The sequence below is a fragment of the Dufourea novaeangliae genome, unplaced genomic scaffold (assembly GCF_001272555.1).
Source record: "Dufourea novaeangliae isolate 0120121106 unplaced genomic scaffold, ASM127255v1 scaffold166, whole genome shotgun sequence".
Taxonomy (NCBI): domain Eukaryota; kingdom Metazoa; phylum Arthropoda; class Insecta; order Hymenoptera; family Halictidae; genus Dufourea; species Dufourea novaeangliae.
Genome location: NW_015374042.1, coordinates 146,607 through 218,695, shown reverse-complemented (window position 1 = coordinate 218,695; position 72,089 = coordinate 146,607). Strand labels below are relative to the sequence as shown.

General features: G+C 35.1%; 3 protein-coding genes across 3 annotated transcripts; 2 read left to right on the top strand and 1 right to left on the bottom strand.

Annotated features, from left to right (window-relative positions):
* The first annotated feature begins 15,865 nt into the window (after positions 1-15,865).
* LOC107189542 (nucleic-acid-binding protein from mobile element jockey-like) lies at positions 15,866-17,212 on the top strand. The gene has a single exon (XM_015578102.1). The coding sequence runs from the start codon at positions 15,866-15,868 to the stop codon at positions 17,210-17,212; it is 1,347 nt and encodes a 448-aa protein (XP_015433588.1).
* A 1,697-nt stretch (positions 17,213-18,909) lies between these two features.
* On the top strand, positions 18,910-19,896 carry LOC107189541 (RNA-directed DNA polymerase from mobile element jockey-like). The gene has a single exon (XM_015578100.1). The coding sequence runs from the start codon at positions 18,910-18,912 to the stop codon at positions 19,894-19,896; it is 987 nt and encodes a 328-aa protein (XP_015433586.1).
* Positions 19,897-32,099: 12,203 nt separating this feature from the next.
* LOC107189540 (protein timeless homolog) lies at positions 32,100-64,860 on the bottom strand. The gene is made up of 15 exons (XM_015578099.1): positions 64,767-64,860; positions 64,498-64,651; positions 64,182-64,362; positions 63,960-64,091; positions 63,800-63,895; positions 63,468-63,631; positions 60,853-60,970; positions 57,724-57,983; positions 57,208-57,340; positions 56,984-57,138; positions 53,446-53,579; positions 53,228-53,378; positions 53,038-53,118; positions 36,039-36,136; positions 32,100-32,320 (listed from the first exon to the last, which is right to left on the bottom strand). The coding sequence occupies exons 1-15, from the start codon at positions 64,858-64,860 to the stop codon at positions 32,100-32,102; spliced, it is 2,172 nt and encodes a 723-aa protein (XP_015433585.1).
* Between the last annotated feature and the right edge of the window lie 7,229 nt (positions 64,861-72,089).

Below are 72,089 nucleotides of genomic sequence, written 5' to 3'. Positions count from 1 at the left end.
AAAGTCGTTACTCTACCCATAAATTAAGATCAGCGACTACTTATATTCGACGTTAAGATATTTCCTTAAAAATAAAATTTTTCAACAAGTATTACCGATAATGCATATTTTGTGCAGATAAATAGGTAATTTTGTCATGAAAAATGCAAAATTTAATGCAACAGATATTTCCCTTTTATAATCGTGATTGCAATAAATACGTTATATTTTTTTGTTACCTTCCACATCAATTCTTTAAATTTGTTTAATTAAAAATTAAGATAATCGTGTCTTTAAAAATATTTAATTCTAGAAGTATTTAACAATTATTCTATTTTTTATACTACTTACAGACAGCCAAAAGTTTAAGAAGTATTAATCAGTACCTAATAATACGATTTGAACACATTATTCAAATTGATATAAACATAACTGCAGAAGTATTAACAATTTCGATAATATGACACTTTGCACCATTAATCATTTCAGTGATCAATCAATTAGTCATTTCAAAAATCATATACTTATCTATGAAGACTAGGAGCTGTCCATTTTACTTAGAACTTATTAAAATCATCAATACATGTATAGTAGGTAAACGAATTTCCAGTTGATTCCAGTTTTTATAAATCGGTTAAAAAATCTACAATTGCATAAACAACTGCAATCTAGTAACTGAGTAAATGTAAGGAAAACTTTTGTCATCTAGATTTGGAGAATAATACCTGCAGTGTATACCTACAATTCCACATATTGAACAGAATGCAAAATATGCAATGATAAAAAATATATCGTTTGAAGCTTACCTGTAAATGAGGGGCCGTAACAGTATTCGTAAATAAATAAAATTATTTTAAAAACAGAAAGATGTCAGTACTGCTTTTTTAATTAAATTTTGTTATCCATAATTGTCTGGTACAACACTGCGATAACACAACTGAAAAGTAAATGAAATTGTAGAAACAGTTCACCCCCGACAGAAACTAATGAAAATTAATCACGCCTGAGTCCGGCTCGTGTTACAGATAACAATTTCTTAACAACCCCGTAAAACATAACAAGTTTGTGGAAAGCAATAAAAAAACAGGTTTGTCGGCCAGAATGATATTCCTCGGAGATGTCATTAACTGCGCAAATGTATTTCGAAATGACATTAGTAGCCCTTCGTGCTCGAGAAGCGTGCATTATCTCTCTGCAACGTAATTTCGTTTCAATGTAGATCATCGAGGACGGTACCCATGCCACTCACTCACCTATCTACTACCCCTTACCCTTTGCTTTTATTACGAGACGCTGTGGATCGTGATAAAAAAGTGAAGAGCTATTTCGTTCTCCTATCAAGGGAACTTCCTGCCCGCCCCTTGGTTTCCGGTAGCTTTCTGCACAGCCTCGACCCAGCTCCGTGGGTACACATTTAAATTTATCTCACGTCGTTTCGCGAGAACCTAATTGTGTCGTCAAGAAGTCATTAAGGCTTGCTTGTCACTTGTACTTCCTTTGACCCACCATGGTACTAATGGCAATGCCGGCTTAAACAATGCGACACGGCGTGCTCACACGTTCGGCGTACAATAGTTACATACCACAACAGATCGTGTTTCTATACCCTCCGACGAAAAGAAATACTTTTAACACTTTTCTAATTATACAGTGGAGGTTTATGCGGAACGACACCTTTACGAACAAGCTTGCCAGAACCGACCTAAATAGAAATTAATGTTTCTTATTATGAAATCTATTAAATCGCATATGAAATAAAAACGTTGCTATAGTGTTTCTGATTTCTCGAGAAAAGAAATTTATTGATCATAATATATATCCTTAAATTCAATTCCAATTCCATTCAGATTGCAAGCAATCTATGAAAATGCTAAAAATTTATTGTAATTTTTTTGGTTGAATTTTATGCCAACTATATTTATATTTTTAAAATAGCAGCATATTACCGTAAGTACCTATTATTCTTGAAATTTTTAAGATTTTTTTATGAGGTGCTTCAGAAAATTAAAAGCATTTTCGGCAATTTTTAGGGTTCTTCATATTTTCCAACTAGAATTTTCAACCGAAAAATTAGAGAAAATTCGATAACGTTTGCCCGGTATCTGCAATGTATCCTATTTTTTCAGAATTTTAACACATGTTTGAAAAGAAAAGATGCAGCAATAACAACTTTAATTCATACGTTGTATCGCAATACAGTATAGTATCTATTAAAATAGTCCGAATATGTCGTGTATGGACTCATTTTCATTGGGAGTATCTCCTCAATTTGTTCGTAACACTGTTATAAAAGTATAATGAAAAGTGTAAAAATTTTAATTTCTATTCTCGTGTGAATCCTTACTTGCTTACTATGTAATGCCGACACTTGCATCGATGCCTGAGCCTGGAGCCTCGGGTCTCGGAGACGCCCAAGTGCTGCATCTGATCGACCAGTTTAAATGTTTGGGTTCTAAACTTTAGAGTGTGTTCGAACGCCGTTCGAACTTTTCGAACTTATGGGTCGACGTTCGAACGTGTTCGAACTGCTCGATTACTCACCGCTACTCGTGAGCGTTCCCCCCCATGTAAGGTGTCCCCCAATCGCGTCCGCGTCGTACTCAACATATACGACGTGTGTATATCAGTGACACATGTCGCCGCAAAAATCGCGACGAAACCAACATCGAAACCATGCATTCAATCGCTCTCTTTCTTGCATCCCACACTGTAGATGTCTATAATCAAAATTTTCTATGATCTTCTGTTTTATATTTTACAAATTGTATAGGATCGGGGTGACCTAGGTTGAAATCAACAGGGGTAGGTTGTAACAAGGCTTATAACTTTGTAAATAAAAGAGACAGCGCTAATGATAACAAAATAGGATGAACGCCGGCCCAAGATTGTTGCGCTGCCGCTATGATAATCACGACTCATGCCCCTTCCTTGACGGGTAATTTGTATTATGTATTCTGAGGTAACTGCGTAACATGCACTGCAACATGTAATCTTAAGAACAAATATATGTTATTGTTTTATTAGATTTTAAACGTTTTTAATATAAATGCTTGACTGTAAGATCTATCAAGTTTTGGGGTTAGAAATAACATGCCGTCGGGGCAAATTGTAACATGTAGATTATGACGACTACTCCGGAAAAAAATTCTTCGGACTTAGAGTAGTAGACAAAGAAAAAAGTCAAGGGAAGATTTGAAACAAAAAATCAAAAGAAAATCGAGGGAAAATGTCAAGAAAAGAGAAAAAAAAATAAAAAGGAAAATTTTACAAGAAAATGTTGAATAGACTTGATACTGCGACAATTACCTGAATTGTGTATGTTCAGTTAATAAAGAGCAAAAAAAAAAAATTAACGAACATATAATTTTAATTTAATTAATTAAACTAAATTACATTAAACTAAAATTAATTAAATTATGTTCTTTGTTTAGCCAACTAAAGAGAAAACTATAATGTTATGTTGATTCTTTGCAATTAAAGCTAGTTATAATTATTCCTTGTCTTTCATTGTGTACAATTCTGCTTAATCAATTACAAGCTGGGGCAAAAAATAACACTCCGGCTCGGTCAATTTTCACGGTCATAATATTCTTAACAATTAATTTAAAGACATTTCATCGATATGAAACTAATCTTGAATCTCCAACTTATCTGTATAACTTAACATTGAATGGCTAGCTGAAATGTAGACTTCATTATTTCATGATAACCAGAAACTGTTACTTTTAACCCCGGTCTCCGTACTTCTCGAAACATTTCTCGAGAGATTCTCGAGAAAGAATTCTTGAGAAGAAACGTTACGTTGTTCTATTTCATTTTCTTTTATTTTACTATTTTACAGAATCCTATTATGTTATGGATATGGAATATCTGAAGCTTACTTATAGCAGATCAATTTGTTCATTTTGTCAAAAATATTTTTCTTACAAGAACGCCATTTACATGGTTATGTACGAAAAATTAATTAACAAACGAGGAATAAAATGTAACTTCAGTAGAAAGCTTTCTACAAAAATGAAATATTTCGAGGAAAAAACAATTTTGTGCCTTTCTACTCGTACCCGAATTTTTAAACGTCGATGATACCAGCAAAAGGATTTAAAATTTGTGAATACATGAGGTGATCAAATATTCCATTACCTGCAATTTCGTTCAAAAAAGAAATCGCCGAGTGAAAAAATTTGAACTACAAAATAAACAGTAATATTTTAAATACTTTAATAATTCTACTTCAAAAATAACTTGGAAAAGTGGCTTTATTCTACATCGAAACAAATAGAATTATTTCAGAACAATTTTTATATAAACGAACTGTCTCCAATATTACAAAATAATATATTACATGAGATATTACACACAGTGTACACGAAAGTGCGAGAAGTTATTATCCAACTAAGAAATAAAATACCGAATCTCTCATCAGTTGCTAAAAAGTAAAACAATTCAGAAAAGAATCATTCTACATCACCATGTAAATGCAGAAATATTCTGCAGAATTATTATTCGAATAATGGCTATAAAATAATTTTATATAAAAAATGCCCACGTCTGGTAGCAGGTAATTCTTTTGAATCGTGTAACGTTACTTCAAATTTCTCTACTATTTATTAATGAAAATTTTTTCGTAAAAACGTACAAAAATTATTTTTCTGTAAAAAACATCGGCTTTACTTCAAATAAATTTTGAAAGAGTCTATATCGAAGTATTAAAGTTTCGCAGAAGTTTCTGGGAACTGGTGGTAGTAGGGATTGAACTACCAAGTACTTGTACTTTCACCGTAAAGGTGTTTTCAAACTTGTAGAGCTATACGTACAGGTAGATCCTATTACAGATTCTTGGTCAAATGCAGGCGACCTGGATGGATTTTGAAAATCGACTTTCTTGAACACAAATAATGTTTCAGAAAATATCATTCTACGTTTTCGATTTTAGGTTTATACGAAGAAATTTCTCTTCCACGGTGTCGCCATCTTTTAAACAGAGTGCACAATTCACTATTATTCACGACGTATTGCTGTTTCACGAGTAATACTATAAAATGTAGGTTGTTATCAAATTATGTTGTTCTTGAGGCGAATCATTAGGCAAGAGCGTTTAAAATGTTTAGTTCTATATTTATTTTTCTTTCATTTTGACACAGAGACAATTTCGAAGAAAACACGACAGCCGTTCTCTTATTTAGATTAATAGTTCGCCAAATAATGAATATACAATTATTCGGCCACTAAAGTTATTAGAATAACCTTCTATTGAAACAAAAACTTACTCATTCGTCGATCATTCAGTAGTTATTAGAGGTTATTGAGAATTTCTGTTGAGGTCTGTGTCAGCAATATGCATACTTCAATTAAAAATTACTTTTCGCCATTTATAATACTAAAGCAACATCACAAGATATAAATATAAAATCAATAAACGCATTACAGCATAAAAAAATATCGACCATAAAAGTTTACCAACCTCTACCACATTCTATACAAATTCCATAAACAGGCGAACAGAAGGATGAATAATGAGAATTTTTAATTAAATTTTAATGAACAACGTTTCCTCGTCAACGACTTTCCAGCGTTGCTTCGAACACGATTCTCATTTGTAATCTCATCTCCGCGGAATAAAGTTTGAAAAAATTTGCATACCTTCGATTTACTATCCGAAACCAAATATTCGAACGGATGAAAGAGAAATCTCGATGTGCAAGTGTACCGTAAGTGGAACGGGGGTGTGGGGAGCTTCGTAACAAGAAAATGTAACCCAATTGCCAGTCGTATTTTACAGCTCGCTGGCTTCCAGAAAACCCAGCAGCAATTTACATAAATATAGTAACACATCCTGAGGTCCCGCAATAAAACGTTACCTTCAGGACGCAATAAGAAAGGGTAATTGGTTATTGAGTCATCGACTCCGAAGAAAGGGAATCTTCTCAGCAGGTAACGCTCTCTATCTCCAAGCCTTCCTTCATTCGAACGTAAGCCATGCGCGAAATAAATAACCTGAGGCGTATTCGATTCGGCCTGGCATCAATTTGAATTCAATTTTCCACCGAAAGTTTTATGCAGAGTCAGGCGAAGAAGAGGATTGGGATGATCAAAGTACCAAGTCGTATGCTCCTGTTACGTGAACAACGTATTGAAAGAAGAATGACCGCGACACGGAAACAACTACAGAGAAATATTTTCAGCCACGATCGATCCCTGAATTTCCAAGCTACCAACGCTTGAAGAATTTACACCGGAAATGCGGTACACAATTACTGAAGTGGACGGAGAACGAAGATTCGGAGATTCCCTGGATACAGAAAGAACGGCTATCGAACGCGATGAGTATACCCTATGTAGGTGCTTAAAATACTAGAGTACGATATTCACGAAAGAGGCGCGAGAATCGATTTGGATTTCGATGGTCGATTTTTGACGATGTTAAAATCAATTTGAATAACCCAATAGAAACAGACAATAGTTTTTCATTTTGTTCTAACTTAAGGGAGGGGAGTGCCACGTTGGACGCATTAAAATGCTAGGTTTATTTAGCAGTTTGTTTCTTTTCAGTAATGAACTCAATAGAAAATCTTATTAATAGCCTTTATTATACATGTATTAAAGATTATAAAAGTTTTTTGTTAATTTTTTTTTTAACAAAACGGCCTGTATTTTTCCGATCTGTGTTTTAAAACAAAAAAAAGAATAAAAACTATCATTTTCCACATAGCAAAAAGTAAAGAAATACATAGGGATATTTCAAAATAAACATTTTTATGAAAATGTTTGAATAAAAAATCTGATGGTTAGCAAAAAATTTTGTTACAATAATGCCTACAACTAAAAATATTTTCAAATAATCATAAAATACGCATGTCTTTCTTTAGTTTCTCTCACGTAGAAAATTAATATTTTTGGTTTTTTATTCTAACAATAAGACACACCAGATCGGTGAAGTGCGCCACGCAGATTGGCGAGTCAATTTAACACTAGAACTACTGACGATAAACGCATATTTGCTTTGATCGGTGGATAAACGTGAAAAACTTTTGAAAATTTAGAAATTGACTAATTTCTTCACTTTCATATCGTAATAAAAGGTGCAAAAGATCTGAGAAAATCTATTGTTATAACATTTCAATCGTCGTTGTCAGAGTGTATTGACAAGTCATTTTGACTTGCTTGGTAGTTCTAGTGTTAAAGGACTCACTGCGCAACGGATCTAGCACTGCCAATTGTTAAAAAAAATATAAACAAAAAATGTTTTTATAATCTTTAATAGATGTATAATAAATGCCATTAATAAGATTTTCTATTGAGTTCATTATTTGAAAGAAAAAAAGTGCTACTTGAACCTATGATTTTCATGCGTCAAATGTGACACTCTCGCCCCCTAAAGATACACGTAGCACCATAATGGAGTAACGACGGACTCTAATTCCTAATATTTGTAATTCAATTGCAGATATTCAACTTGGTTAGTTTCGTCCCTGATAATTCTGAAGAATCACAGCTATTAGTGAGTAACATAATTTTTTAAGATATTAGACTCTGTTCCGTCGTAGATCCGCAACGATGGCTATAGAGTCGGACGATACAGTTCGTTTTCAATACGTTATTTCCTTCATCCGTGCATTTCAGTCATTTTCTTCAAAAAAAGGGAATAATAGACAAAAGACTCGAACATTTGGTCTGTGGTCCGCCACATGCACAGGGTAACCTGGGACCCATCCGCGCCGGGCCTTACTGGAGCACGCTGACTAGCAAACAATACGGTCACACACCCTACCGTTGAAAGACTCGAAAATTCGTTGCGGTCAAGTCGCACCGTCACCACATGCGCGATATCTTTCTGGCGTCCGCCTCGCCCTGAAGGAGAGGTTTTCCACCTCCACGTCACTTGGAAAAACCCAGGAATTTGCCTTCTCCTTCAGGGCATAACCAATAAGGAGGTGAATTTTGGTAACGCCTTCAGCGAACTTGGAAGAAGCGCGACGTCACACGAAACTCAAAAATTCATTCATACTGGATCATCATTCATATTCGATCACTCGCACGCACTCGTATCGACAAGAGTCATTCGGACTCAAAGATTCGTATTCGATCACTCGCAAACATTCGTACTCGTATCTCGAATCAACAATCAAAGCACTCGTTTCGACAAGAGTTTCGAACTCAAACCATTCATTCGCCAACACTCGTATCGACAATTCAGTATTCGTATTCGAGCAGCCATTCGGACTCGAACATTTATTCGAAAACATTCATTCAACAAGTCACGCATTCGTTCGATCATTCGGCAGGACTTGATCGCAATACTCGAAAATCGTCAGCTCCACCGGTCGAGCAATTATACGATTCATTCTCACTAAGAGAATATTGAAACAGTTGCCTAATATTAATTTGGCGGGCAACAGTCGCAATTGGACGCGTACCACGACGGTCGAGCCTGGAATTTACAACTCCAGGCGGATTCGAAAAACAATCCACGCGGACGGACGCGACAAACTTCTTTTTGAACACGCGGCATAATAATAAAATCAAAACTGTAAGAAACAGACTACGGAATAATAATAATTGACAGTTCATAAAAAATGAAAATTATTTATAAATTCTTTTATTGCAAGTGGTACTCGATTGTAAATAACAAGTAAATATTATTGAACTTTATTGAAGTTCTTATAATACTTTATTTTACGCGGCAAAAAATGTCAAAAGTAGATAAACATTCAGTATCTACTAATATGACTATAATAAACCAATAAGATTATAAGTTTATAAGGATATTAGGATATATGTATATGTAGCATTTCTCCTGGTGTAATAATGTTTCCTTCGAAGTGGGAATCAGGAAATAAATGATTGACACGCACTTGGTGAAAAAACACACGCACACGCACACACACTACTGTAATAAAACTGACAACAGTTCGCTTTAATTCAGCTTCTGTGATCCTTGACGACCGAAACGCAACTTTCGTCTCGTCGACACGCACGCGTCGTCCTCTCCTCTACCGTGATCGTCACTTTTTCCTATCGGCTAAAATACTACGCGCTACGCAGCACTCCTTCGTGCTGTCCCAACGCTTCCCACATGTATACATATATAATACAAATTTTATTGACATAGTATGACAGTAATATTAAAATTTTTTCAGTCACATATGACAGTACTAATTTCTATGCCATGGATTACGATAAATTACAGTTGTTTCAGCAGAGTTACTCAACGTGCGCTTTCGAGGTTTGTTGCTTTCCCCAACTACATCCTTGTTACAGTTTCTCCACTGCGGTATCGTTCCCTAGATTCCAAGTTATGTGAACGCATACCATACGAATAGAACATGATGCATGAAATGTCTCCTCTTTAACACCTTCTGAACTTGTAAAATATAACTTTTACGAAAGTCTGTGCCCCTCAGAAGGTGAAATAATCGGAAGAAGTAGAAGTACCCCTTACAGACACAATAGAAGAATTTTCCACTTTGACTTTATCTCATAATAACAAAAACAAATATAGACGAGTGAGCAACCGCGCCAGCATAGAACACTACTCTATGTAATGTTTCATCTTCGAAAAATTGACAAATATAGTGTTTTGCACAAAACATATAAATTTTGTTACAACTATACGTTTTACCGAGTATGCTGATTAACTGAGATATGCACAAAAGGCCTTTAACAAGTGGTTCAAATAATACGGCACTAGAATATTTTGTAGTGAATTAAACTTTGTAATTTGCTTCACAGACCCAACCAAAACCGCAACGACCGTGTCGATTTGAACATTTGGGGCGTGTGATTTGAGCATTCCACGGTCAATGAACTGCAGAACATGCGGGGATCCCGACGACGTTACAAATTCGAACGCACCCAGATACAATTAGTTACGGAGTAATGTACAGCACACTTCGTGTAACAATTATAGATCCAACCTTAAACAGGAATCACTCACTCAAGCAGACTATGTAGCATTAATTTTTATACGATTAATTTAAATTACAAACTTTTGTCAGAATATCGGTTGTATAAGCGTAATATAGTAATATTAGTGTATCAGCACAGAAAACTAATAGCAGACTGAACGAAACGAATGGAACTGCTGGAGTTAAGTATCCTAGACATCAACTTCCACTGGCGAAACAAGAAGTTTGTACTAGAAAGGAATCAGTAAATCTCTATTACCAGAACTAACCTGTTATTTGAACTACTTTATTCCCCGACAGATTCGAATAAATGGAGTTCCGCTGTACTGGAATGTTCGTATCTTTCCAGCGGGTGTTTTCAAACCTAAAACTACCGAAACAGGATCAAGTAAATGATTTCACATGATGATTGTGAGATCACTATATGACAAATTATGAAAGTATCCATTTTCCAATGGTGTCCACTTTCTCCATGATTGCTTGTTGCAATGATGGTTATTCTCTAAAAAAAAAACGAGAGTACAACCGTATACGGAACATCTGTCTTAACTGGTGGACCCGGTGGAATATACTGTAAACAACTGAAGGTATACAAAAAATGTTGTTAGACAAGTTATTTGGTATAAAGAGGAACATAAGGTATTTAATTTTACATTTAAAAAAATGAACTTGACCTTGCAATCTCTCGCACTATAATTTAGTGTTTATATTATCCCCCCCCCCCATACCAAATGATTTTTGTAAGAACAGTTTTTTAATGCCTTCATTTCCTTACAAGATATACTACAGAATCCAGTTAAAATAGACACCCCATTACTAATGAAAATACGAACTGGACCGTGGGATTGCAAATAAGAAGAAAGAAGCCCGCAGTAAAAGTAGCGTGGGGAAAGAGCCCGGGATGTGGGGCTGGGAACAAGAATATACTACGAGCAAGTAAAACGAAACAGTAGTGGTTTCTTTTTATCCTCATTAAGAGAACGAGGACTAAAAGCGAAAGAGCGTGGAACGAGCCGAGAAAAACGACCTTCCACTGGAAGGAAAGAAAACGGCGGCAGGGGGGGGGGTCGAAGAAATCAGCTTAGATTGAGGAACACGTAACTGAAAATACTTGATGAAGGAGACGAACGTGAAAGAAGCAACGGTGGACGATAAGGTCGACGAGAACCTTGAAGATGTGAAAGGGGACAATTTAGGAATAGGAGAGAGGATGTGATGGTAGGTAAGGGAAGATTCTACGTACGTATGGATGAAGGAGAGGATTGCAAAGAAAAACAAGAAAGGGAGGAACGCCAGCAGGTTGGTTCGAGAAACGTTGTAGGCGGAGGTAGGAGAAGACGACGGCTTGGATACAATATAAATGATCCTGTCTGCGCTGCCGCCACCTCGTGACCCACCCCCCGGACCAAACTCCATTTCCATACCTGTATTATTCAAGCATGACTGTTATTCAATTTCTGCGGAACTCACAAATGCATTATTATCTTAGCTGGTGAGCTGCGCTCGCGGGAACCATCGCGAGACCCGAGGCAAAAAATAAAAGAGTTTATAGGGAATCGAAATGGAAACATAAACGCGAAGGTCCGAGTTCTATCGAAAGCATCTGACCTTGGACCAGGAAAAGATTTCGATTATTGACGCGAGCGACCTGACTTCTTCTCCTCTGGAGAATTTACAACTTTGGGAGTGCAACTCAGCACCTTGCATCAACAAGGCGGCAGATTCACTTTTGACAGATTTGTAGTTATTATGCATAAACGTGACAAAAAATTTTACATCGTTTGGTGCAAGCCGGTAGCAAATCTGATAAAGAACAAGCCATTTACTGCAGATCTAGACCTGCGTCCCTCCTCTTCATCTGCCTTTTTTACAACTGTCCCATCACACTGGCGGTAAATAATTATGCATTCCTAATTCCTTAGAACATTTAGAATAATATCCCTTTAACCGTTTAGGTGTCAGACGAACCATAAATTTCGCAACTTTGTATCATCGTCCTTTGAAAAATTCGCCAAAAATTGAAATAAAGATTTATTAACTCAATAACTAATAATTCTTGGATGAGAATATGTACTTTTTCAATTACTGTTTTCTTCATAATGTTAAATCGAAGTAATAATTTTATGAGCCGTTTTTTTTTTAATTTCCCCAAAGTCGTGAAAAATAGATTTGCCCCCTTCTTACTGCAATGTACTCTGTTGCAATACACTCGTGAAATACATTCTAATCGACAAAGGATTTCGGCCCATTTTTCGGTCACGTTTAAGAATTTGTTAACGTTCTTCTTGCGTCAGCCAGTGCTTTGTTAATTCGTTGGTTTATGGTAAACGATGCGACTTTCAAAAACACGTTCTGTCGTCTAATGCGAACGCATGCATTGAAATCGTGTGCTTTTCATGCAAATGTAAGTCCGGAAACGCAAAAATTTATGCACGGAATCGAAATTTGTGCTTTTAAAAACAGGGAACTACTGCAAAAAATATACAATATTTGACTGATTTTGGTGAAAACGTAATTATTAGGTTGCTGCATAAGAAAGATCGTTTGTCCGGAGTTCCAATTTGCCAGGTGAATAACATCCATTAACCCTTTCGAGGTGGATTCCTTTTTTAACGATGAACTTAAGAATACGTTAGAAAAAAATACGTTACTCATAATTTTGAAAATGGTATACAATATTATATTATAGTTCATGCCTAAAGGAGGCGTTCCTGTCTTTTCTTTGTCTTGGCTCGAGTAGAAGGCGCACTTCCGGTAGTCATACTAGTTAGTAAAATCAAGTCTATAACTCTACTTATTTATACAACAGAATAAAGAATTGAAAACTTTTGCCCAATTAATAATTTTTGACACACCATAAATCATGCTGCGTCGTCGTTAATTATCTCGAGTCGCCTACAAATACAATTCAAAATTCTCGTGATTTAATTGCTGCCACGATTCCCACAGGTGCGGTAAAAAAATCGTTATTTCGAGATAAACCGCTTGCCATAGTCTCGCCGAATTTTTAACATTGATTTGCATTCATGGCGGTCCCCGTAGCCATTAACCGAGGCAATTTCATGGAATTTAACCTTCAATCATAACTTCATTAACTAGTTGCGGGGGAAACCGCCACGTTGCAGTTTATGTAGGGGTGAAGTACACTCGTTGCCCCCCCCCCAACCCCTCTTGCATACCATTTGTATAGCTCATAACAGCTTCAGATAGGCGACGAGTGCGCGGTGAACCATTCAGTGTCTCCCTCTTTCTTTTCTCCTCTGTTTAAGTGGCCGATTTGCTCTCAACAAGCTTAAAACGACAGCAAGAAGAGGGTACACGGGGAGAGAAATCGCGTCGGCTCTTTTGAAGCAAACATTCCCGAGTTTCTTCGCGTGTAAGCCTTGTCGCAAGGGAGATGAGATCTGCATAAAGTGTAAAAACACGGGCCAGGGACAAGTTCACGGAAAAGAGAAAAGGGGAACGAACGAATAAGAAAAAAAAGAAAGATCTGTCGAGTACTCCTCGGGAACTTAATGGTATAGATCGTTATCGAAAGAGTTGTCGTGCCACCCACACGAGGGCAAGCGACTGAAAAAGAAACATTAACGCTACAATCATACCCCTGATACCTGCACCCACGGTTAATATCGATTTGAAAAGCCCTTGAAGGAATTTGAGCATTATCCTTTGTCTCGTGGAAACGAAAAAAAACCCATTCTACACGATATCCGACGATATTCCAATCGAACGTTTATGTAAACGTAGCATGTTAAATTAAAAAGTCATAACTGGAGTGCGGAAGTTCATGCAAATTTACAGTCTGATCGGTAAAATTAGTGAAAGCAAAATTAATCAGAATTTTATTTCCTGTACTAATAGTTCCAGAAGATTAAAAATAAAGTCAAACTACGTTAAACTGTATTGAATTTTCTTGTTTAATGTTTTTTGAAAATATTTGTAAGGTAAAAATGCGTTAGGATTCGCAGTCTAGTCATAACAGAAATGCAAAATACGAAAAACCCATAACATATTTCTTCGTATCATTAATATGCTACAATGTAAGTCGATGATCAATGTATTGACTTATACTTCACCTTTTCTTCTCCCCGTAGCCATATGGCTAAGTATTATAAATTAGGAATTAAAATATTAGTATCACCTACATTTCCTTATTTGCCAGTATACAATAATTTATTCTAGTCTTGTATACATAGCATGACACGAATTTTAATATGTATGTTATTTAAAAGTTTAACGGTGAAACACGATATTATTATCCTTTGTTTCTTTCATTTGCTGGAATTCAAGTGTTGAGCATTGCTAGCAATGGAATAAAAACTTACAAAGCCTTAATTTCTTTTAAATGTTCCAAGAGGGTTCACTGATCAAAGATAAAAAAAATGTGTTTTGTTATGTATAACTATATAATGTAAATTATTATACATAACTGTAATGAAAGTACAAAAGTTGCCTTGGAAAAAATATTCTTGTGAATCATTTAAGTACATGTCATGTGATATAGACAAAAACACAAACAAATTTTTTCTTTTGTAATTGTTAAGTTATTTGTGAATGAAATGATTAATACATAATTTCAAAAGTTTGGACGTATGAAATTTATAACAAAAACATTATGTAAATAATATTGAGCACGCTCAATCATTTCAAATCATACATCTGATTCAGACAAACAGGTTCGATAACCATTACAGATAAATTATATAAATAGCAAGTATCTGTTTTTACATTGCAGTACAATAGACGTGATATGTAACTCTTACTGTTAGTATAACATTCGTATTAAAACTGTTTGTAAAGTGTTGCGATACCTATATTTATGTATAGACTACGAATTTTATTCATTTATCTCATACAAAATTGTCCGAAACTCAGTTCAATTAAACATTTAGCACTAGAATTACCAAAACAGTAAAAGTGACTGGTTCGTAAACTCTTACAAAAATTATTAAAATGTCAAAACAGTGTATTTTTTGAGATTCTTCGCGCCTTATATTACAATAGATAAGCATTGAAGTTCGTTAATTCATCAATTTGCATATTTTCAATAAGTTGTCCCTTTCACTAACGTAACAGATACAAAAACACGTTCATCTTCGGTAGTTCTACTGTTAATAAAGTGTACCGACGTTTTTATGTTCTTTTGAATCTTATGGAAACATTAATGGGGCTATCGCAATTCTAATACACTCTAATCTTTGTAAATTAGCCCGCAATAATCTCTATTTCTGGACGCCATAGTCAGAATGTATTAAGTCATACTTGTTAAACTTTAGAGGAGAACAAATCGAAGGTGTAAAAACCTTATAACTTTGGACCCATTCGATAAGAATTCAATGAAAAACAATAGCTACCTTCGAACTATTGAATGGACTTGAGACAAGTCATGATACATAGAAATGATGAACATTGCATTAAGTTCCCTATATACAGAGTCCTAGCGATTATTGACTCTTTGTTGATATGCGATTATTGTCCAGGCTTAAACCCCATCACTGGTGGAGGGGGGGGGGAAGCTGTGGAACTCGGCAACCGCATACTTTGTTGCCGTAGCGCTCCGAGACGACTTCCCATTCACGAGCCAATTCGACGAAACAATTCTAATGCAACGATAAAACTTTTTTATTTATGGTTCTTTATTAATGAAACTTTTATAAACAAATTGGTGAGATTTTTCTGATTAAAATGATACCAAACACGACACAATTTGGGTCATATTTACTTATGATTTATCAGAATCGATAATGAACTAATATGAACTATTAACAGTTTCTACATGAATAAATATGATACAAATTATGTCATATTTGGTATTATTTTAATCAGTCTCATTCGAAACGTCGACTCGAACAGACGTGTTTACGAAGTGGCTAAATATCATACGCGTGAGTGTGAGTAGTGCGTACGTGTGTATACGAGTAACCGTGACGAATATATGTATAACCAAACTAGCTTGCCACGAGGCAAGTCTAGACAGTCAAATGGCACAATCAAAACAACAAGATACGTTAAGATTAAAAATTGCTAAAACTGGAGATAAATTTCTAATAAGAAACAACCCTAATGTAACAAACTGTATGGATATAGACTGTGAGAAGGAGGAAACCGACAAACAGTCAAACAGTGAATACCGTCCTGTCCATAACAAAAAGCGCAAAGTCATAATACCTGATAATCACAACATAACAAACTCAGAACTGCTACAGCAAGACAAATGGCTCTCGAATAATATACCACTTACAAACCTATTTAGTTTACTACCTGAAGTCACTGATGAACCATCAGAGTCCGTCAATAAGGAGACTCCTCAACCGAAACCGCCTCCAATTCATATCGAAGCTCAAATTATAGAACCACTACTGGATCTTTTAAAAGAAACAGCGGACAACAAATATACAATGAAACAACTACAAAACAACCAGGTAAAAATCCAAGCCGATACAACCGATATATACAGTAAAATAGTACTAGCCCTAAAGGAAAAGAACGCTAACTTTTACACTTACCAATTAAAAACAGACAAAAGTTACAAAGTTGTACTAAGAGGAATGCACCCCAAAACTAACACTAATAGAATCATTGAAGAATTAAAAGAACTAAACCATAAAGTAAGACAAATAAACAACATAGTTAAATACGATACAAAACAGCAATTACCACTTTTCTTCATAGAGTTAGAACCCAATGTTAACAACAAGGAAATATATAAAATAGATCGGCTACTAAATACCGTAATCTCCTTTGAACCGCCAAAAAAGAAAAGAGACATCCCCCAGTGCATGCGATGTCAAACCTACGGCCATACAAGGAACTATTGCAACAAAATCCCCGCGTGCGTAAAGTGTGCAGGTAAGCACTTAACTTCAAACTGCTCCTTGGAACGTAAGATAGAAAATGTGAAATGCTTTAACTGCCAGGGCAATCATCCCGCCAGTTACAAAGGATGTATCATAAGAAAACAACTCCAGCAGAAAATGTATCCCGCCCTTAGGCAAAGAGCATTAGACAGTAACTCGAAAAACACTACACAAAACCACATCCCGAATCACAACAATAATGATAAAACCCGACAGATAAACACAACAAATAAAAGCTACGCCCAAGCACTATCGTCCCAAATACAAAGTCAATCTTACCTCCCGAATCAAAACAATGACACAGATAATGAAACCTCGGAAATCAAAAATCTACTTATACAATCAACTAAAAATACGGAACTTATAGCAAACATGCTCCTAGAACAAACCAAGTTATTACAACAACAGACCCAACAAATAAACGCTATGATACAACTACTAACCAACATGATATCTAACAACAAAAAATAAAAATGGCTAACGAACTAAAAATCGTAATCTGGAATGCTAATGGTCTGCAGCAGAGGACCCAGGAGCTAAAACTATTCCTTCAAACCAATAATATCGATGTCATCCTAATTTCTGAAACGCACCTAACAGATAAACACTATATAAAGCTTCCGTACTATACGCTGTACGATACCAAACATCCGTCTGGTAAAGGACACGGCGGATCCGCAGTAATTATTAAAAACAACATCAAACATCATCTTCACAGTACCACGAAACACATATACTTGCAAGCAACTACGGTAAACATTGAAACCACCAACGGACCAATAAATTTATCAGCTGTATACTTTCCTCCCAAACACAAGATAACAGTGGAACATTACTCAGAATTTTTTAAGTCACTGGGGAACAGATTTCTCGTTGGAGGAGACTATAACGCCAAACACAAGCTATGGGGATCCAAAACAATCTCACCAAGAGGTAAAACACTCGAGCAAGCGATCCGAAAATCACACCTCAATGTTCTATCGACAGGCGAACCGACATACTGGCCAACAGCACGTGACAAAACACCCGACTTAATAGATTTCGCTGTAATCAAAGGCATAAACCAGATATACTTTGAAATTAAATCAAGTCTCGACCTCAGCTCCGACCACACTCCGATTATTCTAAAATACACAGGCAAACCCGTAAACATTACAAAAACACCATCTCTCTGCAACAGCACCACAGACTGGCTACTCTTCAAACAATATCTAAACAAAAACTTGGATTGTCATGTAAGCTTAAAAAACTCGGCAGAAATAGAATGTGCAGTAAATAAATTTACTACTCTGATACAGGAAGCAGGATGGAATGCTACTGGACATAACGCAAACAAACAATACATTAATTCCTACCCGGAACATATTATGATGAAAATTAAACAAAAACGTAAATTAAAAAGAAACTGGCAAAAGCAAAAAACTCCATACAATAAAACAAAATTAAACTCAATTACCAAAGAAGTCAAACGACTAATACAAAATTATTGTAACGAAAAATTCCATTTGTACATTTCTAAACTCTCGGCCGACGACGACACAAACTACTCCCTGTGGAAAGCCTCCAAGAGACTGAAAAGACCCACATCATCACTACCACCTATAAAAAAGACTGATAATACTTGGGCAAAAAGTGCACAGGATAAAGCTACAACCTTTGCCGAACACCTGTATAAAACTTTTCAAATTAACGAAAGAAATAACTCCCCCTTAAATAACACAACAAACACACTACACACTGAAACAACGTCTGAAGACCCACAAGACATTAAAAGGACCACAGTAAAAGAAGTCAATAAAATCATCGAAAATATTAAAATTAGAAAGACCCCAGGTTTCGACTTAATCAACGGAAAAATTATAAAGGAGCTTCCACCAAAAGCCGTCAGGATGTTAACAATCATATACAACGCGATACTCAGAATCAAACATATCCCTATTAATTGGAAACTAGCACAAATAAGCATGATACAAAAACCCAAGAAAGACGTCCACCTAGCTACATCGTACAGACCAATTTCACTACTCCCAATAATGTCTAAAATACTGGAGAGAATAATACTAAATAGGATGCAGGAAATCATCACACAAAAAAGCTTAATCCCAACACACCAGTTTGGCTTTCAAAAAAAACACGCTACGATCGAACAAGTACACCGACTCACAAACATGATTACTGAAGCCCTAGAACAAAAACAATACTGCACCGCCATATTTCTTGATATAGAGAAAGCTTTTGATAAAGTTTGGCATGAAGGTTTATTATATAAGATAAAACTAAAATTTCCCACTGCCTTATACCAATTAATAAAATCATATCTAGAGGACCGAACATACTATGTCAAAATTCAGGATAGCACCTCTGATATCTACAAAATCAAGGGTGGCGTTCCTCAGGGCAGTGTAATGGGGCCCACACTTTACACCCTTTATACAGCTGATATCCCCACTACAACAGATACCACATTACTCACATTTGCTGACGACACAGCCATATTAACTACACACGATGACCCTAAAATAGCTTCCAAAACGTTACAAAAGCACATACAAACACTCGAACGGTGGCTAAATCACTGGAAAATAACTGTCAATACCGAAAAATGCAATCATATCACTTTCACATTAAGAAAAGGCATTACACCACCTATCATACTAAATCAATACATTATACCACAAACTAAAGCAGTCCAATACTTAGGATTACATCTAGACTCCAAACTCACCTGGAAACAACACATAAAGAAAAAAATAGAACAAATCAGAATTAAAAGGAGGGAAATGCAATGGCTCACCAACAGACATTCTAAGTTATCACCTGAAAATAAACTACTAATATATAAAACAATCATAAAACCTATCTGGGAACATGGAATTCAACTTTGGGGCATGGCTGCCAAAAGCCATATTGCGAAGATTGAATCATTACAATCCATAGTTCTCAGAACAATTGTTAATGCTCCATGGTACGTCCGTAATGACGAAATTCGTAAAGACTTAAATATAACACCGGTCTCTGATGAAATAACGAGACAGTGCAGAAACTACAAAACCAGACTGGAGCAACATCCCAATAGTACAGCCAAGGAACTCTACTCAACGGATCAACCTAGAAGACTATTACGGAGAAAACACCCGATGGATCTGCAACTCTGAATGAAGAGAAAACTTCACAGCTACAAAAAGCAATTGTCACCGACGTTTCTCCAATGGGACAAATGTCTACGTGCTACCATCACAAAACCACTAAACCAACTTGCCGAATGTTCACACCTGGACAAATTGCAAAGACTCGAGGGAGAAAAAAAAAAAATTTTAATCAGAAAAATCTCACCAATATAGAAGTTCATTAATAATGTATCAAAAATAGAAACGTTTCATCGTTGCATTACCGTTGTCTCGCGCGCTGGGCAACAATGTATGCGCGTGATGGACTCGACGGACGAAGCGGGGGAATGTACGACGATTAGTCGAAGCCACGGCCTGTTAACTCCCATTAGAATAGTATAGTCAGTCATAAGCTACCGGCCCTTATCACTAATGGTGCTAAAGTCGCATTTTTCGACACATGTACTTCTATGTAGTGCTATGTAGTCGGCGGATAAAACACGTTTTGGCGGTAGAGGAAGTTTAAACCGTTGGCCCGTTGGCCATTTAAATTTTGTTTTCTGTTGCAGGTAGTTGCAGGAGGACTAAAAATGTGCGGAAATGGTGCGTTGCTGTGTTCCTGATTGCGGGAGCGCGAAGAGCAGAGTTAAAACCTATGTTTTACCGAAGGAGAAAGAGGTAAGATTATACTTAAAACCAGTTTTTGTAATTTTATTCATATTACAAATTTTCTCTCAATAATAACGAACGGTCATTCTACGTGAAGTCTAACACTTTTTGTGTAATATTTCGGATTTTGTTGAAAGTTGGATATATTGTAGCCTTTAATGATATACAAACATATCAAAGGATTTTAAAAAAATTTTTAAATTGTAAAAATTAATTATGTTTCCGAGATGAATAAAATGGTGTTTGGCCATATGTAGGCTGGATTTGATCGACGTCCATCCATCTAGACGAAATGACTACCGTGTGTGTGAATTACATTTCACACGGGAGTCACTGTACGCTAGTCATCATAAAAAAACAAACCTCAAGTATGACAGTATCCCCACATTGTCTTTGCCAGGACTGCGAAGAAAATAGATGGGCACAGGTATATATTTTTTCCACGGTAAAGGACGACTTCATTTTAAAGGCTAAGGATAAGTATTGTTTTATTTTTATATAACTTACATGCAAACGTATTTTTCCCTTCAATGTTACTTATCTTTTAGATGAAATGATGCAACCAGAAGGGGGGGTAAGTTTTTTTATATTATAGAATAAATCAATTTTCATGAAATTTATCTGTGCACATACTTATAAAGTCGATTACACTTATTTGTTAGATATGAAGCAGTCATTAGATGTTTGCCACATGCAGCCAGGGTCATCTAAGACTGTAGAAGATGTGTGCAAGATGGCTCGGGAAAAATGTGTAAAAAAGTATAGAAGAATGTAGTATGCACGTGTCATACGTATCGTCTATGTTATACAGGGTGTACGCGCGAACAGTATAGAATCCGTTATTTCCTAAATTATTTGAAACACGAGAAAACTGTTTACATAAAGTTTAATAGCACGAGGGTGCAAATTAACAGGCTATGGCGAATTTTTTTTAACATTATTTTAAGTGATATGAAGGTTAAGTTTGGTTTTTCAAGTGTAGTTATATTTTTTGTAGACCACTTGATAGTACGTTTCAAGAGGAATTCAGTGACCTTTAATGTACACACCATTTATGTAAACAGTTTTCTCGTATTTCAAATAGTTTAGGAAATAACTGACTGTATACTGTTCGCGCGGACACCTGTATGTGCAACATAATTTTATTGTATACATATATTGCATACTGTATGTATATGTATAATGTACAAATTTGAGTGTGACACTGAGTGACTGACGACTATTGTGTGGGATCGTGTGTGATGAATGTGTATTATAATAAATTAAATATGGGTTGTTCGCGATTTAAAATATATTTTATAAATTTATTGCATGTTGTATGTATTTCGTGTAAAATTTTGAGCATGACAGTGAGTGACTGGCGACTACTGTGTGGGATCGTGTATGATAAATGTATGTTATAATAAATTTGATGTTAGTTCGAAATTTTAAATCTGTTTATTACATTTATTACATAGTGTATCTCTATATAATGTAAAAATTTGAGCGTGACACTTTAGTGACTGGCGGCTACTGTATGGGATCGTGTGTGATAAATTTGTGTTATAATAAATTTTACGTTAGTTGTTTGCAGTTTTAAACATGTTTATTAAATTACGAACACGTAATATAAAATTTGTTATAACTCAAATTTATCATACACGATCTCATACAGTATATCCCGGATATCCGGCACTCGTTTTAGTACCGGCCCTTATCACCAATGGCGCTACAAATCGATCAAGAAAAACCTCTGAGTTGTACACCCGTGGTCGAAGCGTTCAATCGTCAGCGACTGCCCAGAAAGCTGGATCACCTTCAGTCACACGTATTTTTATTATTGGCCGAAACGGTACACACACAATCGGACTGTGTAGTCGGCTATAATGTAATCATTGGTCGGCAAGAGCGTAGCAGGCGGGCCACGCAGCCGAGTCGAGTGGAAAAAGAAGCTTTCTCTCTGTTTTTCACTGGCTTGTCCTTTTCTACGTTCGGAATACTACAAAGGCGAGTTTCCGAGGCTTGAGCTTCGAGCAAAAAACGTATTCACGGGGGTCAGAAGCGTTTAGCGTAGTCCACGATTATCGTCCCCTCGCGGACCCGAGTTAAGGACGATAATAGAGAGGACTCTGTAATAGACTTCACACTATGTGACTCGGAACAAGATATTGACTTAGTATCACGTTTACATTATTATATTAATTACTCAACGACTTAGAACGAAATAATTTTGACCGACGGAGAAAGTAAAAAATTTGATATGGGAAACGTAAAATATTATTTTTTAAGAAAAGTGGTCTTCATGCACTCTTAGCTTTGAAATCCAGATTTTTGTCTTTACTTACAGAAATATCCTGCAGACTGGTGGTACCACAAAAGTTTCAGACAGAGGAAAAAACAAAGAAGAAAAAAAAGCAAGCTCGCTCTGAAACGTGCACGAAAAGAGCCCATTACTGGCTGAAATGGGTCTTGGCATTGCTGTCCGTGTCGTTGCCAAAGTCGTCCACGGTTAGAGGATTAATCAGAGGGAAGGTGGATGTGCAACGCTGATTCTAGGTAAATTGGTGCAAGGGTCGTTGTTCTAGATGTGTGAGGGAAGCGTCAGGATGATGCAGAGATGTAGACATACGGTAGCGATCATCCGGCCGAATGGAGGATGTAAATTTACGTCTGTGTTACACTTCAAGCCCCTCAAACCGACTATTCGATCCGGTCATTGTTCCTTGAACGGCGGCGCGTTGCATAGGGAAACGCGAGCTTGCCGAAAATAGCGTTCGTTTCAATTGCACCGGATTGTTTGCCTAAAACCGATCGTCTGATTATTTCCCCGAGAACTATCGACAAACACGCCTCGTGGACTGTGAATGATAGATGGCTCATAATTTATTGAAAATATGACAGCTCGCCGGGTATCGGTTTTCAAAGTGCCAAAATAAATAAAATAACCACGCCAGGCGGACGTTATAAATAATGGAATAAAACTAAAACGAAACAAGCCACGTTAATAAATAATTGTTGACAGGGAAATGGAAATGACACGACGAGTCAGGGGAAGAGATGTTGGAATACTTTCATTTACAGCGACACGTAAATAGCCATGTTGCTATTATAAATTCACGAATTGTCAATGGAAAGATGACATATTGGGACTCAGTTATTGGATTATCCATGTAGTTTCTAAGTAATTCGTGATAACTTTTTACGGCTTTATATTTCTTGAAAGCACTCTTGGAACCACTTTTCCACCTCACTAACGTACCATACTGATCTCGTTTCTTCGGAGTAGGTCCCAGACATTTCAGGCAACCGCAAATACTCTTTGAGGTTATGATTCTCGAGACAATTGTACGCAGAGGAACGGTAGCAATACCTACTAATCGAAAATAGTGTTTTCGTAAGTAGACAAAAATTGTATTAAGATGATGGATTTTCATTAGAAACAACAAAATGAATTAAAAAGTTTATACTCATATTTCTATACCTACTAAACAGTTATAACTTAAACATTCTATTAGAGAATATTATGATTAATAGAATAATCTTAAATTTGTTGTCGGTGTTCAAGAATTCCAGGCTAACTTTCATTAGATATACTTAACCAGAAAATGTGCAGTACCTGATGTTTCACATTTAGAGTAGCTTGTAAGAATTGTTCTCTTCTGCGTAAAAGAAAACTTTTAAAGTAACATTTTTATGATACATGTACAGACAAAAATTTCGAAGCACTTTTGCTGTTATAGTACAGAAGATATTGACTTAAACATAAAAAATATGTAAATTATACATCAATTTTACGTATCGTTTCAGAATAGAAATAAAATGTAGGGGAGACCAGGGACAAACGTAGCACGGGACGAATGTAACAACTGTTATAAAACAAATACCAATCTACCAACGTTTCCCTCCTTCCATCTCTATATTCAAATTCCATCTGTTCTCCACCTCAGTTGTCGCCAACGCGCAGCAGTAAGCGATTTTTCTAATACGACTACTCTATTGAAATAATATACCAAAAGTAAGTTTGTATTGTCTTCTTGAATTGTGTATCTTTTTGTTTCAGTTCCATAAAATACTCTGAAAGTCTTTGTGTTATATTAAATAATTAATGTATTTTCAGGTCGATATAACATTTTTCATGATAACAAGTTAGGTTTGAATATAGTAACGTGTTTATGAGAGATAGCGCTAGTGGGGTCAAAAGTAACAAGCTGTTACTTTCGTCCCGATTTAAGCTGTCGACTTTCTTTTATGCCTTTAGTTTTCCGAGTATGCTATTTTAATAATTAAGGGATTAAGATTTTTCCAGAATACCAAAACTATTAGTAAAAGGAAGATAGACCGTAGGATGGCTTCTGCAGAATTACATAAATTAGCTGCAAAAGAGGTTACAGAAAAAAAGTGTCTCCCAGACACGCCTCAGAATCGGTTAAACTATGCTACGTAACATTGTTTCGACATATTAAAAGGCAGAAAAATATAATTGTAGAGGGTTAAGCTAGCTTACCTTCTATTTGTTATTGTATATCAACAACAAGGGTGTTTTCAAACGCAGAGAAAATAGTTTTGCAACATTATTTGTTGAACTTATCTCCTATCAATTACGGTATGACAACAAAAGAAATCAAAAAATGTGCTCAGAAGTGGGAAATAAAGTATGAAAAATTTATTCCTGACTCCTGGCAAAAAATGAATGTTTGCATTTTTGCACATTTTGAAAGTTTGTGTTACTTTTCATGTGTTATGTTCATATTCATCCTTCTATTTATGTTTATGTCTATCCATAGACTAAATAAAAATATCATTTAAGAGCATATTTTCTTTTAGTTGGTTTTTTTCAATTTAGATACGGTGTTACAAGCATCCCTAGGGCTAGGGACAAAAGTAACAAATGAGTAATTTTAAAGAACGTGTTATTTAAAAAAACTGGTATAATATATTCTAATTTTCAAGGTTTGATTATGTTGTCCAATAATCAAGGTTTCTCGTCGTCTAAAAATTTGTTTAAAATTCTACTGTATTCAAAAGTTACAAACTCAAAAAGAAAGATTGTTACGTTTGTCCCTGGTTTCCCCTAATCAAATACCCCTCTTCGTTAAAAAAAATACCAAATTATCCAATAAGGGAAGAGCTTCAGGAACTATATTTTCAAATCAATGCGACCTCCAATATTCAAATGAAAAGTATTTCTAACATTGAATAAGTAACGACGAAGTAGCTTCAATTACTGATGTGCTACAATTTTTATCAGCTACATTCTCACGACTATTTAAGGAAGGTCAACTAACGCTATTAGTGAAACTAATAACTTGTTCAATTTCTAAAATTCACCATTTGCAATTTCAGGAATCCACGTCTCATATTTGAGAAAAGCTTTGATTCCTAAATCAGCACAATTACATATGAGGATAGTATAACACAGTATTAGCTGTATAAATAAGAATATATCTTACATATATCAAAATAAAAACAGTTTGTTTTAATCCCAGATTTGTCTTCATCCCTTGTATCTTGATATTACGTTCAAAATTACATTAAAAATAAACGAAATCTATACTCTAAAATACGCTATGTAAATAATAAATCTTAATCGTTTCAACTGTATCTATGTATGCTACAAAGAGTATAATTATAACAAAGCAAAACAATTTTATGACAACAAATTTTTCATTTACAGCGACATAGACTCAACACAAAAACGTTATCCGTGCCACAGTTGAATCGTTATTCCATACACGTAGAAATCCTATTCGAAACCGCTGACCGATGGTGATTCCGCGGGGATAGAAATCCAACAGAATATGACACAGGTAAACAAACTTATTTCGATCGAGAGACGGCATTTTCTTCTTTTGTCGGCGGGCTGAAGAGATTCGAATCAAAGAGTAATATATTGCACGCCCTTCAACCTGGCAGCGGAAGCGAGCAAAATGTACAAAAAGATGGAAAAATATCTCAATAGAAGACACTAAGTTATGGACCATAAAACCTGGCAAGAATGAAAACAGAATGAATAGGAACGTCGGACATATGGCAGGGATCGTTCCTAACGGGGCACGATGTAAATTTTACGCCGGTACATTCTAAGGGTACAGGCGAGACTTCCAATTCGGTCTTCATTCATCAAACCTTCGACCTCGAGCGGAGAAAAACTTATGGGTTCCCTATTCTGACACATCCATCAAGTATTCAGTCCAGCGAGTTAGAATCGGTACGAGGGCGAGCGAAAAATTGAACTGCAGTATGCCGCATTCTCCTTTCTTGCGCGCAGCCATACTTCACAGGAAGGAGCAGTCGACGAAATGTATACTTCGTATGAAGTATCGCTACGGTTGAAAAAGCACATGTATAAATAAAACTCTGTCGAGCAGCTCGAAAACATCCGATGCTGTCGATCATTGAGTTTTTATAAACTGATCTAGTTACCAAATGGATATCACGGGATGAATATTTCAGCAATATTCATTTCAAAAAGTTCGTTTATTTTCAGAGGAATCGGAACTAGTTTTAGAATATTCTCTCTAATATAGGCATGTAGATGGAAAATACGTGCTACAATTACAGTGAATAGCATTAATATTCGGACACAGTGGTACTTGGAAATATATTGTTGTATATCTATACCAATTCTGAAAATAAGGGTTTAATTGTTTTTTTATATGCTAATACACTTATTCTAGTTGCTAGAAACATAGCATTCTTTACTTAATTTATATTATTTTTTGTATACAAAAGAATCCCTATGTGGTGAACAAAAGAATCCCTATCTAATTCTGGGATCGCAAAAATATTCGGATATCGCATATGCTTCACAGTTTGGTCGGCCTGTTAAGGCAGCTAGTTTTCGCGATAGCAGTGTTTGTAAACACAAGATGTACGCGCTATCTCATAGATACAATTTCACTTCAAAATTCGCTCATCCTCCACGTATTAGTTGTGAAAATGGAACGTAAAGGTAAACATACGTCGTTCGATGCACATCAACTCGTTATTTGTCATGGTGAAAAAGGAAAATTGTATCGGGAATTCAATTCAATACATTACTAAATTTGAGTAAGAGTACTGTAGCGAAAATTATACGGACGTATAATCGTGAGGATAGAATTGAATCTGTTCCTCAAGTCAGTCGTCCTGAGTTATTCGATGTTCGTGACAAACGTAATATAATTAGAAAAGTGAACAAATTTCGTAGATTAACTGCCCCAAGGTTGACGACGGAATTGCTTGAATAGACCGGAAAGAAAGTTCATTCTGATGCAATTTGTCGAGTGTTCGATGAAAATGGTTCGTGTAGAAAGAGAATGAAATTTTGTTTCTAATTCGTGTTAAATCAAAATCGTGTACAAAAAGTTTGTGTAAAAACAGAATTGGGTGTAGTATGTTCCTAAAGTGTGCTAAAAGAATACTACACTCCAAACATTTTTTGTCCGAAGGATGTCTATTATCTTTATCTTTTTAGGTAAAATCACGTCTGGTTAAGTTCAAGTTTAACAGTAATCTCAAATATCAGAACAATTTAAATTTGATAGATATTCTGCAATAATCAATATAAAAAATGCATGAGTTAATTACAAGTTATTAAAGTTAGTTAATTCATATGAGTTGACCAGGCTTACAGTTTTCATTTCGGAAATTACTTTTATAAATTCAGTAGAAACATTTCATCAATGTACAGTAACCAGTACATAAATCAGTTAACCTTTCACAGTCAGAATGTACGTCACAAAAGCAGGAAATCTTAAGTGGTACTGTATTTCGGATTCAGACAGGTAAATACTTTATTTAGAAATAGAAGAAAAACTATTGAACTTGTAATGGAATGCATAGAAATAAGGAAATTGGTAGAATTACTTTTTCCTCAACCATCAAACGGCAACACATAAAGTGCAGCGCTCTCCACTGCAACCCACAAATATTTCCAGCCGGTTCGTTGGCAATAAAAGAAAAAAATAACGACTAATTTTTCTCGACGTAAACGGAACATTCATCTCGGCGTGGAACAAAAAAGTAGCAAGTCTATCTCCTGAAATATTGTGCGATTTCACGTTGCATGCTTTATCAACGCTGAACAGACGCTCTATTATGCACATCGTATGCGAACCCATCGAGAACGCAGTCAAGTCGCAAAATGCAACTGGTCACGAGTGTATAAATTGCACGGGCGTAGGCGGAACGAAGAAACAACGACCGAATCATGCGAACTCGGCGTAAAATTAGCTGATTTCGTTTCACTTCGCTGAAAACGCGGAACAGCTCGCGTTTCCGATACACAATCGTAAGCTTAAGGGTAGCCTGTTGCTATTTCTCAACCTGCTCCTTACAGTTCATCCATTTTTCCAGTTTTTACCACCGTCGTGTCTAGAACAGACCGCTTCCTTACTGCACAGTATGCGATTACGGGAAGACAATACAATAGTGTCCACCGAAACAATTTGAGACCTTTCTTAACGTTGTAAGGTTTAATGAATTAACTGTAGATGTTATGTGTTTATGACATATGCAAATGTGTAAAACATTCTAAATGAACAAATTCCCAAACGCTTTTTATTTCACCTTTAATTCAATAAACTGCTTAAATAGTAGAATCAATTTTAGTTCAGTTAAGATTTCTATAAAAAATAAAAATGCAATGTAAAAGTCACAATTTGCGTAAGATAAGAAGTAGATTAGTAAACTATGTATGTAATGGAAAATTGTTCTACCATAGATAACAATACTGAAGAAATTATAATCCGGATTAGACTTAGAGAGAAAAGAATACTTTTTAAGGAATGGTCAACACAATGGATATTTCCATAAATCAGTAAGTTTTGCAGGATGTGTATAAATGTATACATTTAACACGAATAAAATTGATCCACCAGTGCAAACGTTTTAGCTTCATGAACAGTGAAAGAATATGAAGAAAAGTTAAGTATTTCGTATTTCATAAAGGTAAGCTGAAATAATATTAACGAACTAAGAATATGGGGGATTCTAAAAAAACTTGACTAAAGAAAGTATTACACGTATTTTCTAAAAAATGTGTACTTAATATTTATATATTCTATGCCGTACACATTAAAACGCATATCAAGATTAACGAGACTGCTTCTTCATAAAAATAATGACGCCTACATTCTGAAGTGGTGCATGTAAGATGAGTAGCATCCATATAAACATCATCACTGCACACGACAATATATTACGCTTGGAATCTTTTAATAATGCAAGTGGTGCACTACCATCTCAGATAACGACATAAAAATGTAACACTAAAAATACGTAACGAAAGCAGCATTCTCTCGGAGTGGATATTGAATTCATTTTAATACATGATCGTAACTAAACTTCTTGTGATGTAAAACTTACATAACTAAAAACCGTAAATTATAGAAAATATTCAGTTTTAGTGTAAGTATCAACACAATATCTACAACTCGAAATCTTTTTAGTAAAACTCATTTTATAACAAACTGAAACATAGTAGATATTTTTTAGTTTTGTTAACAAATAATTTAAGAACGTTGAATCCTGTTTAAAAGTTTAATTATAGGATTATTTGTATTTTTAAATGAATTTAAAACAACTGCTAGCAACGGGTAAAGACGTCTTTTCTAATTTTATTAATCCAAAACGTATTGAAATAAGTAATTCAATATTAGGTATAGCTCTTTAGATTAAAATGGGTCTCATTTTACAGAATGTAATGATTTTCGTTAAAACGAAATTAGGTTAAGAAACTTTTTCAAAAATTCATCATAATTAAATTTTTCCGATCAAACACATTTACATACTCTTTGACACGTGTCTCTACGTTTTTATCTGGAATTTTTAATTAATATTTCAATTAAAAATTTTAATTAATATTTCAGTGGAAGACTATCGATCTCGATATATTCATTTATGCTTACAAAACACGTAATCAATGCAAGGTAATAATCTAATTAATGTAAAGTATGTGTAATGCACATGAGTCATTGTTCCATTTGCTTCTAGCAAATATGAGGAATTTGCATTATGCGCTTGTCTTGTGTTATAATGCCAACGAATTTTATATTCATAGAGTAGTTATTATATATTTAGAAAATTACATTTTCTTTTGACCGTGCATAGGATGTAATCGGGCATAATAATTGGCAATCAGAATATGAAAGGTGTTTTTGCATGAAAATTAGTTTAAAACTAAAAGATGGTGCATTTATATGAATTGTACGTGAAAAAGTCTCATTTTGGACTGGTACAATGTCTGACTGTTATTCGCTTTTTCTACTTGCAGTGATCAGACTTTCATTCATGCGTATAATCCATTAATCCGATTGAACAGTTATTTGGATACGAATAGCACTCATTCAAAAGGAAACAATTTTTGTATTCCCAAAATTAAAATTTACATGTATATAACGAAATTTTAACATCTAGTTTGTTGTCTTTTATTCCCTATTAGTAATTTATTTGGATAATGAACTAGCCCACCTCTACTTCAAAAATAACCATTGATGGTGTTACGGTATTACTTGATATTCACAGACCTTATTCCCTGCAACTACTAGTTTACATCAATTTAATGTGAAATGAAATACCATCATAACATTCGCGATAGCTATCATATAAACTTTAATATAAGCCGTTGAACTTGCAACATTTATTTACTCAAAAGGAAAATGTAATAGAAACAATTTTCTATGGAATTATAGCACGAGTTCCGTGACATCCCGTGTATTAATCTGTGTACATGACATTTCGGTCGAAAATATTCGATGTGTAGAGTACGAACGCACAAGCAGGCCATACAATTAACGTCAATCAATCTGGGAAAACGGTGTACGCCGCACTCGTAATACAAAACCCAATCGACTGTATGGTGCAATGAAATACATTCATTACTATTATAACATCAACAGAAGAAACAAAACTTGAAAACTGTTCTTGAAGGCACTTAATTGTTTTGTTTGAAGATTTTCTAAATTCACATAATTCCAATACATCACGATACTTAATTCATTTAGGCTGAAAGTAACGGTCTATCGATACCCCTATTACATTTTATTATTATATTATTATATAATTTACTCTATTACATAAATGTTATGTACTTGCGAAAGTATTGATCATAACGATTTATCATTACCGCCTTTTATTTCCTGCTGTCGCCAAATTGTAACTGTTTACAAATTAAGATAATACTTAATGGGTAGACGATACTTGTTGAAATACGAAACTACCATCTGTAATAGATTTATATCAACATTTATTTTTTTATTCTTACATTGAAAGCACTTGTGTTAAAAGTAAATTCCAAATATTGTCGGTTGCATCTCTGTAAAACTTTTGATTTTAAGGAAATTCTCTTCAACAGTTACATGTGTATGTAGACGAACATATAGCTAGGCAGTATACATATATAGTCAGACCACCAGCGGAGTAACACAGCTGTACGCGACCGCGGAACGCACAAGTAAGTGCTATAAGAGAGAGGGACCTACGTGATAACACCATATGCGTGCGCAGTGATCCCCTCTTCGCAAAATCGAAGGAGGTCGATGCAGGATCCGAGATCCGAGATCCGAGATCCGAGATCCGAGATCCTCACTCTGTGTCTGGAAGCGTTCCAGTGTAGACGCGTTTTATAATACATAGAGTCCGTTTGGCGCGAAACGGTACGTGCCTGGGAAGTCAAGCCGACTTGGTGCGTGAGGCAAACCGTCCTCACCATCCTCACGCGTACGCGCCTCAAACAGAGGAGTCGTTATTTGCAAACCGCCTGACGGCAGTGTCCATCGGATCTCACTCAATTCTTTTTCTTTCTGGACGCCCAGCACAGTTGTAACAAAATTCATATTCAATTCTAAAAACAAGTATTGTTAACTATTAAATTATAAATTCCACATATTAGATTCATTGATATCATATTAACTCTGTTCATATAAAGTGACGACTCGTTTGAGACGGGTACACGTGAGCGAATCGCTCAAGTTCAGGTTTGTTATTAAATTAATTGTGAGGTTTGCCTCGCGGCCAGGGCTCGGCTTGCCTTCTCACACGAGGGGCTCGCCAAACGTTATTCGTCGAAATAGCAACTGATGGTATCATCTTGAGTCGCGAATTAGGCGCGTCTAGCTCTCTACTTGAACGGTAGGATATACGTACTGGATGTGTGGCGATCCCGTCGTATTATCCGGATTGAGATTCAAGTAGAAGAGTGCGTTTAGTCAGAGCTGAAGCACGACCACCGTTTGATGACCTAACACAGGAAAGAAGTGTGGAACCACATGCGTGTGCACCCACTCTGAAATCTTTTGTGCAGTATTCTTACGAGGGTTTAGTGTGTGTCTCCATCCAAGAAATCAACCCGATTTTATCGGCACGACCATTGGTTGCTGAGACGGACGCCGATCTCTCTAGGCAATCTCGTCTCAATATTCTTGATTATAGCATCATGCGCGTGTACGCGTACGTCCATACGTGATTCATTCCGTGCGTTGAGGACGTCGATTGCCTCCGTCTAAAACCCGCTCTGTGCGTTTCGAGTACAGAAGTTTCAATCAGCGATCATAATTCATTTACCTACGTGAATTATACCGTGTGTTAAAGACGTCGATCGTCTCCGTCTGAAACCCGCATCGCGTGATTAGTACGTAAAAGACTCGATTCGCAATAATCATCCGTAACATCAAGAATCGGCGCCTGTGCCGATATTAACTTCGTAAAGACTGGCACCGTGTATTCGTGTAACACACGCGAAAGATATATATATATATATATATATATATATATATATATAAAGAATATATTTAATTTCTACCAGATTCAACGTACAATTCTCTTGACAACATCCTCATTGCCGCCCTTCCTGTGCCAGAAGGCACGAATCCTGCGTTTCTATCGCCGATAAGAATCACCTTTGGTCGATAGGGATAAGAGTAACCGCCCTTAGATCCGACGTAGCGAGGAAAGTAGATTCAGTCGCGTAAAAATTATAGACAGAGTCAAAATTAACGGTTACATACTCTATACAAGTATATTTTCTTTCTCTGTCCGATTACAAGAAACAAATTTTTCATAGAATTTTAAATATTTCAGTGTTCTTATAAAAATTCTCTGAATTATTTAGCAAGTGCTCCACAGAAACCGTTGATCCTAAATGGTTTAAACAATCGCGAAAAAGTTATTTATTAACATCAGCCTTAATCAACAATAAAAAGAAGTAGCTGCGATTTCTCGTAAAAACCTAATTATGACCATCAAACGGAACGAAGGGACAGAAGGAAAGTGCACAGCTCCCAACACGCTATTGAAACGTTCACTACGATACAGCCATTGTTAAACCGTTAAAATAAGCCGTGAAACATAGACAAATACATACCGAAAGCCGGAACATCACGAAATCTCGGCCGCTATACATATACATATACTCGTCGTTAATCATACATAAATTAGGAACACGAAATGAATACCGAGGGTCTGCTTAATTAAATTTGTGTCATGATGTACGTGCTAGTTATTACAAACTGCCCAGAGGGGGGTATTCCCGTTGAGTAAAATAACGTGTTTATAAGTTCTTCCTCTCTTAATATCTCCTTAGCAGAAGCATCTGGCAGCGTGTTAATTAATTTTCACAGGGATTTAAGCAAAGAGAGAATAGGGGAAAATGAATATTGGAATCTGTCGACGATAGAAGCTTTTATTGTCGATGCGTCGCGATTACGGTGAAATTTTTAACGCAGCAGTAAATAGAAACGAATGTCATTATTATATTTAATTACAGGGAGTTTTCGCAATTAAAGCGTCCCCGTTAATTCTACACGTCGATTCGTCATAAATTGAAACGTGCGAAATATTCACGGGGAAACGTGTCGTTCGTTTTTTAAAGAAAAAAACGTGGCCAGACACATGAAAAAAATTGTGTGGACGCGAGAAAACAGAAATCGATAATATGCAGACACGAAAATAACAAGATGCTCGACGATAAAAGAAACAAGACGGAAAATTTATTCGATTAAATATTTCGCGATGGGATTAATGCAACTCGATCTTTAAGCTAATATACCCGGTAGTTAATCGTGAAATTCCCGCGTATTAAATTAGACGGCTTATTACTTTCGGGTTTCAATGTAATAAGAGAGTTTCCACTTGGTAATCGGGCGTCGCCAAAAGTCGCGTCCCCGGAAGTTTCTCACGGAGCTGTGTGTATGTACAGTGGATATAATTTTGACGATACATTCAAGTTGCACAAGCAATCCCCCATGGGAAGGATGAGGCGGCAAAAAGTACCGACGGGCCGGCGCGGCGCTTTGAAAGTAGCAAGTTTTTAACTTTATCTCGGGCTGCCTACCGGAGATTGCAAATATATGTCGTCTCATTTCCGAGAATCTCGTTAACACGATATTTTCCAGAATTTAATTTAAACGATCTTCGAGGCAGCACGGTATTATCCAGGGATTAAACCGTGTAGTGTATTAAGAGCCCACAATGAAATATACCACAAATTGTTCGAGACTTAATTCAACAGTCTAGAGTTCTCGCGCAAAATACGTTTGATGTATCTTGCGAACTAGGTAACGTCTATAGACACGTAAAATTCAATACAGAAAAAACAAAAATGTTTTAAAACGAATTTACAAGAAAAAAAACTCTTTAGTAACTCACTTACCGTTTTACTGAAATAAATATGTAAAGTGCAATTGAAAATCTTATAATATAATCGAACCGAAAAAATCTTCTTGATGAATAAAAGATATTTATCTGAATTGCAAGTATTCTTGCACTTATCATTCTATTTAGTTAACGACTCGTGGAAACGTTAAACCAATTGCAAATAATACTTTATTAATACCAAACCAAACAATGTATCTGTTTTATGAATCTCAAATATTACAAATATACGATTACACGAAAAGAATATATGCAGAATGTTAAGTAAAACTTCTTCTGTTATTGGTAGCGGCAAATATTTTATATACATAGATCAATTATGATAGTATGTTACAATTACTCGAGTTTACGAAACTTCTCTTATCAGTCAAATCGATTTTTCTTTGTTCCAAATCTTAATTAATCCTTGCTTAACTAAGTCAGTATCTTTTTGAACTCACAATTAAGAAATTTTAATTTCACTAAAATAATAAAGGAACAAGTGGATTTCAAAAAATTCATTATTTAGTAGTATTTTAGCAAAATATGTGTCTTACTATATTTTTATTCGATTTCTGACAAATGTTAAGGAAAATATGACATAGTATTTAAAATGAAATAGTGAACTAGAAACACGCCTTTAAAGATCTGATAGCATCTAAAAATATTAGTAAGGAACCTTGAAACACCGGATGTAATAATGTAATAAAATATAATGTGAACTAAAACGGCAAAAATATGTCTAATTTTAAGAAATAATATCCAAAAATGTATAAAAATGTAATAAATACGATTTGTTATGAAAAACTTTTTAATTGGATCATATGGCACCTATCTGTAGACCTTTGTGAGTTTCTGAACAAGGGTTAATATTAGTAGCGAAATATAAATCAAAACATTCACTCCACACCACTATATTAGATGGTACTCACCGCCCAAATCTGCAAAGAAAATTTCTCGTAGTGCCAGAAATTCCTCCTCGGGTGTAATGTTCCCTCCTCCGAAAGAATCGTTTTCAGGCCAGACTTCTCTGCAAAATGGTTATTTCGTAAAGTTGATTTTTATTTTATAGTATTCTTGCTTTATAGACATAATTGACCAAATTAATTTTTTTCATAGAAAAAGCATAGAATCAATGTTTCATTTATACTTTTCTTTACTATTACGCAAAATATCCACATAATTGTAACAAATAATTATAGAATTATAATTACGAATTGTATTTCTAACATCAATTTTACGAAATCCGAAATAATATGCATAAATAATTAGCAATATAGTGTACTACAAAAAATGAAGCGCGCGAAATGATTCCTACACGTGGGTACGTAAGTAATTAAAATTTAATCAGTATGGTAATGAATGAAATATAAATATGTATGAGCGACATGCAAATACTGTTTTCACTGCAAACGCAGACATCGAAGAACTACTTTGATATGACAAAGAAAAGCTAACAACATGTCTATTTTCGCAGCGTGGCTATTATACGAAATGAAATAAAAAGGGGGCCAAGTACTTCCAGTCATAATAAATTCTTATTAAGAAGTGTAGTGTTCCGCGTAATATATATTTCACTATCTATTCGAGGACCGAGGCACAATAATAAAAATGGAAAAGTTTCCAACATGAAAATTACTTTGCAACTTCAATTACAATGCAAAGAAATTAAAACGAACGAAAAAGTTACGTTTATTTACAGTCAAGTGTATTAGAACACATCATTTGAGATAAAGAATTTTGTATGCGAAATCTTGTGTTAGAGTAGATTAGTAATATACAATACCCATTATCTTATAGAATAATACTAAGTAAGATATGTTACGTCCCGAACGTATTTTCGAATTTTTTGTATGATGTGCCTCGATAATGCATAGCACTGTGGGAACCTTCCTGATAGAGCACTGTGAGGGTTTAAGAATTTTTAAACAAGATCAACCCGTTCGTCGTTGCCGAGATGATCAATACGAAAGTATTGCTGTGGTATGAGTGATATACACTGCGATAAAACTTTGCGAATTCCTGCACTGGAACTGCGTCTCGATAACGCGTAGCGTCTTGGAAACCGTTCTCACTAAACGTGACGGTATCGCGATTATACATATATTATTAATTTAAACTATTGCGTGTCAGTCAGTCTGTATATTAAAATCCGTACATTAAAGTCCGTATATTAAAATCCGTACATTAGGGTCCGTATATTGAAATCCGTACATTAAAGTTCGAATATTAATTTCAGTATATTAACTTCAAAATTATATTACAAACAGGGAAATTGTAAACTACGCATCAGGTATGTGGGATCATGCGACCGTCATAGAATTTTCCCACGAATCAAATAATATGTGCATGCTGCATGTGTCCAAAAGTATGACTGCATTTGCGTCTGTATTTATAATTTCACAATATTGTACAAATTGCAAAATTCAAGTATTCATCAGGAGAAAATAGTAATTGTAATTGGCGTGAAATGTATGTTCGTTGCGTGGCGATCCTATAGTTCGGGTTGGAGATGGACACACATACACACTTACACACTTTTGTTTCTAGCGGTTTGACCAATCACACGTCACCTCGTGCCGAAATCTCGTTCTCATTAGCTAATGAGAAATAATAATGCAGCGTGGGGCTTATCGGAGGGAACCGACTCTCGACACTTCCGACGGCGCGAAGCTGTGACACTCTTCGACAGTTACAATTCATTTTTACTATTTCTTTTACTCAAGACCATATTTCATAGTTTATTTCATACTTTTCGCTTACTAGTAGTACATAAAATTAAAGTGTCTGTGTGTGTGTGTGTGTGTGTGTGTGTGTGTGTGTGCGTGTGTGTGTGTGTTCTCTCCACTCCAGGTTCAGGAGAAACACAGAACAAAACCTAGTATCTAAATTCCGACAACAAAGATACAAAGAGGAGCAAAAATTTCAAATTACAAAAATTTGTATAATTGTATTGGTGAGTTGACTTTACTGTATTCATCTTCTTATTTTTTTTTATGTATTTGTACGAATTCGGAAATAGTAACCTGCAGTAGTCATCTGATTGTGGGATATTACCCTCACTGAAGGCAATCTTAAATCGTAAATTGTATCTTTAAACAGAAAAATTAAAATATAAGTTTTATGTTAGAATATTAATCCGGGTAACTTTGATTTCGAATATTCCAATATTTCCCTTCCCGTAATTCAATTAAATCTAAATAACAGAAAAGGAAAGGTTCCCAGTAAAAGGGCCCATATGGAAGTAGAGCGCTAACGAACCCGGATTGCGGCTTATCGATAGGTAAGTTCAAGATCCAATAATTTCGAAAACAACGAAATAAAGAAATTATTTCTCTAGCTAGAACGCGAAGAAGATCTCTATATCTATATATGTATATCTGATCGTGAGATCAAGCCTACCGCTCGGGCGCACCTCCGTACGTAACAGATGAAACACTAATAGAACTACGTAATATGTATATTCTAGAATAGTTTCTATACTTGTTACTCTTATACGAACATTCCATTTTCCCTTTTTTCTACATCGCACTACAATACTGATTACGATGAATATTTATATATACATTGGGTAATTATTCAGAATAAGAGAGCCATCTCCGACTTCAATAACCTTCAAATATGTTATCAAGGTCATCATTCTGAACAACTTTTTCCTATACATATAATAAGGTAGTCGGTCTCTTTCAGTTTTTGACATACAGATTCACAAAAATATGTTTACCACTATATACATCAAATGTTAAGTATTTGTTAAGATTTCCTCTTAAATTGAAGGTGAATATATACAGTATTTGTGTATTATGAACATATCTATGTTATGCAGTAAAAGCGTTTAGTTAAACGTACATCATTTTCTGGGCACCCAACATTCCACCACCACCATCGACTGTTAACCACGCACCCATCATCACACCAAACGCGAGTTTAGATATTAATTAATATCTGAAACAAAACCAGGAAAAATAATAGAAGAAATGTAAACGAAAAACATGTATATAACACTCTATTAAACGTAAATGCTGTGGAAGAATTATAATAACTTTAAACTAACTTATTTTGCGAATATCTCAAAAACTAAAACAGAACGACTATTATATGCTTAGGAAAAGTTGTTCAGAATGATGACATTTACAACATATTTCAAAGTTATTGAAATCGCAGTGGCTCCCTTATTCTGAATAATTACCTATAGGTACATATTTAAAGTTAAGTGTTCTTCCTTTATTTAAGAAACAAACTTCTAATAGCAAGAAAAAAATACAGTTCGATGTGCATTTTTATAAATAAGTCTTTTCAAAGTATTGAAGAACTTGCATGGACATTCATAAGCTAATGACGACAATCTCTAACAAAAATAGGTAGAAGGATAAAATACTTCTCAGTCCAAGAAACCCTCTGAAAACATCCCGAATACCAGAAGTTTTGAATATTCATAATCTTCGGACTCACAAGAGCGTCATTGAAAATGTACTTCAAAAAGTGGGTCACTTATTATAGAAACAGATTAAAGTAATTAAGTAGAACGACCTTCTTAATGATGTGTTTCGTTGTTCTAAGTATGTTATCTATCCGTGATATGACAGAAAGACGACGAAGGGCAACGAATGGATAAAGGAAGGACAGACAGAGAAGTCCAAATGGCAATCTCCATTGGTATCACAGATGGCTCCCTTGGGCAGGAGAGTCTCACCACGATCTACACCAACATCAAGCTGCTTGCATCAAGTGTCCGCGCCCAGACCCTCCATTCTTCCACCTACCTTCGCTCGACTACCCGTGATCACCAGAGTACAAGCTGTTCCAGAATATCCACAGCAAAGTCACCTCCACGCGAAGAAAATGGAAGATTCTCGAGAAGACGAGGGCATGCACAGCTGCTTCTCAATCCACTTGAATTTCATCGAATTTGTTTCCGAGGTCGGTACCCTGGAACGATGTTCCTCATCGATGCCTCGAGCTAATGTAAATCTTAATTCGTGCAACTTACGAAAAAGATATGCTAATTTTTTTCATCAATCGTAGTTGATGTGGTCGGTATTGAAACAGGAAACAGACTTCTATAGTGGAAAAGTAGTATAATCTTCCTCAGATTATCGGATTGTTTCATTGCGCAATGTAACTAGAATCGACATCATTTTTTTATTTTAATTGGCGAAGTTACTAATATTTCTACAAGGTTCGGACCAACAACTGGTACATCTGGATAGTTTCTGATTTTATGTACAACAATATACGAGAAATGTAAAATAAATTTTGTTTCATGATAAGTCTCGTTTTCGACAAAATGGAGGTTGAAACTTCGTAAGGATAATCTATCCATCTGAATACCATTTTTTCTACTTATCGTAACACTTCTGTATTTATGACAAGTAGAAACAGTAAAGTATAGTCAGACGCATCACCCAATCGTACTTGACCGTGTTCAAATGTTCTCATTTAACTTTCACGAAACTGAAGCTTGGAGTGTGAGTCGAACCTTCGTAGAGGTAAGACGTGTTTACGCGTGAGTGACAGCGAGTGAGAACAGAATATAACAGAAGCAAAAGAGTCAAACCCGTGCCCCCACTGTTCAGCAATTGCACACACAGGAGCGACAGCTCATCAAGTTTCCTAAGACCAAGCAAGAAATTAAAGAAGGGAAGGGAACTGCAGTTGTCTCTGACTACGGAGACACCTGCAGTGATTTCTCTGGAAATATGGCAATACCGACAACAAAAGTCATCCCTTCAACGTCGTATGCAAGAATGGTGCAGCAAGTGCAATACCCGACCAAGGAACAAGCGATAGTTTTGGACTCAATAGAAGGCCTCATAGTGCAGGACTATACAGTGGCGATTGGTAATATAGTCCAACCTATTAATGTACGTTATATCTCTCGAATATCCCACGGACGTGTGTGTGTATACTTGAGCACAAAAGAGATAGCTGACAAGCTTACCGGTAATCGCACTAAGGTAAACATCGGACCGCATACCTTAGAAATCCGACCGCTAATATCAAAATCAAAACGCATCATACTATCCAACGTTTGTCCAATCATTCCCAATTCCATTATAGAAGAAGAATTATTAAAATTAAATATGAAACCAACCTCACAGATTACAAGCATTAGAGCAGCTGTAAGTAACCCGGGATACGCTCATGTACTCGGCTTCCGTAGACAAATGTACGTACAACCGGAAGATATTGATAACCTACCAAGCTCTCTTCGAATAAATTTTGACAATACAGTATACTGGATGTATCTCTCAACTGAAAAATTAACATGCTTTCTTTGCAAGGAGGAGGGATATATAGCAAAACACTGCAAAAATACCGAACCCAACACTCAGGAACCACAGGACACCGCTACTAATGTAACATTAAATAATAATGAGAGACAGATGGATATTCCACAAATGAACGAAGAAGAGAAAAAAGCTAGACAGGATATGCCACCCCCCACCAAGACGAAAAGACCACTGTCCACTACAACATCATCTTCAAGCTTTCCTGAGTTAATAAATACAGGCAATATAAATGCAGGAAACAAAGATACAGAAAAGAGTATTAAAATAGTCATACAAAAAAAACAAAAAATAGCTAAAAGGAACCCGCACGAAGAAACATTATTTTCTATTAGTGACATCGAAGAAAAACTGTTACCCGCTAAAGATAACATTATATCGAATGCTCAAAAATACCCATTGACCTTTGAAAATTTTGCAAGACCTATATTCGAAACACAAGGGAAACCAAATATAAGTGACATTGCAAAAGAATATACAACAGACACCGCAGCTTTAACCAATCTACTTACAGAATCATATAGTTTTCTCGACGAACGAAATATAAAAAATCGTATTATTAGAATAAAAAAACGAATCCAGCCTCTTGACCCAGACTACAACCACAGCGACGACTTAACATCTAGTGACGACTACACCATATAAAATATTATAAATAAAAAATAAATATCTATCATGGACCAACAACTGAAAACAATAAGAATCCTATTTTGGAATACACGAAGTGTTTCGAAACGCAAAGAAGAATTGCAGGTTATCCTCCAAGACGTCGACATCTTTATATGTGTTGAATCCTGGCTAAAACCTGAAGAGGACTTTCAATGCACAGGTTTCGTACCTTTCAGAAGAGACAGAATACAATCTCGCGGAGAAGGTATCCTTATCCTAATCCGTAAGACACAAGCATTTTTAAAAATAGGTAGAATAAGATCTCCGAACCAATCGGTGGAAATGTGTGGTATCCAAATCACAAACATAAAACCATCCCTTGATCTGATAGTTTGTTACCGAGTTCCAGGCCACTCTCTCACACAAGATCAATGGAAACAAATTGTAGAAAATGTTGGTAAAAATGTACACGGCATTTTAGTTGGAGATTTAAATTCCCATAACAAAATCTGGAATTGCTAAAAGACCGACATGAATGGGGAAAGATTCTGGTCTAGTATTGATTGTCATAATCTCTTTCTGCATAACAATAATACCTTTACACACATAGATACTCAAAGAAATTTGAAATCAAACATTGATCTTGTTCTCTCCACGATGAATATAGCAGACAAAATTAATATAAAAGTAAATGAGGAAACTTGGGGCTCAGATCACTACCCTATTTTCATAGAAATTCAAGCAAGTAAAAATTATTATAAAAAAAAGACCTTTAAGTTAAAAACACGCCGAACAAACTGGGAACATTACGTAGCATACTTAGATCGTAGTCACTCACAATTTCTTTCCGCGGATTACTGTCAATCTTCACCGAGTAAAAAATATGAGCTATTCGTTAAAATCATTAGCGAAGAAGTGAAATCTTGCACACCCATAAGGAAAACAAAAAACCCACGCAGTGCAAAGAACCCAGTTCCCTGGTGGGACTACGAATGTAATCGAATCAAGAGGCTTAGGCGGGCTTCCTACAAAAAGTGGGAGCACACTAAAAGTCTAATTGACCTTATAGACTATAAAAAGAATTGTGCTTTAGCGATTAAGACTTTTAAACGGAAGAAACGGGAGAGCTTCAAGGAGTTTGCTAAAAGTATTAACTTTCAAACTGATCCGAAATACGTTTGGAATAAATGCAAAATATTCAGAAACAAATGGATAAGAATCAACCCGCCGCATGTTACACACAACCTCCAAACAGAATTAAAAATTGCGACCTCTATGAACAAAACAAGCCCTCCGTGGGCCGGTACCGATCCAAACTACATACCTCGCTGTAATACAAACGATTTCTTGGACATGCACTTTGATTTTACAGAGTTTAACATAGCCCTCGATTCAGCAAATTCTAAATCGGTTCCAGGAATGGACGGAATTGATTATGAGGTCTTACAAACCATGCCAATAAAGTACAAATTAACACTATTAGACATATATAATGAAATGTATTTAAATAACGGCTATCCATCCAGTTGGAAACTATCCTTTGTGCACTTCATTGACAAACCAGAGGGCAAAAGTGTAAAACCAATAACCCTGTCCTCGTGTCTATGCAAACTTCTAGAAGCTCTTGTAAAAAATAGGCTGCAATGGTGGGTGGAATCTAACAACCTACTACCTAATAACCAATCTGGATTTAGAAAAAGTAGATCCTGTGTCGATAATCTGGTGAACCTTACGCTACAAGTGGATGAAGCTTTGACATTCAAAAGAGATGCTATCGCCTCCTTTTTGGATATATGTGGAGCGTTCGACAACGTTAAAAGCGATATACTACTAAGAACACTTGCAGAGGTGTGAAATTTGTCAGGTGTGAAATTTGTCAGGTTCCTTACATATGAAAGACACATCTATACAAGTAATACTGGTGACGAGTATAGGACCGTATACAAGGGAGTTCCTCAAGGCGGTGTCCTCAGTCCGTTATTATACATGATATACGTACGAAACATTACTGATAATTTGCCAAAGACTGTAACAGTCTCTAAATTCGCAGATGACATTGCAGTTTTTTCAAAAATCTCACCTGTCAGTAAATGTAGAAATACAATCGAAAAATCGGTAAATATTATTATGAAGAACCTGGCAAATCTTGGTCTAGATTTATCTCCACTAAAGACTGTTTTAATACATTTTAATAACAAAAATATTTTGCCTGGCGAAACAGAAATTAAAATCGACGGGCACAGTATAAAATCCAGTTACTCAGCACGCTTTCTAGGCATCACCTTTGATTACAAAATGACATTCATCCCACAAATAAATATAATACGTAATAAGTGTATGAGGGCTGTAAATATTCTAAAGTTCTTATGCGGCACATGGTTTGGCTCCGACCCCGAAACACTGATCATTCTGTAGAAAAGCTTCGTTCGTTCTATTATGGATTACAGCTGTTTTGTATATTTCCCTACGCGCATAGATTCTATAAGAAAACTTGAAACAATACAAAACTCAGCAATACGGATTGCCTTAGGATATAGAAGTAGTACACCAACTAATGTTTTACTAGCAGAATCCAAACTACCACTAATCCAGGAGCGAACAAAGTTCTTATGTAACTGTTCTTTAAGTAAAATATTGTCAAATACAAATTTACCTGTAAACAAAATAATATACAAGTACCACAAAAAATGTGCTAAAAGAAAGAACAAAAAAAATCGAATACTAAAGCAATGTATCGAAAATGCTATAGAGGTTTGCAAGTCGATTAATATCCAAAAGCAATTTGATATGTACCGTCACTAATATAAAACAGTAGTCACTTCTATACCAATTAACTTGGAACTAGAAAAAGTCTTGAAGGAAGCCAGAAATCCAAACTTACTAATAACGGGAATGCTCTACAGAAATAATGCCTACACGATCTACACAGACGGAAGCAAAATACCGGGTAATATGTACGTGGGATCAGCTTGCGAATCCTCCGAGCTAGGTATTGTAAGAACAAGAAGTATCAATAGTAGAGCTTCCGTTTTCACTGCGGAATGCATAGCACTAAACGATGCTCATGAAATCTCCTTAAAATGCTCTGACAAGGATATTCTTATTTTTTCCGACTCCCTAAGTGGCTTGCAAAGCCTTCAGACCACCAAAGTAGATAACAAAACAAACACCTATATTCTTGAAATAAAAAAACGATACAACTTGTTCTTACAAACAAATCCCAACAGAACCATACAATTTTTCTGGATTCCGTCGCATGTTGGTATAAAAGGCAACGAAGACGTCGACCGATTAGCTAAGCTGGCCACTATAACACCAAAGGACGAAATATTGACTATCCCTTACATTGACCTATACGAAAATTTTCGTAAATCAGCACGTTCGGAAACCATTAGTACTGTAAAGCAACAAGGTCTTACTAAAGGGAAAGGGTATTTCCAGAATTTCCACCGTGATAATACAGTTCCATGGTATGCCCACAAAAGGCTATCGCATGAACTTGTCGTCACCATAAATCGTTGCAGAGCTGACCATTACAGCTTAGCCGCATCACTCTCTCGTATAGGTATTATCAATGAACCCACGTGTGAATGTGGAAACGCAATCCAAGATAAGTATAGACCTAAGTATAAGCCTACCCTAAGTATAGACATGATAATCGCTGAACCAAACATACCAGCCTGTTCATATGTTCACAGCTTCTTAAAAAATTGTAATCTCAAAATGTAAAGTAACAACCAAAACCTGGAATGTAAGATTAAATTTATGTAATACTAAACTACTGTTATGACTGTACAACTTATTCTATTGTATTATTCATGTACTCATGTTCTTTTGTAAAGCAGATATAAGCCTCGTAAGAGGCTTCAAATGCTTAAAAAAAAAAAAAAAAAAAAAAACTGAAGCTTCATTCGAACACACTTTACCCCACATTCTCCATTCCACTGTCAATCATGATAAGCGAACTCAAAAAATGTCTAATGACATCATGTCCAATTGACCTCAATTTTACAGTAATAACGGCTGGGTCATTCGGGACAGTGGATTACGGCTCATTTTGTGAGTTATATTGTATCCAAGACCGTAAACTCAACTTTTCTACAAACATCTGCAATTTGTAAACTTTTTTAATAACTTTCTAACAGGTAGAGTATAAAAGATAAACGAAATGTATTAAAAACTTTTCATGCTACTGCTGCTCTTAAAACAGCTGCAAAAGTACAAAATCCTACAACTATTATTATACCGTAAATAGATTTAAATGTTCTAAAACTTTATACAAAACATAATCGAACATATTGTCATAGGACACTTTTTGTCCCATCTAAGCTGATCTACCATCACTCTAAATATTTCAACGTATTAAATCGTGTCGGAAGCTGTCAAGTTTTCAGATTGTATTATTCGAAAGAAAATTTTGAATACAATTTCTAGGACACTATAAATTATTATATTCGGTGAAAATGTTACAGAAATATTGATTAGTTGGTATGAGCTATACGTTATCCTATCGCAAAACCTTTTGCAATTTCATAAGATCCGGGAAGAACCGACCCGTTTCACGAAACTTCTATTCCCTGCGAGAATCCAAAAGCATTAAGGAAAGGCGAAAGTCGGTGTACGTGACCAGAGGACAAAGGTAAAATCACGCCTTCACCTTGGCGGAGCACTCATGAAAAAGCGTGTAGTTAATGGTGGAGGATTCCTAATACTGTGCTAGATGGCGGGCTAGCTTTTCAGGAAGTCCTCGTCTGCCTTGAATTTTCATTAAAAAACTGCTGCACGTAGAAATATTCTGAAAGGTGGAAAGCTTCAAAGAGAACGCCAGGACGGAGAAACGTGATTGAACACGGAGGCGACGTTACGTCCATATAGAGAGTCTTCGGTTGCTAGATGAACTTCGATTTATATTCAACTGTTATTTTCTCGATTACGTGCGGTTGTGAAAATAAAGCGTCTAAATGTAGTGAAATGCATCATCATCGAAAACAGACACAAAACATATCACGCCTGTGGAAATAAATGGAATATAATAATAGATAATTTGGAAGTCTGATAATTGAACATTGTATTCAGAATTAAACGTATCGGGTGTCTTTGTAACACATGCTATCAATATGATAGCAAGAATATATTTGATCGAATGAATGTTGCTAAAGAAATTAAAAAGTATCAGCGTTTGGAATTTTCTACAGGGCCATCACCTTCGAGTATGTAACCTTTAACATTCTTCACGAACAAAGGCTGTTTTTATTTAGTACATCTCCGGTTTCGACGTCACCTGGGTATATCCCACAGTTAAACAACAACACAATACTCAGTCATATCCGTGAAGCTTACGAAAATTGATATTATACCTATAAAATATCCCTTAAAAACGATATACACGGTCTGTTCCAAAAGTTTCCAAACTGAAATGAAAACAGTAGCTTTCCGTAAAATAATGATTTTCTTTATCAGCAAATATTAGAAATAGTTGTTTTTTAAAGAGATATATTGTTCACAATAATTATAGAACTCTGGAAATGCCTCTCATAATTCTTTTTTGAGATGGTGGAAAGGACGACTGTTAAAACTTTTGGCTTCACGAGTCATGTTAGTTTACACAACATTTTGCTCTCAAAAGATATTTCACAGTTTGATTGTCCATTGTATTTGTCTAATCCAGTTACATCGACGTAATCGTGTTACCAAGATTTGAAATGAAAACAAAGAAATGATAATCTAAAATCATTTTGACAATCACATGGTTTCGACGACTACTCTCTCCGCTATTTCGAACAAGAATTAGCAGAGCTATTTCCAGTGTTTGTATAATTATCATGAACACTATATCACTCTAAAACGAAACTACTTTCAATAATTGTTAATAAAAAGGGCGAGTGTCATGCTACAAATTGCTGTTTTAACTTTAATTCGAAAACTTTTGGGACAAACCGTGTACTACTTTGTATCAATACCGTAAGTTCGGTTAATTTTGAGTCAGTCCGAGGTACCTTTGTCCTAAAATCAGAAAATGCTTTCATGTAAACAGATATTTCTCTATAAAATATCTGTTTACATGAAATACCTTTTCACTTAAAAATCAAATTAATTTACCAATTTGCAGAACTGCAAACTCGAAAATGACGATTCTCTGACTTTGGGACAAAGTTACCCCAACTAACGGTACCAGAGCAATTCCTACAAACTTGTAACATTTATAAACACAGCAAATACAAAAAAGTATGATAATAAAACGCAATTCGACCCCATCACACGGGAAATAAATACTGAATCCGCATATGAAGTTTGCCAGGTCGCAGGTCAGAAAAGACTGGCTACTTTCGAAAGTGCAAAATCCCCAATTTGAAGGAAGAATCCAATAAGCGGATGGCAGTAGGGCGAAGATGTGGACGAAGGGGGCAGAAGGGTAATGGGAGGGATACCTGCTGTCCCCGGGGCAGAAGAAGTGGCTCGTTCGGGGCGGCTACTGGTGGCTGTCTGAATAGAAATCCAGCACCATACAATCCCCATTATCCCTCGATTTGAAGTCCCGCAACAATGGAATCTCTCAGACGCGCTTCAACCGTCCCTCCAATCTCGACGCACGAACTGGCTCTTTTGCCAGACACGGAACGAATAATTTCGACGCGTCGATTTTCACCCTTGACACTCGAAGAACATCTGGACCTGAGTTCATCTTTTAGTCGAGGTAGCTAATGTTATTTGATGTGAATTGATGTCATCGTGTCATGTCGAACTAGAATATCGAAAATTAATTACGGTGCGCATTAAAAGTCCATGTGACGAGCCATAGCCTCTGAAGTAAATCTGATGAGTACCAACTGTTACAAAAAAAAAAAGACTCCCTCCCAGCTGACAAACTTTAACAAACCTTTGTACAATATGTGTGTGTTACTAAGTTATGTAGCTATTTAATGGCTAAATAATTCAACTTTTAGATTAAACTGGGAGATGTTAATAGGAAATCGTAAAAATAATTACTGTACCTTGCTTTACTTTCCGTAAAGACAGGAACCGAATAAATACCAACCAACGGATGAAACTTTGATTAGCAATTTTTATTTACTTATAATTAAGTAAGTAGATCCTGTTTTTGAATTCGATAGAAACGGAAATCTTTCAAACAAGAATAAAAAATTCTTAATCACGTGCTACACTTCCCATTTATCTAAAAATGTAGCATAATTCAGGTATCTTCTTCTTAATTATGCCATGACTTTGAGTTATCCAAGCGTGTATCGAAGTCAGCACGCTTTGCTCGTGGCTCGGGTGCCGACGGTGTAAGTCGAAAATTAGAGGGTTTGAATTGGTATCCAAGCGATAGAAGTATTTGCGTAGCAAACGCGATCACCAGAAGCTTACCCCCACCCCCCCCGGTTCGCAAGGGTACGGTGCACATTATATACGCATAAGAGGAAATTCGAGGAAAAGGAAATTCTGAGTATTACATTGTTTACGGTAATACTACCGGATTACCATAAATGTGTTATTAATATCTCCTACTTTGAGCCTATGTCTATATACGCGACACAGTCAACAGTCTGCTGCTTCCTTTTATCCAGTTATACGCACAAGCTCGGTACGAAGCAGATGCTTCCCATTGTGTAGCAGCCACGGCAAAGCTTACCCCCATGAAATGGACGGCGGAATATTTTGTCCGGCGGGATGAAACGGTTTTTTATTTTCGCAATTTTATTGTAGTACCTTTGAGCAAAATGCCAACACTAACAGATGTTCATTAGTTTACCCAACCATTTATTTAACGGATTAAGATACTTACTTCTGACATTAATACAGGTAGGTATAGCAGTTCTGGCACTAATACCGAGTATAAGAATAAAGGCGATTACGAATTTCTATATTTTATTCCGGCAGGCGGGGATGAGATATATTTAAACTGTGAATACTATAATTGTGTTTAGAAAAAATTGAACAACCCGGTAAATATATTTTTTAATTATATTTTTCTAATTTATTAACTTATGAAAAACAGAACGACATTTTCTGAACGTTACCACTAATAAAAAAGGACATTGGTTTCGCATTTTTGAAGACAATTTGATACCCAAATATTTCCGTGAAAATTTCAGTTTAGTTGTTTATAAGAATCAGTTTTAACACTGAATTCTATAAATAGGGTTGTTCGAAAAAAAAGGATCTAAGACTTTAGGTGCTTATAGTACTCACTGAATGGAGTAAAACACGTCTAATCAACATGGGTCCTAAAATCAATCCTTTCGATGAAAAATAAAAGGAGTTAATTTTGACATTTGTTACGGATGTTCGATATGTTTTTCTTCCAGTTCAATATAAAACATATCTGTGGATCATAGATCGACATAGATTTTCGGATATTCCTTCAACATCACGTATTGCCTGTTGTCATACAACCTTGAACTACAATAATGTACCTACTTCTAAACCAATTCTTTTGTTTACATTGAATATGTTGCGAAGTGAGTATAATATAAAAGTTGAGTGTAGGTCAAAACGATTTATTTTGCTACATACCTATGTTGATGAGACATTTTCTACTTCACTCGGTGGATCTATAAGCCTCTGAAGTCTTAGACCCCTTTTTTGAACACCCTGTATGTGTATAACTGCATATAATCACTTCAAGTACTGTGCAAACGAAATCCTTTGATAGCATGTACAAAGAACTTGTTTTCACATCGACGAGTTTATCTGCAAAGAATACCCCTTCCCCACTGCGAAACCAATGAAGTGACGATTAAGGGTACCGGTTAGTAGGATCGATGAGGCAGAATGGAGAAACAACTTGGCGGACAGACAAGACTCGTGGGTACATTTAACGGTAGAACACTTCAAAGAGATAGAGAGTACATTGACGTCTAGGATCCGCTCAGACGAGTTATATTGGCATGTTTCAAGAACGACGCGTGCCTTTCAGTTTTAATGTAATGTCAATAACGGTGAAAACGCAAACACTTGGATGTTGGTCAATTAATTGGTTGGTGGCTCCAAAGAAAACAAACGCCGAAACGACTGCCAAACGTTCAGATAAAACAGATGGCTTTCAATAACGTGATGCAAACAGTATACTGCCAAATGAACGATTACCACTAACGACAGATTTCAATTCTGAACATTCAACCCCTCGCTAGCAGAAACGTTATCGTTAATATTTTATTTGAACTTAGTACGTGATTACTTGCTTATGCTGCGTTTATCGATTACATAAATTCAGTGAGCTGTAGGAATGATACCCACAAAACCCGTCGACTGTCAAACCCTTTTGTATAAAAATATATTGTCTATTTTATATTTCTATTATAAAAGGAGCATTAAACAATGAATATAAAATAATATTTCGTGACCAGTCGCATCGTGCAAAAAATACTGCCTTACGTATGAAAGATCAAAGTACATTAAACATTTTTATTTCTAAATGATTTTTAATATTGAATTTCTTTAACTAAAGTGATGCAACAATCCAGAATAGGGCAACCATTCTAGTACTATTCACTCTTCAAAATGATCTCTCGACGATGAAATAAGTTTTCTATACTCATTACTGACGATTTGGGTATAAAAATATACATAATTATAATTACACTTTTATACTTTTTTCGCCACACCACTTTGAATTATGGAACACACTTTTATAGGAAAGAAACCATGTCACATCACTAACAATGTTCACTGATTCATCCCATTTTTTACTCCCAATTACTTGAAGCACTGTTTTCTGGTACAATGCAGCGTGTAACAATATATCGACAGCCAGTTCGTTTTCTATTTCCATATCCATGTGTTATTGTTTGGATGAAACAAAGCCTTCACAAACCATCTATTCAGCGGTACGTTTACTCACAACTGCTCGCCTTTTACCATCGAAGCGTAAGATACTCGACCGTAAAAGAGATAGTGCTCAGTAAATGAATGTAGAACACGGACACAATTCACTGAATATATTAGCGAAACTGGCCATAGTTTTTACGGGACACGAAACAATGATTAAGCAGCCACATAGCAAACAAAAGATCAAAAAATTCTTTCGCGCATGATATCTCATAAACCTATACATATACTGTTGCTAGTTCCGACAGTTGTATTTATATCCCCACGTAAATGACAGTTTTAGCCCAGAGCATTCGAGCCTTCAAACAAGCTTGGAAAAATTGTTTTTCATCATATTGATTTATATGTAACAAACTCGCAACACGAAACCGTTCAGAACTGTCAGTCGTCAATTTAGTTGAAATTTGACAACGAACATCGAAAAATATTACACATGCGGCCAAGTAACAGCTGTCAAAATGGAGGTAAAAAACCAATTTTGTCGAATATCTCAAACACTATTAAAGCCACATAAAAAACGTAAACTGTTGTAATTTACCTGTGAACAACAAATTCCTGTGTAAAAATTTGTAGAAAAATCTAGATTAAGTTTAGAAAAATTTGCTAAGAGATTATATCGAAAATTAATGTAGTTAAAACACTATATTTAAAGGATATTAAGAGAAATTATTAATTTGTAACTAAAGGTAACAAAAGATACATAAAAAAAAAGAAAAACAAATAAAGATAAATCATAGAAACGTATGCACTCTCTATAAGAATTCATAGAATAAATGCACACTTGCAAGAAGCAACCGAACGCTTACATACGTTGAACGACTAAAAAAATTATTTTCCCTTAATTATTTATGGTCATATCAACCACTTGTTTGGATTATTAACGATAGTAAGAATAAGTAACACGGTTAAATGAATTCACAATTGATTGTATAATTTGATGTTTTCGATAGTTTACTATTCCTTGAATTGCTTTGGATCCTTTAAATTGTCCTAAATGGTGGATTTAATGTTAAATTGTGTTCTGTTGGTAGAATATTTTCTACAGTGATAGATGACATGGTCTATTGCTAGTACTCGGAGAATCGAGTTTTAAAGCAAATACTGCTCTGCTTTATAAACGCCAGCATTGTCGCAGGAGAATTTGGGATTACGAGTCAATTTTGTTGAATTGACTTTCCGAAAAAAAAAACAAAATCCTTACCTTGCCGCGCGAATAAGACCAATAGCTTGTTCCAGGAATTTCGTCCGCAGTAGCTTCTGAACCTTCTTCATGGCTTCAATTCTGAAAATTAAAAGACAACGAACATAGTACAGACAACCAATAAGATTCGTGTACCACAAGTTTGATATTGCCAATTTTGATAGAACTTGGTGTAACAGTTTCAACTAACTTTTGATCGTCTATTGGAACGTCCAATGTTGCGTCAAACGGCACAACTTCCGGTATTGTCCCTTCCTGCATCACGCTGGACAACTGAGGGCCAATCTCATCCCAACGTTCCTCCATGCTTCGAAATGCAGGTTGCTCATTCCGCACAGTTTCTGTTCACATTCGATATTAACGAAAATTATGCTTGCGTCTAACTAAAAGTGAAAAACTGATTCTTACTTTTCTTTCCTGCACTCTTATGCCGTTGGTGTTTGACGTTTTGAACTACTATATTACGATTATTTTTTCCACAATAATTCCCCAAGATCTTCAAAAAGATGTGTACTGTCGTAATCAGATCAACCAGGTATTGCCTACAAAGATACAAGACTTTTTACATATTTTACCGCGAAAAGTTATGTATTCAGAAAGATCAGAAAATATAAAAAGAACATAAAAAGTTTCCAATTCCTTCTATACTGCCGTTTCTATTGAGAGCGCGTAAGATAAGAAACAAAGTACCTCCACGTTTTCTCCAACCAATATTATATCATGGTATATAAAAATACCTCGGATAGACAAGCAAAAAAATATAAAGTTAAACAATGGTTTAATAAAAAGTTGACAACTAAGATATCAAGAACATACGTACAGAAAAAAGATAGTTGTGCAATAACTGTACGAAAAAAAATTAAACTCGCCGAATTATAAATTAAATTATATTGTGCAATTATATTCGTACCATTAGTTTATAATTGTATATCAACTTAATATACCAATTCTATATGAAAGTACTATCGTGCATTATTTTATATTGTTATATAAAAATGTGAAAATTAGAAACTTAATACTGCAATGTATCACTACAAAAGAAACAATAAATAAGCAAATGTCTCCTGTGTAACATGACCTACATACATACATATATAGTGTGGTGTCACATACCATTACAATCTCTTTTTTCATTTTTAATTTTGTATACATCATTTTTTAATGTATTATGAAATCTATTATCTTCCATTTAAAATAATAATTTATGTTATACTCTACTGTGTTTAATTTATCTATGTACAAAATAATTACAAGTTGTTCTTTATTCCTAAATGTAATGAAAAAATACAAAATCGCAGTAAGAAAGTATTCCATTTTCAAAACTCCCTTGTTGGAAAAGGATATGTCAGAAGACCTATTGTTCCGTCGATCACATTGGGTATACACCGAATGAAAGTTCCGTGGAATTCTTAAACGTCAATTCAAATGAAACAATACTTGTCACCGAATTAATACAGTTCTGCCGTGCGTAGAGTTTCAAAGCGGCAACATTACCAACGAAGTTTAGTGCACCCGTCAAGCCTTGTTTGCATCACCGTCACCAAGATGTCACAGTAGCGACGATATCGCGGTAAGGCGCATCGGTCTTACATTTCCGTAGTGGAAATCCTTGCAAAACCCGTCAAACTCACGGGAAAGTTGAACGCCCGTCGCCTTTTCCCATTTCGCCAGCCAGAAGACCGATAAAAGTTGTTTATTCCACCAGGAAACGCAAAAGAAGAAACAGACAAGAGAGCAGAAGGAAAAATAGCATTAAAGAAGCAAGAAAGTGAGGAGCGGGAGTAGCTTCGCGTGCCCTTGTTCGACCCGATTGATTCGAAAGCGAATCAATCTGTCTTCAGTACATAAAACTTTTAGTAAACAGTTTTTCATTTTCCACTTCTGTCTACACAATAAACAGATACTCGGAACACAAAATAATATTTAGATATTCCACTTAGAACGCCGATGGTTATGTTGCCAATTGAAAGAGAAAGCGGAACTTCCCGTAAAGAGATATATTCATATTTCCCCGTTGAATAGAAATGATCGTTGGGACTTTTTAGAGAAGATTTGGCAGGCTGTAAAATAAATACTTTCTCTGTTTATTAATACTAAGTGTCCCAATCCAGTATATTTGGTCAAATACAATACGTATTTTCGAGGAAATCAAAAGTCTATGCTATTTCAATGATATTTGCCCTCATTCTCCAATATTAACTGTCATTTTGAAAGAAGAAAGGGGTACAAAGATGATTTAAACTTTAAATGTGTGATCAGTTTATTAAAAAGGAATAGTGGATTACTTGTTGGTACATTCAATTTATTTACGAAAATTATGCTGAAATCTTATTGCTTATTTTTCTAGAATACCGTAACTTCTGCATTATTCCGTAATTCCAAATAAAAGAACTTGGGAGAAAGAAACCAGAAGAATTTCGGGTGCTAGAACCGCTTCTGACCAGATAACAACTCTTTTTTTCCTGCAAGTTTCCAACGCGTATAATAAACGACACATATCGTATAGACAAGATAGAATACTACCGAGGGACTCGTACAACAGCTTCTGACACTTTATAGTTGAACAATATGTAACCATACAGAAACTTCGAATGTAGTACAAATATTTATTTTTCATTGTATTTGGAAAAAGTTTCAATTAATGAATTAATAAAGTATGCCAGGTGAACATGGCATTAAATACGGGCTTATTCAATGGATTTTCCATTTAGTTTATAATGAGCAAAACTTGAAATTATTGGAATAACGTCATGTTTTTGAAGTTTTAAATACTGAAAATAGTAAACTGACGGGTTGCTGGCCAATAAACAAAGGAATATCAAAATCTCTCAAGATGACTACGGACTACTAAATACATTATAAGTAAATGTAGGGTTGAATAAAATAAGTGTAGATACACAAGTCGAAAATGACAAACTACAACACTTCAAATATTTCTCTTTGATTATCTTCTTCTATTATAGAAAAAGTTTTAACACATTTACCATATTGAATTACTTGTAATACAGAGAAAACCGGAATATATTGAAAAAAATATTATTTTCAGAAAAACATATTCTACTCAAATAAAAATTCACAACTTTAAAGGAATGTAAACGAAAAGAATCAATATTTTAGAATGAAGGGAATCTATTGTTTTAACTCATTAAAGTGAGTGGTATTATGAGTGTCATGCAATTTTAATTACTGTTAGACATATCTTTGATTAATGGTGGTGCTTATTCACGCCCGAAGTGGTGTCGGCAAAGTTGACGGAAAACTTCGCTGTTTAATCAGAATACTGATTTCTATTAATTAGAACTTCCCTATTCCAACACTGATTAAAAAACCTTGTATCATCAAACTTTGTTTTTTTACGTAAGATGTACACACGTATGAATACAGGGTGTCCTATTTAAATCGATCCACTCGAATATTTCGGAAACTGTCGATGATACTAAAAAATACTTTAAACGGAAACTAAATTGTTTCGAGGAGCACATAATGTGATGTAAGTGGTTCTTAACGCACGTGGAAGCGTAAAGAACACATAAAGGATAACTTGTGTTTTTTTAAATGGAATTATATATCTTTTATTGCAACAATCAATGCCTGTAAGTCAATCCCTGTAAAAAATTACTAAGCCACTTATGGCAAAAAACAATTACTTTAGAAGATATTTTAATTTTAATATTGCGACATAGTAGGTACTCAATTTTGTATAGCTAGACGCATGACATCTAACATATTATGCTTATATCAGTGACATTTTAATGCGCTTGTTAGTATAATCAATATTAACCTCATTTAATGAAATATAATTTTTACTGTTACCGAGTCAACTACCCAGCATGATACTATGGAGGTGAAATTGTTCTTAATCGTACGATATAATAATTTCTATACATATTAAATGCACTTTGACAGTAAAAGTTACATTTTCTTTCATAGGTACTATGATACAAACCGTGACATTTTAAGCTCGTCGAAGCACAGAAGCTGAGAAAGAATCGTTTCCCGATATTCCGGAACATAAAATACGTTACTCTTGATGACTTTGCTGGATTCTCTAATACCACAATCTGAGCTTTGATCCATTGCCATTAAGGTGTGTAGAAGTTCCTACAGCAAAAAAAATTATTTCCTTTTTCAGGTCGCACCAAAGGGAATACCAGTGACCGCGTTTCTCACCTGATACGCCTTTAATGCCAAATGTAATCTACGAGACCAAATTGGTATTTTTTTCTTATCGACAACTATCATCTCGTAGAATTGTTCCATTTGCCTTTGTACCAAATGGAATATTTCCGTTGATATTGTTTCACTGTGAAGAAGCATTTCATCACAATAAAGATAGAATATTTTTAAGTCAGTATTAATTCGTAATTGACATGTAATAAACTATGACTGATATTAAAACTGTGATTCCACAATAAAATGTTACTACACATCCATCAATAAAAAAATGTTACTATGCAATCATCAATGTATTTCTCACTGACGTGTTCTTTCATAGTAAAGTATGTATGTAAATTGTATACTGAAAGATACCTAAAAGAAATAATCTCAAAGAAGCATTTCAGGAAAGCGACAATACATAAAGTGGGTTCAAAAACTATCCCACTTTGCTTTTTTTTGTCAGGATTTATTCAGTAACGACGTGTGTGTTTTTATCCGAGAACAGAAACGTTGCTTCGACGTACGTACCTCACATATTTCACTGCAAACTTGTAATGGCGATTGAACTCCATGAAGAAACGCAAAGCCCAAAGATAGCATGTTGTTTCCGAATAATCGCTCTGGTTCCCTACTATACATGTTCTTGCATATCGCATTACCGGGTTATAAGCAGCGTTCAAGAATTCCACGCAAAATTCTTTCAAGAACAGTCTCACACTGAGAATGGAAGTACGTTCGCTTCTCGGATCAGACATAGGACGTCTGTTTTTTGGCTTCGTCAATACGTTCTATAGTACAATAAAATTTATTATCATTATAAACGCATTGGATAGATGAAATACATTTTACACTACAGAAAGTGACTTACAAGGAAGATTTCCCAACCCGGAGACGCCGATTTCAATGAAACTTCGTACGTTTCTTAAGCAAGCAAACATAAGGGACACGTATTTTTTTTATCGGCTAACGTTCACTTTAAGGGGGTGAAACCACCCCTCAAAGTTTCGACCCAGAAATACTATCTCGAAAACCAGAGGAGATACATGAAAACTTCTAATGGACAAGTTTTATGGTTTTTCATGTACAATAATATGGTGCTAAAAAGTTGTCCAAAATACAATTTGTTTATAACAAAAAAATTTTGTATAACTTTATTTTACAATTTATTCAAATTTACATAATGACAAAAAATGACGAACATTTCATTTCAAACCATTCGTATATATATTTATGAAATTGCCTCCTACAGTTTCGCAAATTTTTATTATTATATATCCCGTGCACACGCCCGCTGACAAGGAAGGTTTCCCCACCCGCAGATTCTGATTTTAATGAAACTTTGTGGAATTGTATAGGGCAATAGGAGTTATGCAAGGAACGATTTTTTTTGGCTGACATTCACTCTAGGGGGGTGAAATCACCCCTTAAAGTTTGCCGAATTTTTCGTTTTTTCAATAGGATAGGAAAAAACTTTTAACGACAAAAGTGAATGATATTAAAAGACCTGTCGAACTGTAAAACAAAGAAATATATATATATATATATATATATATATATATATATACATATACATACATATATTCAGAATCTGCGGGTCGGGAAACCTTCCTTGTCAACGGGCGTGCGCACGGGATACATAATAAAAATTTGCGAAACTGTAGGAGGCAATTTCATAAATATATATACCAATGGATTTGGAATGAAATGCTCGTCATTTTTTGTCATAGTGTAAATTTAAATAAGTTTTAAAATAAATTTTCTCGTTATAAACAAATTATATTTTGGACAATTTTTTAGCACCATATTATTGTACATGAAAAACCATAAAACTCAACCATTAGAAGTTTTCATGTATCTCCTCTGGTTTTCGAGATAATATTTCTGGGTCGAAACTTTGAGGGGTGGTTTCACCCCCTTAAAGTGAACGTTAGCCGATAAAAAAAATACGTGTCCCATATGTTTGCTTGCTTAACAAACGTACGAAGTTTCATTGAAATCGGCGTCTCCGAGTTGGAAAACCTTCCTTGTTAGAACAAGTGGAATAATAGGGCGGGAGATTAGTCTATATGCGAAGTCGAAAGTGTCTAACACAATTTTTTGTATTATGTACCCAAAATCGATACATGCTTCGAAAAATGCTACAAACATGATAACACAGTACACGTAGCTTATAAAACAAATTATTTTACTGGAAATTGTCTCTTAATGACGTAAATATCAGTTGACGTGAATATCGAATTCAGCATGTAAATGCCGACAATGGTACACATGACCGTGAACAGTGAACGTGTTAATATCTAAAAGCTAGTTTAAAGCTGGGTACAGTAAAGGCTTCATGTCCATAAGAGTTGGATAGGAAGTTCCTCGTGAGAGTTTCTCCTTCATTCCCACCACTGGGGGTGGGAGTCATGAAAACTGTCAAGTGCATAATTGACCACCCCCCCCCCCGCCCCACGCTTTTGTTGCCAACACGCGATCCTTGGGAAAGGAATGCATTGATCTGTGAGGTGTTGGAACGATTCGCGGTACACCGTGAAAGTTTTAAAACGGTCCCGAGTTTCTAACTTTCATGGAACCTTTACTGTATAATGAGATACGCGTTAAAAGTGACCCATTTAACTGGCGTAGTAGTAGTGAGTAAGTATACTATACAGTCAGTGTAAATCTCGAAATATACAGTGGATACAAGAAGTATATGAATTTTTAATAATCTTATAATAAATGTATTAGAAAAAAGGCAAAATGTAAGAATATACATTTTACAATAGCAAATTGTAGAAATATATTCAAAGATCCTAAGAAGACATCATTAGGGAAGACCCAGATTATGAATTGAGTGAAAAATCCTTCAGGAACGCCTCCCGTTACATTACATACGATTTACTTTATAAAGTACTGTTCAAAATAACTTATATCTTTTACGATAAGTTTATAGTTTCAACAAAATTCCAAAAGAGCGCCTATGTCTGTGCCATTAAGTCAAATATTTGGGAAGACTCCTTGTAACGGAGTAGGATAAATATCGTGCATATTACAACGCCGCTACCAAGGTGACCTACTTTATTTTTTATACAGCAATTTCGTAAAAAGGCACGGGAGGAAACAAAAGGGTCAACGGGGCGAGGCGGATGGAATTTCATAAAAGATATGACGGGTAGTCGGTAATCACTTCAATTCGAATAGCCGACAGGCATGTGACCCAGTAGATTTATGGTAGTTCGTAATGAAACGAGTTATGTAGAAGGCTGGCTAGGAAAAGTTTCTCTGTCCTCAAATACGGATGTCTCGTCGGAGAAGAAGACGGTAATAACAGTATAAGGGAGACAAGGATGTCTCCTCGTTCGAGCAGAACATAAGAGGCAAAAGAAAAGGAGGAGAGATGTCCGCGAAAGGAGCGGTGACCCAGTTTTAAATGCTTCAGCACCATTAAGCAAGGAGCCAGTTCTAATTACGCGAGAATAGCCCTAATTAACAGCCGTATTTTCATTCAAATTCACCCAGCCTCATTTCCACTTACTCATTAACGGGTACCACCGCTGGAAACCAAAAATTAATTGAATGGATCGTTTCCCGGACTGATACCTCGTTTCCTTCATTTATACGGAATAGGCAAAGAAACATAGTGACTTGAAAATTATACGATTTTATATTAATTACCTTCTGTTTGCCGAAGTTCAATGCCTCGATCTTCTGGTAAGGTTTGTGACATAACAGCTGATTTTCACCAATGGCTTTCATATTCTGGACGACGTAAGTACCGACGAAATGGGAATGTCTAAAGACGGTATTAAATAATTTACAGGTATTCCATGTATTACTCACTAATTACAATTTTATCAATTAACAAGCGTGGGATATTTTTCCATTGTAAGAGATCTCTTTAATAAAAAGTGGTTATAATTAATTAAAAGAGTTCTTCAATGTTTCAAGTTGCAAAGGTAAATTTACTTTCCTTCCATCTGACACACAAGATATATGCTGCTTTCAAGTAATTAAAGGGAGTAATGCAATATACAAAGGATTAAATCCACTTTACTACACCCGTTATCTTCGCTTCACGGCAAACATGAGTTTCATAACAGTGCCCATCTGATACAGAAATTTGCAAACTGTCATTCGGTTTTCATATCAATTGGAATCACCTCGCATATATCAAATGTCGGAGTACTTATTATAATGAAGTCTAGTATTCTCGACATCATATCCCACATTATGGTTAAAAATTTCAATGAGCAATTATTTATGTTCAAAATGTAATATATCATAGAAAAGTAATGAGAAATTGAATTTGCATGGGTGAACAATTGGTTTGGACAATTGAATTTACATGGGTGAACAATTGGTTTGAACAATTCAATTTACTTGGAAATTGGAATACAAAATACATTTGTAGAAGTATTTTTCTATCCAATTCTTCTCCCTCAGAAAGTTCGTTCCGCACGAAGATCTTGGTAAATGAACTTCACTTCCGAAATGAAATTTCGAGAAAAGATCAAATTTACAATTCTAGCATATATATGAATCAGTATGCATAGAGAATGTACTTGCTAGTAATTGAAAAAGAACTGATCATTCAAATCCAATTTCAACCATGACTTCTGAAAATCCAATCAATGGAATAGAAGAAGGCTGTCACTAGCAGATAGTTTGCTAAACGACGAGAGCGCATTTTCTTCCCCTAGATTTTTCTGCGTGTGAAGCGTGTTTTCAACGGCTTTTTCACATTCCTTTTAAACAACTGACATATTATGTAATGAAGTATGTCATTTCGATAATAAACAGAACTAAAAAATTCGAAGATTGTAAAAAAATCTCATACCGATCATTTATCAAGTATTACACACTATAGAATGAGAAATATAACATTCACGATAAACCATTACCAAACAAGTATGACGTACCTAATTTTTTCCGTAATGTGTATACTTCAAATCAAAATTTATGATGTTTTAGTTATTAATATGTATGTTTTCATCTCTCTTCGAAGAATTGCATAAGAAAGTATTAAACGTTTCATTATTATTTAATTTACGACTTACTGTTTTTTGTGAAATTGAAACGTTTAATACATAAATGAATATAAGTAGATTCTACAGAAGAAAAATGATACAATAAGTATAATGCGATAAATTTTGTAGGTAATGTGCGAAAAATTCAACTGTTCAAGAAAGAATTCGATTTAATATATTAAATTTAAAATATATATATTACTATAATTTTTATTCTTTCATCTTTAAAACATCTCTCTTAAACCCCGGATTGGTTCACGTTCCGCTGTCGTTTTCCGTTCGAGTTGTTTATCGACTGATTTTGTGAGGTGAGCGCAAAAAGGTCGATCATTTTAGTGCTTTTGAACCTTTCAAATCGCAAAAAGCTTTTTACTGGAAGTAGCAGCGCGTGACAAAAGGATTCGAATAATGCATGATACAAGAATGAAACACACGTTCTTTGGAACAAGTGGATAAAAGCCTCTATTCAACTAGTGCGTGGACTTACTTAAAAACCAGGTTGTATTCATTACGCGTCTTATACTACTGCCATCGCCCACACACCATACTACTTCTGTAAAACTGACCCCCGACCTGTATAACTATTCTCTGTTTGCAGTAATACATCTGTATTTACATTGATACGTTAAAATGAAAATAACATGTTTCCCCATCGAGAATAAATAAATTCGTGACGTACAATATGTCCAAAGCTGCGGACATATGTATACGTATTCGATGTATAATTGAATCAACTGACGTATACGGGTGACTCTAGTTCACTACAGGAGCTACAAACACATGAGTATGTCACTTCCAACAATGGTAAAAAGCAGATTATTGAAAAGATTATAATAACCTAAGTTATTTCTATTCATTAATTTCTTTTTGAATGCATGGCAAATGTCATTGTTTCTTTTCTAAATATAAATACAATTCTTCACGGATTCGCAAATTTTCTACCTTGCTTGAATCAGTGTGTATACATGAAGTCAGTCTTAATTTTGTGTGCGCTATTTCACGCAATACTGTACAATTCGAAAATGTAACATAAACTACTTTAACATTGTACTGCAAATTATATCGTTCAAATCTAAATATGATGTGTATTTAAAAATAAACTTGCTTCATTTATTGTCATTAATAGATAGCTTCGGTGCCAGTAAAAGTTTGAAACTCTTGCACCTAACATATTTATTCCCAATTTATGTGAAATATTTTTAAGATATTTAAATTGCAACCAATACAAACGTAGATAAAATACTTAAAGGGGATAAAGCTCACCTAGCTACAGCATATTTTCTTATTCTGTCCATTTTCACTAGCTTCTCTTTCTGTCGAGCGGCTAAGAGCTCCGCTTCGTCTCTTTCTTTTTCAGTGGTACTACGTTGTAAACCGGACGTTGCTAATTGACTTGCATTTTGGTCACGCAACATTAACGACACAATCTAACAGTATTTAAGATAATGTATAAACACTAACAATATCGATATAATGTACTAGAAATATTAGATAATTAAACATTAAATATAAGTGTTTTTAATGTACACAAAATATATTAGAGGCACACCTAGAAATAAATTATTATAAAAAGAGAAAAATCATTTGGCACGTACCTCTAAAACTTGTAAGTGAAACTGTTGTTCACTACTGTTATTAGTGATAAACAGTAACAAATCAACAAGCCCCGAAGCGTTAAGGGCAAACAAAACCTGAATCAAGATGTAAAGGTAAAGTTTAAGCATAAACTACAAGATATTACATTCAATGTCATACCTCATCATGAACAGTAACATCATTATCAAGACGATTTTCATTTTCCTCAGGAAGAATTTGTAACACATTTCTAATAAATATAAGAATTCTTTCAATCATTGTTTCATTGTCGTCTCCTCTTTCTAAACTATTCTAGAGAAGTAAAGAGAGAAATATGTAAATTCATGACAGATGTTAGTTCTACATACATTTGTACATAACTTGTATGTTCAACAAACTTACTATTTCGAGAATGTTACTTAAACGATTGTTTAGAGTTGCCCATATCTGATCATCAGTTAATGCTGCCTTATATGTTTGTGTATAATAAATAAGTTTTTGATATACACTACGTTGCATTTTTTCAGTAGGTATTTGTTCATTGTAAAATAACAAAACAGGACTGGTCAGATTTATAATCAACCTGATTAAGCAAGAAGTTAATGTTATAAAAAACATAAGAATGAATTAAATTCTTTTCAAATATATTTATACATAAAAAGCAAATTTAATTTGTGTTTTTCTTGTGCATAAGTTATACATATATCTTATTACTTGCCTTAATAGTACATCCCAAAGTTCAATTTTATCAGAATGTTCAATAAAAATTTTAATCAGATCAGTTTGAAGTATCTTTGTTTGACCAAGAAATTGGCGCACAACATGATTATCATCATCTCTTCTTAAATACTTAATTAAATCTTTTATAACATCTAAGATTAAAGCAATAATTTTAATATTGGATGATTAAGTAAATCACTTGACATGAATGGCACTGCTGTTAATGAAGAATCATTTTAATTTGTATAGCATAATTTATTGCCTCACCTAAACAATGTTTATCTAAATGATACTTGGTCCCATCATAATAACCAAGTGCAGCACAAGTTGCTACAAGTTCAGTAGAAAGATAATCTGACATAATCACTTTCCTTGGACTGTAATTTCTAATCTTACTTCCCTTATAAGGTTGTAGTTATCATTACTATGAAAAATTTCTATGAATTGCCTGTAAAAACCAATATCATAATGTTATTAAAATAACATTATATTGTATTATGCAATAGTTGATTGACAAAATGAAATTCAAGACATATACATTTCATAAATAAATATTCGAAACAAAAATGCTTTAGATCTGTATAATTCTTTCCGCGTATTTCTCGTTATATTTGTAATTCTAATATTTCATTGTTACTCTAATATTATGAATAGATTCACCATCATTTCTTGCATAATTTATTCGAAATTCATAAATAAACAAACTTTCTAAAAGATGTTATTGTTACAATAACTTTAACTTAAACAAGAACTCGAATAAAATTGTCACGTGCAAACGTTCGGCGTCAGAATAACCGGCGTGCGCAAAATTTGAGGTTATGATTATTTAAACCAGTTACAGAGAATACATTTATAATAACATGAATATTAGAACTTACGTAAACAAGGACAAGCTAAATGAAGATCTTATTGAAAATTTGACACTACCACTGAAAATGCACAACGCTTAAAACGAACATCAATAAAACTATGCACGCACAGAAACGTCAAACGCAACAGGTGATGAAGAGAACGCGGGAAATAATAGTTTGCCCCCCTTTTACGAAATTTCCCGACAGAGTGCTTTCGACTTGTACGAATCATGAACAATCGATAAAACACTAGCTACATTGCAATTATTGAAACTCTGTCAGATGCATATCTTTTTATTTCATTAACAAACTGATTACATGCAATTTTTAAATTTACTTAAACCCGTTTAGAATAGTTAAGATTCTTAAATTACTTCTTGTTATACATGATCCTTACAATGCAAAGGTTCCATTGAAAAATAAATGTATTTGGATCAATTAAAACTCCCGAATACCCATTTTGTATAAATTAAGACATTCTCTTTTACTTTGTCTGAAAAAGTAATTATATCAATTTATTATAGACAAAGTATTTAAAACGTATAGTGAAATAAAAATTTATTACTCAAATGTACCGGTTAAACTAATTCTTCAAGTATCCTTTTCTGTTATTCATACTGTTTTATGTATAGGAAATTATAAATAAAAGCGTGATAGTGTTTTAATAAAATAACGAGAATTAAAAGAAAACCACTAAAACTATATAATTCTTCTTATTCTCATAAGAATTTTTGTGAACGGTTTATCTAACGTTTCAAGTCTGTAATAATAATTTAACTGAGAAATAATTTTGACTTTGGAACACGTCCTATGCACTTGTGAATGTCTCTTCAAACTTTTCAAAACTGTAGTATGCATTTTTTATTTTCTGCATTTGAGTAGACTGGAATTACAACAAAATTAACCTTTTTACTATTGCGAAACTAGTTTTGGTTCCTACATATTTGTTCATTATAATCATTCCAAACATGCTTATAACACTTCATTAACATGATAAAACACTTCACTCGCTTTAATAAACGTTCAATAAAATTCAGTAGGTATTTACATGTATAGCAGCATATTGAAATGTAGGAATTTGTTTTATAATTATATATTTTTCGCTATTGACGTCCTAAGATACACCGTTTCTCGTAGTGAGACGTTTTTATAATGTTTATTTTTCTAATAACAATTATTCTAGTAATTTCTGTATTATTTTCCCTTCGTAGATCGGGTATTTAAAAATATTTTCTTCGAATTTCATTTTATTTTAATCATAACGTGTTTAAAAGAGTTGTTCTTAAATTCCACTAATTGTAATACTAAATGTACAAGTGTGATTAATTGTGCTTAAAATTCAAATTGGGATATTCCTTTTTTCTTCGTACTTAATTACTTGGAAATTTTTATGAGATTGTACAGCAGACAATCCTCATTGCCTGTCCTCTGGTTCAATAAAAAGTAAAATCGATTTGTAATCAACATTCAAACGATCCAACTATCTCTGGATGAGTTTGATTGGACGACGAATTTATTCCAGTTTAATCATTTCCTCTGTAGTTAATCACTTTTCATCTACCACTGAACATAATTAGTAATGTTCCTTCCGTTTACCACAATTTTACATAGTTTCTCTATTCACCTGATATGCGCTACTACTGATCGTATTATACATAACCACATGTATTACAAAACCATATGAACTTTTTCCGGTACCACATATTCAATATACATATAAAGGAATACTTAAGTGAAGAAAGTAGTATGCTATGTCTTTAAATTTCATATTAAACGACTAAACAATTGCGAAATTAATTATTTTTATAATATGCGTTCACGTCTAAAATGTGCAACACTCTTTTGAAACAACCTTTTCCGAAAGCAGAATTTACGAATAATTTAAAGTCGCAAAATCAAGCGAATCACACTGTCGATTGAATATTTGATTTGTGCTCGATCAGAGGGTTCTCTAGATTGTTGAATCTAAACTTGTTTTGTTTCTCCCGCCGTGTTGGTGCGTTCTACTTCATGAATTTTTTGTCTCGGTTTGATTGGATGACGCGAGACATCTTCCTTAGGGGTGTGGATCAGTCTACGCCCCAAGAAATATGACAATAGGGTGGTGAACGGCTAAAACCTGTGTAATACGGGAACTGTCAAGTCCATAAATCTATGTAACTAACAATTTCGATATACATATGTATATGTGTATAAATATATAGTGTGACAACATGAAACAACACAGTTGAATAACTCTGGTACCTTTGCTAATGAAAACATACGCCACAGTTAAGTATTGCTTGATTCCGAAGAAGATACAATTTAATATTAATACTTATTTTTAGGTCAAGACATGAAAGAGATATGAAGATCAACTTCATATTCATAAGTGGTAGTATATCTCGTTTCCTATTTTCCAATAGACCGTGTTAACATACAAAAAAATTCCATTTGAAAGTAAAGAAACATTAATTTTATTTATCGAAATAATTCCATCTATAGAGCAACTATTTTTACAATAGTATGGTTCCCTCTATATAGTGTAACTTTGAAATAAAAAATAAAGATAAAATCCTGTGTCGCTTAAACCACTCTAAACACACCTAACGAACATGCGTGCTTATTAGTTTTTCCAATCTAGTTTCGAATTTGAAGATGTCTACTATAGTAACACAATCGCCAAAAAAGGGAAATATCACTTCGTACAATTTTTCTGAAAAATTTCATGAGTAACATTGAAGTATATTAACCGCATAAACGAGATCCGTTTCTGTAGACTATCTTTTTTTCACGCAAAGAAAATCCATGGTTGTCATGAAAGGGAAGCAAGGTGTCCATTATTTTTCTATAATGCCGAGAGTTGCGCTCCACGTCGAGCAATCTGCTGTAGATATTGTCCACAAAAGGGGGAGAATAAAGCCATAAATCCAATTTCGTTGCTAGACTATACGAAAAAGAGCCTGGGATGGCTGACCGATGTCACCGTGGTAAAAATGTGACGAAGAGAAAACTGCTAAGCGAAGTTTGGACATGGGCTGCATTGGAGCAAGGAGGGATGTACTATTAGAAAAATTTAAACTACAAAGCGAGGGTGGTGATAACCCTTGTCATTCAGAGAGCACAGTGGAGAGAAAGGTTGTATTTGAGTGCTACAGCGACAAACATGCGCGGTGACTAATCAATATCATTGGGCCTATCCGTGTCAATAGGTTATCGGCCATATTACTGGATCTCATCACCACTTGCCTGTCTACTTCGTTACTTTCTCTTTTTGTCTCTTTCCTTCGTGCTGGCACCCCCTGTTTGAGTGCAATGAACAAGCAGTGATTCAAACACAGCTGTCGACAATTGGTCCTTTTTATTGCGTCCATGGTTCTGCTACTGCATACATCCAACATGCTGCACCGTTTCGGATAATACCTCAACCACACAAGATAGTTACATAAAAACTTTAAACAGAGGATTTGATAGTTTATGTATATATTGCAATAAAAAAATTAATGAGTAAATGTTAGAATATATAAATAAGAAAATATAATTTAAAAAAATTAGAAATTATTATGCATTTACACATTTATTATATATTTAATAATAATTTTTAATTTTTATTTATATATATATATATATATATATATATAATATCTGTTATAATTAACCACTTCTTGTTATTAAAATTAAAAACACTATTATAGCATCTTTATTAAAACTTTATGTACTATCGCACAATCTTATATTGGGATACGTGCATATTACTGACGGCGTATGAAATAATAGAATGAAAATCCTTGTGTTCTTAATTTTGAACACAAGAAGAATTTAATTAAAACTAACCGAAGCTAAATCTTTCAATGGAAACAATGGATCCTGTTGATTCACATGATTTTATTTTTTGAGACTATTCCATAGACTTCATCACAAAGTTAAAGTACCACTAACTTTGAACTTTATCTTGTAGAACGAAGGGTAGTTCTGAGAAATCTGTTAGGACTACAAATTCGTTGGCTTATAGACAAAGTTTCGTACTCCTGAAGAAGAAAGTTCTATCTTTTTTTAGTATCAAGTCGTATACTTGCAAGAATATTGTTCCCTCATACAAAATACTACAAATATTATGTTGACTTTCTAAGAGCATTCGCTTGCAATACTACAAAATTGTAATCTTAAATAACATAGTTATCCTATTATTAAAATCATGTAAGTCAGAGACCTATTAATAAATTTTGTATTCCTAACGAAAAATTACTACACAATCGTAAATCAATAAAGAAACCTAATAACCTAGTAGCAATTTGTTCTTATTTTGATTTAAAGGAAAATTAATTTGTACCTTGTTGGTAAGCAGAAAAGAGTGCTGACACCACAAACAGTAGTAGCTTCACAAATTTACCTTTAACTTAAGGACGATAATATATTGTAAGGGACATATTATTAAAAAAAAACACATGAGATTTTAACCCTTTGCACTCCGAGCAATTTTTAATATGACCTACCGGCAACTCCGAGTCATTTTTATTATGAGCAACCACCTACTTCAGGATTATTTCATTTTAACACAGAATTATACATGCAATATAACAATAGAGGTCCCCATGGAAAAGTGAAGAATATTTTAATTTTAAAATATATAAAAATACAAAGTTGCTTCTACATTGATTTCGGATTAGGGGACACCCTGTATGTGTATACCGCCTGAAAAATTCTAGACGATATAGGTAATTAACGTCTCTATTAATTTTATGTAAAATTTTTAGTATAGATTACATTAAGAATTTTCTCAAATATTAAATAATCAAAATATATTTCTGTCCCGATATTTACCATTATAAAGAAGTCCTCATAGACGTCGTTTAATGGAAATACATAGGTATATGTCTTCAAAATCAACCTTGTATAAAAGTCCTCATAGTAGACTATAATGTAATATAATGTTGTATGTATGTAAGTGCATATAGTACAAATTGTAACTAAAATTACAATAAGCATGAGTACATCACGGAAGTTGGAAACATTAGTAGAAATTGCGAGGTAATCATTGTCCTTTCTGGTGTAAAAGGAATCAGTTGTAAATTCATCCGAAAATAATCATTCTTCATCTAATTGTAAGCTTATTCCATTAAACCGAAATAATTGTGCATAACCATGTATCTGAGCTGCAGAGACGATCTCCAGGCTACTTTGTAGTTGCCCATGGAAAACTGTAAGTCCGTCTGGTACGAGAAGTTACCAGTTAAATGTCGTGTGCATAATCTATTCGTTAACTAGTTAATTTAGTTAAGTTTCGTAAGTTCCACCGCGCGTAAACATAACTGTCTAAGAAACGAGTGAGTGAGTTGGAAGCGGGAAAATTAGTCAAGCTGAAATAAAGAGATTGTATTCAGTCCCATGAACTACAGCGACGCAAACTCTTCATGATTTCCATGGGTAAAGGAATCAGAGAGTTTATTAGGTGGAACTCTTACACGAAATCGTTAATTATACACATACATTGTAACGTCGTACAAGTTAGTAGAAATCCAACTATTTTTAATTGGTTGCCGTACAGCGGTCGGATTTTTGGTATTAATCCATTCAGTACTCATTTCGAGTAATAAATGTAATGAATTGAGAAAAATAAAATACGAAATCATATAATTTGCATGATTTTGAGCAAAATAATGTAGAAAATATTAGACGGATATATGCACATACAAAAAAAAAGGATTCGTATTAAATTTAATAGTATAATAACTGTAAACGAAAAATACATTAATAGTAGAAAAGGTTGTAAAAGGTTGTAATAGAATTGCAACCTCTAAGGAAACAAGAAATGATTTTATTATAATGAAACATAGAACGTTCCTGTACTATGTCACACTAGAAATAAAACTGTTATCGTTTCGTTCATATTTCATGTTTGTATTATAATTCTTTCATGAAACATTTAAAGGGGGATACTCATGTAACGGGACCAAAAAATGGAAAAAAATTTTATTCCATAAATCGTTAGTAAAAGATCTCGAAAATGTATTCTTAAAGCCCCTGAGCGAAATTCGCAGTTGAAATAAGGGATATACACCTTCCCCCGGATTGAGGGCGTGGCGACCCTGTTGGGTCGTCTGATGCCCAATCTCGGGGGGCCAGAAGAGAAGGTACGCCGCCTCTACATGGGGGTGGTGCGGGGGGTGGTATGGGCCGACGCCCTGATGGCCAGCCGGCGGGGCCGGAAGCGGTTGCGGCGCATTCAGCGCCGAATGGCCATCAGGGTCGTGAGGGGCTACCGCACCATCTCCCATGAGGCGGCGGTCGTCCTGGCAGGGGTCGTGCCCTTCGATTTCCAGGCGGAGGCTGACGCCGAGGTATATTGGTGTCTGCAGAGCCTCCGCCGGAACGGGGCCGACTTACCGGACGACGCGGTCGAAGAGTTGAAGTGAAAAGTGGCGGCGCCAGCTGCTTGACAACGGCGCCGCCCGGCAGCGAGCCGTGGGCGCGGTCCTGCCCGTCCTTGATGGATGGCTGGACCGTCGGCACGGCAGGTTGACCTACCGGCTCACGCAGGTGTTCACCGGGCACGGATGCTTCGGTGAGTACCTGCGTAAAGTAGGAGCCGAGGCGACGGCAGAGTGCCATCAGTGCTGCGCGGAGGAGGTTGACTCCGCGCAGCACGTGCTGGAGGAGTGCCCGGCCTTTGCCAGGGAAAGGCGGCCCTCCGTGCAGCGATAGGGGGAGACCTCTCGCTCCCGGCCGTGGTTGCGGCCATGGTGGGGAGCGAGAGGTCGTG

What these genes read in the sequence shown, in the direction of transcription:
- LOC107189540 (XM_015578099.1), bottom strand. Translation starts at nt 64,860, where the DNA reads ATGTCAGATTATCTTTCTACTGAACTTGTAGCAACTTGTGCTGCACTT. An exon ending in CTTTGGGATGTACTATTAAG is followed by an intron (nt 64,363 to 64,497) that starts GCAAGTAATAAG and finishes TTGCTTAATCAG; the next exon opens with GTTGATTATAAATCTGACCA. An exon ending in ATGTTACTGTTCATGATGAG is followed by an intron (nt 63,896 to 63,959) that starts GTATGACATTGA and finishes ATCTTGATTCAG; the next exon opens with GTTTTGTTTGCCCTTAACGC.
- LOC107189542 (XM_015578102.1), top strand. Translation starts at nt 15,866, where the DNA reads ATGGCACAATCAAAACAACAAGATACGTTAAGATTAAAAATTGCTAAA.
- LOC107189541 (XM_015578100.1), top strand. Translation starts at nt 18,910, where the DNA reads ATGATTACTGAAGCCCTAGAACAAAAACAATACTGCACCGCCATATTT.